Source organism: Mobula birostris, chromosome 10 (genome assembly GCF_030028105.1).
Source record: "Mobula birostris isolate sMobBir1 chromosome 10, sMobBir1.hap1, whole genome shotgun sequence".
NCBI lineage: Eukaryota > Metazoa > Chordata > Chondrichthyes > Myliobatiformes > Myliobatidae > Mobula > Mobula birostris.
The window spans coordinates 119,136,398-119,193,295 of NC_092379.1; the positions used below are offsets into that span (position 1 = coordinate 119,136,398).

Sequence of the window (56,898 nt, forward strand, 5' to 3'; positions counted from 1 at the left end):
GGTGCAGTCGATGTTTCAGGCCGAGACCCTTCGGCCTGAAACGTCGACTGCACCTCTTCCTAGAGATGCTGCCTGGCCTGCTGCGTTCACCAGCAACTTTGATGTGTGTTGCTTGAATTTCCAGCATCTGCAGAATTCCTGTTGTTTGCTTTAAGGTAAGGGGTGGGAAGTTCAAGGGGGATATTAGAGGAAGGTTTTTTACTCATAGAGTGGTTGGTGCGTGGAATGCACTGCCTGAGTCAGTGGTGGAGGCAGATACACTAGTGAAGTTTAAGAGACTACTAGACAGGTATATGGAGGAATTTAAAGTGGGGGCTTATATGGGAGGCAGGGTTTGAGGGTCGGCACAACATTGTGGGCCGAAGCTGTATGTTCATGATGCTGAATAAATTTGGTGAGGAACTATGTGCAACATAAGCACTGGGCTTGGACCACATGCACAGAACAGCCTGCTTCAGTAATCTGCGCCGTAATACTCTTTGCCTCTTAAGACCCTTTCGCCCGGCTCCGAGCTCCGGCATTGATTGACAAGCTGTACCGCTGCACAACTACGTGCCGAACGTGTTTCCGCAGCCCTGACGCCTCACAGGGAAGCCGCTGACATCAGCGCGCCGGTCTCTATTTGTGATGGATGGACTGGCAGACCATTCAGGAAACGGACTTCTCTTTTACGCCGGTCGGCGTTGACCAATTGATGGAGACTTGGGGCGGGACTATCGTCCAGGAGCTGGTGTGCGGGAGTTCGGTACAGCGTCCATTTCTCTTCAGGGCATTGAGGCGGGTGCTGTGTGACGGGAGCCAGTAATTAAACAAGCAGCAAGACAGTAATCAGCAGCAAAATGTCTCTGTCTAACAAGCTGACCTTGGATAAGCTGGATGTGAAGGGGAAGAGAGTGATAATGAGGTGAGTTGGTGTTAGTTGGAAGGCCTTTAATAAAGTAGGACTTGGTCCCCAGTCCGAGTGTCCCACTTCTCTATTCCTGTTGAGAATCATCTTCATATTCAGGAATCGCCCTGCAACGTTTCAGTCTTATATTGGTGCGTGTTAGTTTACAGCGGTGATTTAATGTTTAAGGTCACTATTAGTTAAGTTGCAGAAAAGAGTCTTTCAACTTCTCAAACTGAAATTACCGCACGTGAACTGATCCATCCATGAAACTTAATGCATTTTGCCTTCAATTTTGTAAAACATTAGTGTAAATTACTAGTGGAAAAGGAACCCAAGGCCGGGCTGTGAGGATCCCATAAACGTTTCGGGGATGGGTAAGTTCGCTTGCTGATAACAGTATAAACAAAAATCTAATCCATATAGAGGCTCATTTGTGCGTTATCAATGCAGCGTGCAGCCATACTGAGCACCATAACTGGTGTACCAGTTAGCGGAGTTCCAGGATATTACTGCAAGAGTTCCTCTTTGCTGTGTACAAAGCCTGGCAGTCTCCGCGACTTCATTGTGATGTCCTTCTGTTCATCACAAGGTCAAAAGTGTAAAAATATGTTCACTTCCCCAGATATTACATTCAATTTGAATTATTAAATGTCTAGTATCATTTGGACCTCACAAGTACTGGGCAACCGTCATCTCCCGTAGGAGATGCTCTTACTCACGACCACAAGCGATTCTGGAAATCCAGAGCAGCAACACACACAATGCTAGAGGAATTCAGCGGATCAGACAGCATCTATGAAAACAGTCGACGTTTTCAGCCGAGACCTATCATTAAATATCCACAACTGATACACCATGGCTGCATTGTGTAATTGGAAGAATGTAATCAATTAGTGTATGAATAATTTAATTGGATTTTTGATTAATGTGGATCAAAAGGCCTGTTTTCTTGCCTTGTGATTCTGTGGCTCAGCCCACAAGATGCATTGCAACACATTGACCTACAAATGTTAGCCTCACCATGATTGTATCCAGTTTTTTTTAGTGTTTATTTCCTAAATCGTATTATTTTCTGTTTACACAACATTCAGCATTGTTGAGAATAAAGTCTTTTTATCATGGTGTCTTATATTTTTACACTTTGGTCTTAAATTCATGCTGTTGATTCCAGTAAACCAAGCTGGCATTTGAAATGGGTTTAATCTGATTATTATCTTTTTCATGTAATCTTTTGTGCCGGTTTTTATTTTAATTGATTTTGCAAAATATTCCTTGAGATTTAATTTATGTGTGGTAGAGAATGAAGACCCAATGGTGCAAAAGATTACTGCCCCTATCTTCTGGCTAATTAGTGATAGATATTTACTTGAATAGCCCTTCTTAAGAATAAAGTTAGTGCAAGATTAGTTTTTCTTTTATTGTTCTTATGGAAGTTAAAGCAAAGTTGCATACTTAAATACATGCTGTCAGGAATAGCCTCTTGTAATCCAGGAATGTAAGCACATTATTGATCTAATTCATAATTTTTTATAGCCGGTGGAAAACATTGCCATGATATTTATATTGCTCAGCAAATTGCTTTCATTTGCTGATATAAGGTGTCCAGAAAATCACAGCTAACTGTGCTCACTGGATGGCAACATAGGGCACTGGCTTTCAAATTATCTCTCACATTCATTTATAGTCGACCTCCTAACCTATAGAGTGAATGAGAACATTTGTAGCCAAGTCTTTGCAGTCACATATCAAGTTACCTTAACTCTGTACTTGAAGTACATCTTGTACTCCAGAACAGAGAACCCTAATTGCTGCAAAGAACCTTTGGTTGTCAAGGATACATCAGTTTAAAACTAGATCAGAACTATATGAAAACCCTTTTGGTTCATGATAAAATGATGTACTGCAGTTCTAGTTTAGTAGTTTTTAAATAACTTTTAGCTGTAAATCTTGCAGTATTATGTTCTAAAATTATAGTCCACTGTATTTTCATACAAGTTCTTTCCAAAATGTTATTATTCTCCCCCCCCCCCCCAAATTAGCAATAGACTATTAATTTGAAATAGATTTTTGATGCTAACTATTAACATTATCAGGGCCATTCAGTCCACAATGTAGAGCATCTATGATACATGAGGTTTAGAGAAGAATGTAGTAGCAAAGTTGTACCATTCTACACGTGGAAATCAGCAACTATGATCTGAACACGTGTGAGTGCCCTGAATAAGAATCTCAAAAGCTATCTATGAGTCATCAGTCAACGTTCTTATTACCAAATCCACCAGTTTTATTTCAGGGTGCAGGCAGCTAGGTGGGTGGAAAATCTGTGTTATCTTGTTGAAAATGTGTTTTGTGCATCCTGAAAATGTCTAATAGGCAAATTGCAGAAGTTTGTTAAATCTATGGCATTTATTTAGAGGTTGCCATAACAGAAAGAAGCCTACTTGCCTCAAAGTCAAAATTTTCTCTGTTAGTATGTTTTGACCCAGAAACTATATTAACCTTAAAATGGCAATATATTAATATGGTAGAACATGTCACCATATACTACCCTGCCTGCAAGAAAATGAATCTGAGTGGTATATGGTGACAAACACGTAGTTGGATAATAAATTTACTTTTAATTAACCTTAATTATAATACCAAGGTTTTCTGGCAAATTTACAATTTGTCTAAGTCTGTTCATTCCACTGTCAGAATGATTTTTGCGGCTCATCGGTTTCATTGTTCTGAACCAGAATGTGGGAAATGATGAGTTATTGATTTGGATGAGTAAGTTTAAGCTGTGGAATGTGAAGTGAGGGTGAATGGGGGACATTTTCTATTGTGTAAGAGGGATTTTTAACAGCAATGCTATTTAAAATAGAAAACCATTAGAGATAAAAATTCTTGAACATTTGCAAGATGTATTCAAAATCAGCATCGTTGTAAGGTTCTGGTAGTGATCTATCCTAATCAACTTCATGTCAATATTGAAACTAAAAATCACTTGGCAGTCTTCGATGCATTTCAACATGTTAAAACATTTGGTTCAAGTTCAAGTTTAATTGTTATTCAACCATACCTGATTAGCCATGAATACATCCAAATGAAATGCCATTACTCCAGGGCCAAGGTGCAAAATATAGTACCAATAGTCATTCACAGCACAAGGCACACATAGAACACATAAGATAGCAGTAAATTACAGTCACAACTAACAAAAATATAGTCCCAAGTCCCAGAGTGAACAAATGTTGCAGCAGTCTGCAGTCGAACACAATACTTGTCCCAGCAGAGATTGCAGTTTCTGAGGAAGCTTAAACAAGCATTGCTCCCCACTAACATCTTAACTACATTCTACAGAGGCGTGGTTGAGAGTGTGCTGACCTTTTGCATCACAACCTGGTACTCCAGCTGCAGTGCTGTCGACAAAAAAGCCTTGCAGAGGGTGGTTAGGGGAGCAGAGAAGGTTATTGGGGTCTCCCTACCTTCTGTCCAAGACCTCTTTCAGAGTCGATGCCTCCAGAAGACATGGTACATCATTAAAGACCCCTCACACCCTCTACATGAACTGTTTGTTCTTCTGCCATCAGGCAAACGTTACAGGAGCATCAGAACTAAAACCACAAGGCTACTAAACAGCTTCCTCCCACAGGCAGTTAGACTGCTTAATAGCTGCTCCACCTGATTCTGCTTTGGACACTTTTAACTTGCACTGGACACTTACACTTATAACTGATTTTAACTGACATGTGGCTGTTGTGTTTTACTATTTATTGTTATGTTTATTATTTAGTGTTGCATTTGTTATGTTATGATTGCACTGCCCCTTAAAAACGCTGTCTCATTCTGCCCTGCAGAGCTGATGTACGGTTAGAATGACTTAATTTTTTTGAATCTTGAAACTTGCTGAGTGAACACCAGGGGGCAGCACCAGCTCCAGTATAGATGCTGTGCCACACTGCTATCATTTTTTATGACCTTCTATACAGAGTAATGGGTGAGGATTGTATAGCTGATTCCCACTGAGGATTGTATAGCTGATTCCCACTGTAGAGAATCTTTGGAAAAGTCTTTGAGATCGGGGATTGGAGAAGAAGAAAAATATATGTGCATTTCCTTTTAATGACCTCAGTGTATGGCAAAACTCTTTTTCATTATTTTAAAGCTGTAAAGCACTTTAAGTGTAGTTGGAGATAACTGAACCAATATTTGTGCTGCAAAATCCCACAAAATGTTGATAATGATGAAAAGAATATGTATTAGCAATGTTTGACACGTAAGTATTGCGTTGTGGATAATTCCAGTGATTTTGTGATATATGTAGAGATTCTCTCTGATGAAACGTGCAGAGCCTTTGAACATCTCATGCAGAAGTTGACATCTGTAACAGAGCTGTACTGGATTGTCAGCTTAAATTTCACAATTCAAGTCTCCAAAATGGCATTTGAACTTGCAACTTTTATTCTGAGCCGTGGTAATAATTTTAATTGAACCCATGTTAAAAAGTTTGAAATTGTCAGTACTAATCGACAATGTTGTTTGTCAACAATCTGGATGATAAATATGATAAATTGGATCAGCAAATTTCCAGATGACACCAAGGTTGGGAGTGGACAGCGAAGAAGACGATCAAAGCTTGCAGTGGGATCTGGACTCGCTGGAAAAATGGCAGATGAAACTTAATGCAGACAAGTGTGGGGTGTTGGACTTTGGGAAGACCAAAGGGTAGGTCTTACACGGTGAGTGGTACGGCACTGAGGAGTGTGGCAGAACAGAGAGATCTGGGACTACAGATCCAAAATTCCTTAAAAGTGCCATCACAGATGAATAGGGTCATAAAGGAAGCTTTTGCACACTGCCCTTCATAAATCAATGTATTGAGTACAGGAGTTGGGATGTTATTTTTTATGAGATGTTGATGAGGGCTGATTTGGAGTATTGTGTGCAGTTTTGATCACCTACCTACTGGAAAGATGTAGATAAGATTGAAGGAAAGCAGAGAAAATTTACAAGGATGTTTCCAGGACATGAGTTATATGGAAAGGCTGAATAAGTTAGGGTTTTATTCCCTAGAACATAGAAGACGGAGGTGAGATTTGATAGAGGCATACAACATTTTAAGGGGTTTACATAGGGTAAGTGCAAGCAGGCTTTTTTCCACTGAGGTTGGGCGAGATTACAACTAGAGATCATGCGTCAAGGGTGAAAAGTGAAATGTTTGAGGGGAACATGAGGGGGAACTTCATCACTCAGAGGGTGGTGGAAGTGGAACGATTGCCAGTACAAGTGGTGGATGCAAGTTTGATTTCAACATTTAAGTGGGTACGTGGATGGGAAGGTTATGGAGGATTGTGGTCCAGGTGCAGGAATATGGAACTAGGCAGATTACTGGTTCGGTACTGACTAGATGGGCTAAAGGACCTGTTTCTGTGCTGTAGTTCATTATAACTAAGTCCAGTCACCACTTTTCTAAAACCCTGGACACAATGTAATGTCCCAACATAAAGTATTGTACATAGAAACATAGAAGACCTACAGTACAATACAGGCCCTTCAGCCCACAAAGCTGTGCCGAACATGTCCCTACCTTAGAACTACCTAGGCTTACCCATAGCCTTCCATTTTTCTAAGCTTCATGTACCCATCCAGGAGTCTCTTAAAAGACCCTATCATTTCTACCTCCACCACTGCCGCCAGCAGCTCATTCCACACACTCACCACTCTGCATAAAAAAAAATCTTATCCCTGACATCTCTGTACCTATTTCCAAGCACCTTAAAGTTATGCCCCCTTGTGCTAGCCATTTTAGCCCTGGGGAAAAGCCTCTGACTGTCCACACGATCAATGCCCCTCATCATCTTCTACACCTCTATCAGGTCACCTGTCATCCTCCGTCGCTCCAAGGAGAAAAGGCCAAGTTCACTCAACCTATTCTCATAATACATGCTCCCCAATCCAGGCAACATCCTTGTAAATCTTACAACCTTGTGGTTGTAAAGTCTGGATTTCCAACAATCTCTTGATTATAGCCAGTTATATTTCTTTTAAAAATGCTTTTAGTGTTACTGCTTTTCGTCTAACTCCCACCTGATCCCACCATCCCCCACCCACAACCCATCACCATCTCTTTTTGATATGATGCATTCTTGTTTTTTTGAATGTGTGCTTCCCTGTTGGTTTGCTCAATAGCTTTTGTGGATGGACTGCAGCTGAATCAAATCTATTCTTGCATAACTTCAACACTATATAACTTTATTTTATTTTCCTAACCAATCTGTGGTCTATCTGCCTCCAATAAACAGAGACTGAACAAACAGTTAGAGAAAGGGAACTGTATTTTGTCTTGTATCATAACCTCTGCATATCCTGTAGTACTTTGCAGCCAGTTAAATATTCTTTTGAAGTGCAGAATTATTGTTGTGATACAGCAACATTTAATTGCTTAAAACAATTTTCATTATAGATGTGAGATCTTGCACGTAAAAACAGTTGTGTGTGAAACTTTAATGCATTTAGCTGTGTTTTGGGACACTTTAATTTTCTCACCAGTGTCTTTTTTTTTAAACCTTGCCAGCCTTGAACATATTTTTCACTGATTTCCCTTTGTGTCAATGAGTTCAAAAGTTCAAGGTAAATTTATTACCCAAGTACTTGTATATTACCATCTTCCTGCAGGCACTTAGGGGGATAAAAGAAATACTATAGTATTTATGAAAAACTATACATAAGCAAAGGCTGACAAATAACTAATGTGCAAAAGAAAACAAACTATGCAAATAAAAAATAACAATACCAAGAATATGAGTGAGTCTATAGTTCAGAGAATCGCAAACAAGAGAAAATCTGTAGATGCCGGAAATCAAACTAATACACACAAAAGGCCGGAGAAACTCAGCATGCCAGGTAACACCTATGGAAAAGAGTAAACAGATGATGTTTCAGGCTGAGACCCTTCATCAAGACTTGGAAAAAAGAGATGGGAAGTCGGTGTAAGAAGGTGGGGGGAGGGGAGGAAGTACAGATAGTGGGTGATAGATGAAACTATCATCTGAAGTAAAGAGCTGGGAAGTCGATTGGTGAAAGAGATAAAGGGCTGGAGAAGGGGGAATATGATAGGAGAAGACAGAAGACCATGGAAGAAAGGGAAGGGGAAGGAGGTGACGGGGCAGGTAAGTAGATAAGGTGAGAATGGTGAAGGGGCAATTACCGGAAGTTTGAGAAATCAATGTTCATGCCATCAGGTTGGAGGCTACCCAGATGGAATATAAGGTGTTGTTCCTCCAATCTGAGTGTGGTCTTATCATGGCTGTAGAGGTAGTCATGGACTGGCATGTCAGAATGGGAAGTAGAATTGAAATGGTGGGAGACTTTGCTTTTTCTGGCAGATGAAGCGTAGGTGCTCTGCCAGTCTACATCAGGTCTCACCGATACACAAGAGGCCACACTGGGACCACTGGATACAGTAGATAACCCCAATCGACTCTTAGGTGAAGTATCGCCTCACCTGGAAGGACTGTTTGGGGCCCTGAATGAAAGTGAGAGAGGAGGTGTAGGGGAAGGTGTGGCACTTGTTCTGCTTGCATGGATAAATACCAGGAGGGAGGTCAGTGGAGAGGGATGAATGGACAAGGGAGTCAAGTAGGGAGTGATCCCTGCGGAAAGTGGGTGGGGGGGGGAATTGTGCTTGATAGTGGGATCCTGTTGGAGATAGCAGAAGTTACAGAGAATTATGTGCTGGACGTGGAGGCTGGTGGGGTGGTGGTTGTGGGCAAGAGGAACTTTATTCCTGGTGGGGTGGTGGCTGGATGGGGTGAGGGTAGACATGGGCGAGATGTAGGTGATGAGGTGAGGAATATGGAGGAAGGAAACCCCCTTTGAAGGAGGAGGATATCTATTAGTTCTGGATTGAAAAGCCTCGTCCTGAGAGTAGATGCAACGGAGTCGGAGGAATTGAGAGAAGAGGATGGCAAGTGACAAGGTGCTAAGCTATAGTCCAAGTAGCTGTGAGAATCCATAGTTTTATAAAAGATATTAGTAGATAAGCTGTCTCCAGAGAGATCGAGAAAGGGGAGGGAGGTATTGGAAATGGGCCAGGTAAATTTGAGGGCAGGGTGGAAGTTGGAGACAAGGTTGATGAGCTTAGCATGAGTTCAGGAAACAGCACCAATGCAGTCATTGATGTAGTGAAGGAAAAGTTGGGGAGTGATACCAGTGTAGGCTTGAAACATAGACTATTCCAACAAAACGGCAGGCATAGCTGGGACCCATGCGAGTGCCCATGGCTACACCTTTTGTTTGAAGGAAATGGGAGGAGCCAAAGGAGAAATTGTTGGGAGTTAGGACCAGTTCCGCCAGACGGAGGAGAGTGGTGGTGGGGAACTGCTTGGGTCTGGTGTCCAGAAAGAAGTGGATAGTTTTGAGGCCTTCCTGATGGGGATGGAGGTGTATAGGACTGGACATCCATAGTGAAAATGAGACTAAGGGCCAGGGAATTTGAAGTCATTGAAAAGATCAAGTGTGTGTGAAGTGTCGTGGATGTAAGTAGGAAGGGACTGAACCAGAGGAGATAAAACAGAGTCAAAGTACGCAGAGTAGTGATGATTGAAGTTATCCACATCATTTAGGGAGTCTGATTGTAGAGTAATTGTTCCTGAACCTGGTGATATAGGACCTCTGTATATAGATAGCTTCTGTACCTCTCCCTGATGGTAATAGTGAGAAGAGGAGGCTTTGGTGATTGATGCTGCTTTTTTTTTTGTGGCAACATTTCATGCAAGTGTATTCAGTGGTGGGGAGGACTTTGCCTGTGATGAACTGGGCTGTATCCACCATTTTCTGTAGCTTTTTCCATTTCTGGTATTGGTGTTTCTACATCATGCCATGATGCAACCAGTTGGAATACGTGTGCATCTATAGAGGTTTGTCAAAGTTTTTGGTGACGTGTCAAATCTGCAGAAACTTGGAATAATCGCTGTTGTGCCTTCTTTTTGATGAGGGTATGTTGAATTGCAATTTAATCTTATTTGCCGTTATGGAAAGAATTTTTTTCTACACCTGAGATTGCATATTGCCTGTACCAGATTCTCTTAATCTTTATTCCTTTCAAGACACATGTTCATCTGTCCTGTTAACATGTCATCCAAGTGATGATTTTTTTCAAGCAGGAGCATAAAGACTACTCTTATAGGCCACTTGACTGTAGTGCAACATAACCCAGCTTGATCCAGTCATTGCCTATGAGTCACAGATTTTTGCTCAGCAGAAGTCATTGAATCATAATCGGGAGTATAAATTGAGCTTACTTCCCCCTCCTTAGCTTTGTTGCTGACATAGCTATAATTTATCTTCTGGCTCATCTTTTCCTTTGGCTAATTGAGACAAACCAACAAGAACATCTAAAAGGTAGAAATGATGGCAATACTCTGCAGGTAAGGCAGAGACACAGTTAATACTTTAGGCAGTGCCACTCCATCAGATATGAGAAGGTGAGTGTTGGGGGGAACTCCAGTAGCTGTTGGAAACATGATTTTCGTTTGACTGTTGAGCATGAAATTCTTAAGAATTTTGTGAATTTGAATCTTGCATAAAAATGCAGAAGTTGTGGTTTAACCTTGATGTTATTATTGGAATTTCCAACAAGGAACAAACTGTGGAGCAAATGATTGAAATTCATTATGCAGAATTGTGGTACTTGGTTGCTGTGGAGCAAATGGTGTCTAATATTTTCCCAGAATTGTGTTTTTAGATTTTGGTTGTGATTCATTCCCTGTACAGAAGATCCAGGAACACGTTCATTTGAGGTCATGAAGCAAGTGCTTATTGGGAGCTGATGAGCATTCCTGCTTAGTTACTTTGCCACATTACTGGAACAGCTGACCCTGCGAACACTGGTGACTGTGGTTGGTTGGGGAAGACTCAGAACTCTGGTTCTGGCCGCGTGTGATTGTGTGGACGTTTGGTGGAATAAGCATCGTCGCTTTAACAGTTGTGAATCTCCCCCATTATTGCCTTCATCTCAGGAGGGATATTAATTAATATGATGGAAATCAGTGTCTCATTTGATTCACAGTACAGGGGACTGTCTTTGGCATCCATAATTTTTATCTGACAAATTTTTGTATTTTTCAGCTTGGTCTTATTTGTGTAGATTTTTGTTATCATATTGTGGTCTTGAGATAGATCTTTAATGAACTGATGTGGCAAATTTCTGAGACAATATCTGGTGACCAGGTAATGACTTCTTGAGTGTGTTTTTGAAGCACTGAATCAACATTGCCATTTCGTTCTTAATGTTCTGAGTCTCAATCCCTTCAAGTACATGGATACTTTGTGCAGCTATAATGTGAAGCTGAAATTGAGTTATAGTGTCACCTTTCTTTCAGGGTGGATTTCAATGTACCGATGAAAAATAATCAGATCACCAACAATCAAAGGTAAGATCCACTTTGATCAGCTACCCAATAAATTCTGCGCACGCAGTAAGAACAGTTAATTTGCTTGGTTGGATCTCATTCAGTATATGATTATAGCAATTGTAAAATGAATTATTTTATTGAGATCTACATCAAAAATGAAGTGGTGTATGTGTGTTCTTGAAGACATTAAGACGTTATGCAGTTGTTTCCCCAATTCTCGGTCTTCTGATATCTTTTCAAATGGTTGTTTCACATAGATGAATAAATATTGTAAGACTATGGCAACATTAGATTTATGACATTTGTCCTTGTCTGCTAAGTAATAGATTGGAATGACCATTTCAGCTAAGAGATGTGCATGACAACGAAATCTCATTTAAAGGTGTACAACAGTGAAAATGCTGAGATAAAATTTAGAGGGAATATAGCTCTGTTCACATTCACCACAGTCATATAACTGATTTTGGTGGTTATAAGCTTGTTCAATGTCCGAACTGATAAAGCACAGTGTGATGGACCTGCCAGAGCAAGCCTTTTTCTTCCCATCGGCCTGTGAAACAGCTGGAAAATACATGATCTGTCCAAGGCAGTTGTTAGACCTTCAATGTTCATGACATTGAAAGCATTCAGTAACTTAAAAGTCAACTGAACATACTAATTGCTTTTTAAATGTATTCAGATTTACTCAGTGGCTCTTGGAGAAATCCAATTCCCTCATTTATTTATGCATCACCTGTTATGTCACAAGACCCAGTTAACACCTCTGATTCTCCTGCCTCCTAGCAACCAGCTCATCTTTCTGATGTGCAATCTGCACACAGGCAGCACTAGAGAACAGATTGCAGGAACTGTAAGGCCACTGCACCACCTGCAATGCCATTGTGTTGCCCATGTGGAGAAATGCTGACAATTCCTTGAAGAGAAATATAACTACTGTGGTCTCCCGTGAATGTAACTTATGTTTTGATATTGCATCACATACAGCAGTTCACAAAAGCATGAAATTTGTCCTTTTGATGACTCTTTCCATAATTTTGGAAGACTTTCTTTGAAATTTGCTCTGCTTTAATAATGTGTTTGACTTTTGACCTGCCTCGTAAACAAAAAAAAATCCGAAAGGGCAATAAATGGTGGCCTTGCAAGAAATGGCTGTATTCCCTGAATAAGTATATAACTTGATATGACCTGAAGCTAATCTTAGAAATATTCTAGAATGGGAGGGAATAGAAAACTGGAAAATGAAGTTAATGGGAAAGTAGCATTATCACAACACATTTGAATGTTTCCCTCCCACAGAATTAAAGCGGCAATTCCAAGTATTCAACACTGTTTAGACCATGGAGCCAAGTCAGTGGTTCTCATGAGCCACTTAGGGAGGCCTGATGGTATCCCTATGCCTGAGAAGTTTTCACTGGCACCAGTTGCAGAGGAATTGAAGAAACTAATGGGAAGGTAAAGTGAAGTCTGAGTAACCAGATTATTCAGACATACAATGTTTTTAAAAATATATAGAATATCCAGTTGCATTCTAGGGAGGTGAATGGTTCTGTCACTGTGTTCCAGATAGTACTGGATGCTCTAGTTAACTTTGCACAATGTATTTGTGTTTATTTTCTTCAGGGTGAGAAGGCAGATGACATGATCACTGCAGATATCTTTAGAATCACCACATTAGAAGCACTCCTCTTTACATCCCCCCAGAACCCTTTATCCTCCACGCACTGCCACTACACTATTACACTCTACACCTCATACCTACACTGACACAGTCACTGTTCTACTGTGTTTTCATTTGTCCCGCTGCTACCTAGAAGAGTTCCTCTTGTCGAGTCACTTTGTCACTTTCTGTCAGTTACCTTATGTAGAGATACTCCTGCACTAAACATCGCTTTATGTACATACCATCAGTTTATGTATGTAAGCTGACCTTGTGTTTATATGGCCACACTCAAGCAATTACTTTTACATTGTGTTTTATAGGATTGCTTTTATATTTATTGTGTTTTATGCTGCATCAGCTCTGGAGTAACAATAATTTTGTTCTCATGTACACTCTTGTGTACACAATGAACATTCATTGTGGAATATACACTTTTCTCAGATAAAGGTTTGTAACCACATTAGAGCTGAGAGACGGACCTCAAGTTTGTCGTGATGGTTTTACATGTGAAGACTTTATGGTTAGATGTGAAGTGTTGTGTTGGCCATTGAATTCCAAAATAACCTAGGAAGATCTTAAAATCTCCTTCTAGTATGAGTTCCTACTGTTGACACTTGTTGCAATCATGCATCATTTAAATGGCATCCAGCAGTAGTGTTATTGCTACTCAGCAGCCAAGCAGAGTTCTTTCAAGCAAACAAGGAAGATTAAAGTGTAATTTTTCTAATATTTGAAACACTTTAAGAAGTGTTAAATCAAATTTAAAATGTAAACAATTCTATCAGAACCTAGAACATGGATATCTATAGTACATTACAGGTCCTTTGGCCCAGAATGTTGTGCCATGTAATCTACTCTAGAAACTGCGTAGAATTTCCCTACCACATAGCCCTCTATTTTTCTAAGCTCCATGTACCCATCTAAGAGTCTCTTAAAAGACCTTATTGTATCCGCCTCTACCACCGTTGCTGGCAGTGCATTCCACACACCCACCACTCTCTCTGTGGAAAAACTTACCTCTAATATCCCCCTTGTACCTACTTCCAAGCACCTTAAAACTGTGCCCTGGGGGAAAAGCCTCTGGTTATCCACATGATCAATGCCTCTCATCATCTTATATACATCCCTATCAGGTCACCTCTCATCCTCCGACGCTCCAAGGAGAAAAGCCCAAGTTCATTCAGCCTATTCTCATAAGGCATGCTCCCCATTCCAGGCAAATTTGAAATATGAAGATTAAGACCATAAGACAAAGGAGCAGAAGTAGGCTATTCGGCCCATCGAGTCTGCTCCGCCATTTTATCATGAGCTGATCCATTCTCCTATTTAGTCCCACTCCCCCACCTTCTCACCATAACCTTTGATGCCCTGGCTACTCAGATACCTATCAATCTCTGCCTTAAATACACCTTAAATACATTGATATAGAAATGTAAAACTACAGCATTTTGAAATATTAAATTGACACTACAATCCATATGAAATTAGATTTTAACACCACGAAACCTGTGAAGTAATTACGGTCTGGAACGCCTTATGCAGGTTGCGTATTAGTATTATTAAAATAGTTTGGAAAGTATTTGGAATTTTAATTATTTCATTTGTTTTTGGAGAATACTGCAGAATAATGCACTGTATGGATTGCGGTAACCTCCAGAGGCTGCTGTTAGTTTTCCAGTGTAAACCTGAATGCTTGCTGTTTCATTGCCACAAAAAAGATACAAACAGTAAATTCTGTTAGTGCCTTAGAAGTAATTTTTTTTAGTGCCCTCCTTACATTGCTTAGTCATTATTTTTACGAGACCACTTCTCAGTTGATGGGTGTTAGGATAAAACATTTCAATGTATTGAGAGTATCAACAATGCCCTATTATATATTAACACAAAAGAGTCTGCAGATGCTGGAGATCCAGAGTAACCTGCTGGAGGAACTCAGCAGATCAGACAGCATCGAAGGTCGACCATGGATATTGCATCGTAGCTGTCTACGTGATATACAAGGGCAGTACGATCGGGGGAGTAAGCTGTTGCCCGTGCATCAGGCTCCCCCTCTCCATGCAGCTGATGAATCCTAAGGAATGGCAGAGACGGATACAGTTTGACACCAGTGGTGTCTCAGGAGTAGTCAGTCAGCATTGAACTCAACGTAGGACTGCCTTTTGGAGACTCCAGCTCTGGATTTTTCCTCTGGGTTTACTCCCAAACCCTTCTCCATGAGTGGGCAGCGCTGTAAGGTAGCATGCTTGAAATGAGAGTTTTCCTTCTAGATGAGTTGCCAATCGTGGCTGATGAGTTCCATCTGCCCTAAGGAAAGGAATAAAAAGTCAATGTTTCAGGCTCAGAGCCTTCATCAGGACCGGAGAGGAAGGGGAAAGAATAGGAAGGTGGGGGGAGGTGAATGAGCACAAGCCAGAAAGTGATGGGTGAAGCCAGGTGAGGGGGAAGATGAAGTGAGAAGCCAAGAGTTGATAGATGGGAAAGTTAAAGGGCTGAAAAAGAGGAAATCTTAACAGGAGAGGCGATTGGCCATGAGAGAAAGGGACGGAGGAGGGGCACCAGTGGGAGATGATGGGCAGGTGAGGAAAAGAGGCGGCAAGAGGGGAGTCAGAGTGGGGAATGGGAAAAAAAGAGGAGGAGGAGGCATGGAGAAATTACCAGAAGTTAGAGCAGTTGATGTTCATGCCATCAGGTTGAAGGCTACCCGGATGGAATATAAGGTGTTGCTCCTCCAACCTCAGTGACAGTTGAGGACCTCATAATTACATAGAAAATGGAAAACTTTGCTCCGCAGTGGCCTCTTAAAGCTTCTAATTTAACAACATTAACTCTGCTTTATTCTTTATAGGTGCTGCCTATCCTACTGAGCATTTAAGGCATTCTCTATTTTCAATGTCAGACCACTTAAAATTATTTTGTTTTTAATTTTATAAATAGGAACATTACTTTCCTCAAAGATTGTGTAGGACCTGAAGTTGAGCAGGCATGTGCAAACCCAGATTCTGGTAGTGTGATTCTCCTGGAAAACCTACGATTCCACGTTGAAGAGGAGGGGAAAGGGAAAGATGCATCTGGAAATAAGGTGAAGTAGTAATACTGTCCATATGAGTAAAGATCATTGAATAGTACAGCTAAAAAGCTGTCAAGACACCAAAGAATTTCTGCAATGAAAAAGATTAGGATAGAGAGAAAATGGAATGTTTGTTCCTGAAAGTGAAGTTTTATCATATTTTAAGGAAGGATGCAATTTGGAAGGTCATGTTTTTTTTTACCTTTGTTACATGCCAATTGCAGGCTGCATGTTTTAGTGAAATGATATCACGGCTATATAATGCTGGATTGACTTCTCCAATGAGAGATTTTAATTTCAATTTTTTTTCCTTAATACTCCACTCTAAGCTCTTCAGTCTTTTTCAAAAATGCTATTGTAAAATGATTTATGAGAAAGAATTCAAGAACAGCCTGAGAATATCTTCTCAAAGGATGTGTGTTCATTAGTGCTAACACAACTGAAATTCTCAATATGAGAGATCAAGAAAAATTGATTACCATGGTATAAATAGAGGTTTATGCCTGAAAGTTTAATTGCATATCATGTCCAGGTAATATAATAACTGGTTTGCATCTATAGCAGTACCTTGTTTATTGCCTGCTGTACTTGCAATAGTTTGAGGTCATGAATTAAGGGAAATGCACATGTAATATCCCACAGTACTATGTTTTCTTGCTAGTATTTTGACGCCAATATAAAAAGCATTTCTTAAATTATTAGTGCTTGACAAGATCTCGACTGGGGTAGCTAGCCAAGTACTGAAGAATTGTGCTGAATAATTGGCTGGAGTGTTCTTTAACCTCTTACTTTGGCCGTCTGAGTTACCCACCTGCTTCAAGCAGGTTTCAATTACACCAGTGCCAAAGAAGAACGTGGTAACTGCCTCAATGACTATCCAGTAGCACTTGCATCCTTTGTAATGAAGTGTTCTTAGAGGTTGCTGATGAAGCATGTCAACTCCTGCCTGAGGAGCAGCTTGGATCAGCTCCAATTTGCCTACTATCACCTCAAATGCCATTTGATTGGCTGTTTACTCAACCCTGGAGTTGGAACAGTTGGACAGCAAAGATGCATACATCAGGTTGATCTTCACTGAATGGAGCTTGACGTTCAATCCTATCATCCCCCCTCCCCCAAACTAATCAATTAGCCCCAAGACCAAGGCCTCAAAACCTCTTTGTGCAATTGGATCCTCGATTTCCTCACTTGCAGACCCTAGTCAGTTTGGATTGACACCAGCATCTCTTCCACAATCACCGTCAGCACAGATGCACCACAAGGCCGTGTTCTCCCTGCTCTACTCACTTTATACTTCTGACTGTGAGGCTAAGCCAATGCCATATGAGCATTGACAGTTCCAGTGCTATATTTAAGTATGCTGAAGACACCACTGTCATTGGCCGAATCAAAGGTGGCTGATTATTGACTTCGAGGAGAAAACCAGAGGTCCATGAGCCAGTCCTCATCAGAGCTAGACAGAGTCAGCAACTTTCAATTCTTTGGTGTTACCATTTCAGGGGATCTGTCCTTGGTCCAGCATGTAAGTGCAATTACAAAGAAAGCAGTGCATTGCTTCTACTGTCGTAGAAGTTTGTGAAAATTCATCATGTCATGTAAAATTTGACAAACTCCTATAGATGTATGGTGGAGGGTATATTGTCTGAGTATATCGTCTGACAATCCATTATGGGTAAAGTCTTCTTCATTATTGAGCACAATTGCATTGAGCTCTGTCGCAGGAAAACAACATCCATCATCAAGTACCCCCACCATTCAGGCCATCCCTCAACCATCTGGCTCTTGAACCAGAGGAGGTAACTTGACTCGCCTCAGCACTGAACTGTTCCTACAACCTATGGACGCGCTTTCACAGATTCTTCATCTCCTGTTCTTGACTTTTATTTATTATATTTTTCTTCTTGTATTTGAACAGTTCGTTGTCTTTTGTACATCGGTTGCTTTTCTGTCTTGTGTGCAGTCTTTCATTGATTCTCTTATGTTTCTTTGTTTTTATTGTTAATGCCCACAAGAAAATGTACCTCAGGATTGTATTTGATAAATTTACTTTTGAACTTTAAGCTCATTCCTATTAATTAGAAAAATCTTCAGGAAAGTCCTCAATATCTTCCTGTTTTTAAGATTTTGTTTAAAAACCTTATCCAATATGTGATTTACTTGCAAAGCCTTTCTGTTTGAAATCTATATTTTTTTTTTAAGTATGTTAAGTATAAGTTTAAGCCCTTATGCCTGAATGCCAGAAGTCACCAAAACATTGATACCCTTGATAAGGACTCATTCTGGAAGGTCAAGTAGTATCCTAACTCTTAGAATAGCATATATTTCTTGAGATAGAAAATCTCATTGGTTCCTTTGCCAGAATCATTCCAGATACAGTAATAACTGTTGCACTTAGACATGTTGACCTTTATAGGCTGACACTGGAGACTTTGAACTCGGGCTGAATAGCCTGGAGTTGCTGCTGGGTGCTTGCTGCAACTTAATTTAGCCTACATATTGTTATAAATAGTTTTAACAAAGTTAGGCAGTGTGGTGATCTTAGAGACCCCACTCTCAAGATATCATCAGCTTATTTTTTCACAGCTTAATGCATGTGCACCCTTACTGTTTTTAAAATTGACCTACAAGTTATCACTGCTCAAGATTTTTGGTGGAGGTTGTCTAAAGCTCTTAACATAAATGATTTGACCACCAGTGGTGTCCTGAAACACTGAAATCAGTTGATAAGAATTGAAAGGTATTACAATTGGTTTTAGCTAATTCATATTAGAGTCTGGTTCCATAGGAACTTTTGAACCTCCACTATATCGCTAAATGACTGTACAGTTTCATTTGTAAACCAGACTAGCAGGATACTTTAAGCTAAAGCTTGGCAGCTCTGTTATGGCAGAGCCTTAATTCTTTCTTTATCTGCTAACCCACAAATACACTTTCCAGTAAAAGCCATTAAATAATCATCTGGAACATGACATTATGCTAAAAGGTTTTCTTTGTTAACTCTTTTATTGAGTATTGCATCTAAACCTACTACATTTTTCTAGTTATTGAATAAAATATGAAGGAATTTATAAGATATCCGTATTCATTCTAATCAGCCTCATAATTCAACAGAAGATGCAGAATTGGGTCAGATTCATAAGTTGTGCCTTTCAAAGCTAGGGTTTACTGATTTTGTTTTTTTTTAGTTACCATCAGCCACTTTTGCCACCTTTAATTGGTTTAGCTGCAAACTATATACAGTTAGCTGAGCAAGAAATGATAGGATTACTTTTGAGGGAAAAAGAGAAGTATTAATCTGAAGCTCTGCTTCCACTTCAGAAAAAGGCATTTATAGTTCCTATTCAAATGTGAAGAGGTATGAATGATGAATGTGGACTGAATTTCTTGTTAGAACTCGTGTTTAGTTAACTGGGCTGAATTTACCAGTGTAGCTCCTCCTCTTCAAACCTTTGTAGGTACTTGTAGACAATCTTCTCAACAAGAAAATGGTTAAAGAGAAATCATCCAAGTAGCTAGTTTCATGTAGGTATCTCCACTTTGTTTGGAATATCTGCACACTTTAAATACCTCTTTATGCTTGTAAATATATAGCTAGCAGGTTTTCCTAGATTATTGTGGGAATTTTCAATATATACACAGAATTGTTATGATACAACTTGCTGTTTTAAACTAGTAGAGATTTTTTTAAAGTCTTGGTTAAACATGACAAAGTTGGATTACTATTGGAGTTCGGTTGCAGAGCACTTACCATAATAGCTTGAGAGTATTTCACTATCTGGACTGCTTGACCGTATTGGATATGTAAATGAGGGAAAATGTACACACTTGAAGAGGGGAAGTCTTTCATTTCTCAACAATAACATTCTGAAATGAAATTAATCCTTTCCAGATAAAAGCAACTGATGAAAAAGTTAAGTCTTTCCGAGCTTCACTGTCCAAGCTTGGTGATGTGTATGTCAATGATGCTTTTGGAACCGCACACAGAGCTCACAGGTGAGCTGGCTGAATTGGGGTAGTAAGGCTGGACCGAGAAAGAATTGAAATCCATATACATAATGTGATTAGATGAAGAATACCATATACGGTTCTGTGCAAAAGTTGTAGGCACGTTTATAGTTAAGAGCGTCTAACATTTTTGCACAGTACTGTAGTAATTTTATTTATTGCACTGTACTGCTGCAAAAAAAACAAATTTCATTACATATGTGAGTGATGATAAACCTGATTCTGATATGGGTCTCTATTGTGGACTGAGAGTGGGAAGGAGACAGGGAGAGGAGAATCATGGTTGAGAAAAGGAGAAGGGAGGGAGCGAGAAGCAACTGAGGGACATTCTATAGTGATCAATAAACTAATTATTTAGAATCAAATGACCTTACCAGCTGCCTCAGGGCTGGGTGTTTTTGCACCCACGGCACTCCACCCTCACCATTTCCAACATCCTTTGCTCCCGCTAGATTTACAAACTCGCTCTCCACTCCGCATTGACAAATACAGTACTGTGCAAAAATCTTTGACTCCCTGGCTATATATGTGCCTAAGACTTATGCACATTACTGTATATTTATTTCATAGAAGATATTTTGGTAGATTTATTTCTTTAAAAGAACTTTAAGAATCCATATGTAAATAAAATGGGAAGATATGTGGTGAATGTTAATTTACTTGTAGCTAAGTGTGAGGTAAGATGCTTTGATAAGAAATATCCTGAATGGGAGTAAACATAGAGCTGAACAATTTTAGATTTATAATTTTCTAAGTGATGGTAGATTTTAAATGCCAAATGAATTTTGAATTTTATAGATGGGTAAAGACATTATGAATTTACACAAAACATGGATTATTTTACAGTTAGATTAGTCAATAAAAATCTTTTATGTATTTAGAAATAGATATAAATCTTTAACCATGTGTTGAACCCAGAGATCCTAACCCATTATATGCAAACTGCTTTTTTTCCTATCTTATTTACTATTGTTCCTTTGACTGTAGGTGATTTACCCTTTTGCTATTTGTGGTTTTGTATTAGTTCCATGGTCGGTGTCAGCTTGCCACAGAAAGCTGCTGGATTCTTGATGAAGAAGGAGCTTGAGTATTTTGCAAAAGCTCTGGAAAAGCCTGAGAGACCTTTCCTTGCCATTCTGGGAGGGTAAGTACCAAAACTGTCCAGCTATTCTGTATTTGATGTCTAAGAACTTTCAGAACAACTAGCATAGCTGCTTTGTGTGCTTTACTGGCATGTATCCTACCTTTGAAATAGAATTGAAAACCTTAGCACTGTTCCATAATCAGGCTGTGGAAATGTTGAATCATCCTTGAATCTCTAAGGTTGATTTGATTTAGGAAGGAACAAAGTACCAATCTTTATGGTGTGTGTTGCAAAGTGAAGAACTGTATTGGCCTGTTTATGCTATAATTAAAATATTTTGAATTCTTGCTTCATAGTTTGCATTGATAATTCTCTACAATGGACATCAAAGTATAATATATAAAATTTGTGCAAGAAATGCAGCCATACATAAATATGCAATATTAAAGCTTAAAGTACAATATTCCTGCAAGAATGTCTGAGAAGCGGATTGCAATATAGTATTATTGTCACCTGGGGTCAGTGTTGTGCAGAAGAAAAACTTCCTATGAACGACAGGCACTCTGAAGATTACTTCAATGTCAGTTCAAGGAGTGCCATTGGAATTTATGAGTGGGACATATTTTATGCATTCCAACTGGTAGAATAATGTGCATTAGAGAAATGCTTTTAGTGCATTTAGTTAGACTACATAAGCGTACATAAGAGTTACAACCATAATTGGTGCAGTGAAAAATATGAATCCTTAGAAGTTCAATTAAAATTGCATGTTTTTGGACAAACTTGCCATATCACTTTGTGTTTCCTGGTGGAAGATTTAAAAATACTTATTCCAATTAAAACAAGTGTTTGCAATACTGTGTTAATTAAGAGTTTGTTTGAATCAATTGAATTTTATCCTAGTGGAAATTTTCTTGTTCATTCAAGGTGATAACACTTTTCAGCACCACTTATTTGTTTAAGCAGAAGTTTAATGTAATAACATAAAACTTAAATTATGCAACTCAAATAGCTGTTTCTGTTACTGTTCAATAGGGCTAAAGTCCAGGACAAGATTCAACTGATCAATAACTTGCTAGATAAGGTGAATGAAATGATTATTGGAGGAGGCATGGCATTTACATTCCTGAAGGTCATTAATAAAATGGAGGTATGCTTGCCTACAGAATTATTGTGTGGTTCTTCTTTTTGCTAAGTTAAATAATGGATTTTGTGCAATAATTTTTCATTTATTTTTAATTCAAAGAGGGGTATTTTGTTAAAACAATTGTTCTTGCCATTTCTGGCTTTCATATTTTGAATTTATTTTTGGTAGTTCTAAGACCAATATTTGATTTTCTGGCTCTTACCACCAATTTTTGGGCTTTGGTACATACAGTACTGTGCAGAAGTCTTGGGAACATGTATAGCCAAGTGCCTAAGACTTTTGCACTGTATATTGATCAAAATATGAAGGTGGCTGGGAAACAGAAATAAAAGTACTTAGCTTTGTATTAGCTCAGCAGTCTCATGTGTTATTTGGTAACTGGAAAGACATAATATACAGTACTGTGCAAAAGTCTTAAGCACCCTATATCTTTTGCACTGTACTGTAGATTACAATTTCCTTGTCAGAGTCATTTGCAGTGAGTAAACCTTTAGCTGAGTTACACCCTCATCCACAACTACTCTCTATTATCATAGGTTTGTAATGTACATGCAATTCACTTTAGGAAGTTTCTATTGTGTCTTTTCAGATAATGAGTTTCATTATGTTGCAAAAAATGAAAGCTCTCATTACTTTTGCTAATATCTGTACTGTTTCCTAGCTGACTGTCCTGAAGCTGGATATTGATTTTCCATTTTTACCCTACTGAAACTCTTAAATCTCCCCTTAATTTTTTTTCTAAAGTTGTCACAATACAAAGCTGTTCAATTAAGCTAGCTACAAGTCTTCGGAAATGAAATAATGTACATTGTTCATGCTTTTCTTTGTGGAACAGATAAAGAAACATGACTTGTACTATTTATTGCAAATGGGTGAAGATTGTCCATCAATCAATAAACTGAATAAATAAGATTTTGATCAAATCTACTATATGTATTTTTCTTTGTGTTTGAACCATCCTGATTCATTACTGTTATCCATTTTTAACTGTACAGCCCAGTCTGATTTTTCTTTAAGATGCAGTTCCATCCCCTTTCTCTTTGGCTCTGAATTATACATTTCTGCTGCTGCTATCAGGACCTCAGAGATTCCCCAAACCCCCACTGTATACCCTGGTGTTCTTGCCCCAGTTTATCAGTGTTTATTTTTCAGAAGATAATATTTATCTTAGTTCACTTTTTTTTACTTGTTTATGTGGTTTCTGTTCTAATCGTACTACATTATCTATGGGTCTGACCTGGAGACTAGAGATGATAACAGCTTGATTCCTTGGTGTGAAAATAGGCACTGTTTTGGGGAGTAAGAGTTATCTTAAAATATGAAATTTGTTCTGTTCTGGCCTAAAATGTTATATGTATACAGTCCCAATGGACTTGCACTGTGATATTTTTCTTGACATCGATTATGGTGAAAGTACATTTACTTTTGTCCTTTTTTTTGTGAATTGAAAATCAGATCACTTATTCAATAATACTGTTCAATAGTATCATGTGGCATTTTCTGTACATGGAGCTAAGAGTAATTAAAATCTCTGTCCACGACAGGGCATAGTGTGAAGGTATTATCACTTTATTTTCCTTCTTAGATTGGCAATTCTCTTTATGATGAGGAAGGTTCAAAAATAATCAATGACCTGATGGCCAAAGCTAAAAAAAATTCAGTGACCATCACATTGCCCGAAGATTTTGTAACTGCTGATAAATTTGATGAAAATGCCAATGTTGGAGCAGCTACAATAACATCAGGCATTCCTGCAAACTGGATGGTAAGTTAGTACTGTGGATTGTCCAAGGCTCCACAACATTGTTATAATACATTTTACAGCCTCCATACAGCAAAATGAGTGTAGGGTTTCAATATTTTAGATGAGATAAGAGAGGTGAAGGAGCTGTATTTCTAATCAGAGGGCTTGCTACAACCACACTCAGGACATACTGGAGGGCTCATCCACTCAGGCAATATACAGTTGGTAGAGCTCAGAAACTCCAGTCACTCAGATGGATTATGCTATAGTGTAGGTAGATTATGGAAAGATATAAAAGCAATGAAGTTGTCATAGTGGTAGACTTTAACTTCCTCAATATTGACTGGGATTTCCTTAATGCAAGAGGCTGAGATGGGACGGAATTTCTTCAGTGCATTCAAGTGAGTGTCTTGAAACAGTAGTGGATAGAGGAGAGGAGAGACCGTACTGGACCTTGTTTCAGAAGATGAGCCAGGAAGGGTGGAGATCATATTGGGAAGAGTGATCATGACTCTTTAAGTTTCAAGATAGTTATAAGAATAAGTCTTCACCTTGTTGCAAAGTACTAAATTGGGGAGGACAAGTAATGACAGGAAGTAGGGGGACGTCATTCTGAGCAATTGTTGTTGGGCAAGTCCACATCTGACATGCGGGAGTTGTTTTAAAGACAAGCTGATTAGAGCTTGGGACTGACATGTTCCAGTAAAGAGGGAAAACAAGGATGAGAGGGTAGTGGAACCTTGGATGATGAGATAGGTTGATGAGATAAGCAGAGAGAGCACTTGAGGACTATATAGATAGCATATATACAGTAGATATGGGGTGCCACGGTGGTGTAGCAGGTAGCACATCACTTTACAACACCAGCGACACATGACACTTGTTCAATTCCCATCACTGTCTGCAAGGGATTTGTGCATTCTTCCCGTGATTGGGTGGGTTTCCTGCAGAAGCTCCAGCTTCCTCCCACATTCCAAAGATGTATAGGTTAGTAGGTGAATTGTCATGTGGGTGTAATCAGGTGTCGCTGGATTGTTGGGCCGGAAGGGCCTGAGATCACACTGTATTTCTAAATAAAAAGAGCTCGAGCAGGGGATAAGGAAAGTTAAAACAGGCCATGAAATGTCCTTGACAAGTAGTGTCAAGTGAATCTCAAAGCATTTTATATTTGCATTTAAAAACAAGATGATAACAATGGATAGGGTAGGACTACTAAAGGATAAAGGGAGGAAGTTTGCTTGGAGGATGTGGATGAGGTACTAAGTGAATCTTTTGCGTTAATATTCACCAAGGACAAGGACATAGAAGATAGTGAGAGCAGTGTTGAGCATGCTAATATGCCAGGGCATCAGGTAGTTCCTGAATGTTTTGAAAAGGATCAAGGTGGCTAAATCCTTTGGACATAATGGGGTATGTCAGATTATCGTAAGAGGAGAAATTGGAGGGACCTTTTTAAAAAAAAAAATTTTTGTATCCTCACCAGCAATAAGTGAGGTCCTGGAAAACTGGAGAACAGCTGCTGTTGTTCCTTTTTCAAGCAGGGATATAAGGGTATTCCAGGAAATCTTAGGCCGATGAGACTCCTATCTGTGGTAGGGAAGCTACTAGAGAAAATTCATAGGGATAGGATTTATGAGTGTGCCCTGATTAGAGGCCATCAGCAAGGTTTTCTGCAGTGCATGTCAGGTCTTTCAGATTTGCTTGAGGAGTTAGTTAGTGAAGGTGGTTGAGGGTAGGGCAGTAGATGGTGTCCACATGGATTTCAGTCAGGCAAGGTCCCTCAGGATAGGTTGATCCAGAAGGATAAGATACATTATGACTTGGTAGTTTGGACGAAGAATTGTCTTGCCCATAGAGGATAGAGGGCAGAGGGCAATGGTGAAAGGTTGTTTTCACTGAGGTCTGTAACCAGAGCTAGTCTGTGGGAATTAGTACTGGGACTTCTGTTATTTCTGATGCATATAAATTACATGGATAGAAATGCAGATGACACAAAGATTGGTGGAGTAGTTTACAATGTAGAGCGCTGCCAAAGGATAAGGGGCAATATAGATTAATTACAGATATGGGCTGAGAAATAGCAGATGGAGTTTAATCCAAGTGATTGTGAAGTATTATGCTTTGGGAGGTCTAATGTTGAGGGAAAGTATGCAGTTAATGTTAGGACCCTTAAAAGCTTTGATGTCAAGAGGATTCTTGGGGTCCAAGTCCATAGCTCATTGAAAGTGCCCATAAAGTAGATTGGATGGTAAAGAAGTTGTATAGCATGATTGCCTTTATCAGTCAGGGCACTGAGTACAAGAGTCAGGAAGTCGTGCTGCGGCAGTGTAAAGTTTTAGTTAGGCCACGTTTGGAGTATTGTGTGCGGTTCTGGTTGCCCCATTACAGGAAGGGTGTGGAGGCTTTAGAAAGGGTGCAGAAGAGGTTTAGTAGGATACTGGCAGGATGAGAGGACAAAAGCTATAAGGAGAAGTTAGATAAACTAAGGTTGTTTTCTCTGGAGTGACAGGTTGAGGTGAGACCTGAGGGAAGTTTATAAGATTATGAGCCACCTAGATAGGGTACATAGTCAGAATCTTTCTCAGGGTAAAAATGTCAAGTACAAGAAGACATGCATTTAAGGTAGGAGGGGAAAAATTCAATGTGTGAGGCAAGTTATTTTACACTGAGTGGTAGGTGGATGGGGCACAGGTGGAAGCAAATAAGAGTGGCATTTGAGAGGCTCTCGGACATTTGAAAATGTAGGAACTAAGGATCAAGTGCAGGCAGAATGGAATTTGTTTAATTCAGCTTTGTATTTGGTGCATACTTTGTGCTGAAGGGCCTATTCCTGAGCTGAGCAGTTCTGTATTCTATATTTAAAACAAATTGCATACCAAATTAATTATTGAACTATGAAGTGTATTATGTGGAAAACAGCTGTCATCTTAGCTAAAAGGAAATGCTAGTCAGTGGGTCAGGTAGCATTTGGAAACAGTTAATATTTCAGACAAAGACGCTTCACCAGAACAAGTGAATTTTCACTGTATCACTGTGTTGTGCTCCTTCCTTTATTTGTGAATGAATGAAATGCACCATATCTATTTTGGTAAATCAGGGTATGACTTTTTTTTTTTCTTTTCTTACCAAGGGTCTAGACTGTGGTCCAGAGAGTGTTAAGAAGTTTGCTGCTGCTGTGGGACGGGCCAAGCTCATTGTGTGGAATGGTCCTGTAGGTGTGTTTGAATGGGAGAAGTTTGCCAAAGGCACCAAAACTGTTATGGATAAAGTTGTGGAAGTCACCAAGCAGGGTACCATTTCTATTATTGGTAAGTAAAGTAGAATTTGGAAGTTCCTTAAATCTGAAAAGAAATCATTTCATTTTGAAGTCCTTATGAATAAAAATGGGGCTTTCTCTAAACTGTTGACTAGCTTTTACAATTTAATATTTAGATTTTCAAGTAATATAGTTAAAATTTGTAAAACTTAAAGTAACAGTAAAGTTGAATGCCAAGTGTGTTGCAATGGACGGTACTTTACAATATTTGATATTTACTGTACAGAATTTCTTCAAATAATTTTCTGTTTATTGGAATAAATTCTTCAGGCTACTTAATTTATTAACTACTGTTTTTCAATAGCTTTCAAAAGGAGTTGTGTCCCTGTATTTTGAGAGTGAAAAACAAGTGAGATATGGGGGGGGGGCGGGGTGAATATTTTTAGACCATGTGCTAAAATTGGTGAATCGTAATACAGCTGGCTGCCATTAGCTTCTTAATATCCAAAAGGTTGTAGTTCCTTGGAGATCATTGGACAGACAGGAGTAGAACTGAGGGTATCTTCTGTTCTTTATCCCAGGCCAACTTCATAGTGCTTTCATGTGATGTCTGAGTTAAGTTAAATCACTGCAAATGTTCAGTCTTGCTGGCTGAGCAATTTTGCTGAGCCATGGGAATACTATGATTGTAATTGATTCAGAAAATATAAACAGTTGTCTAATTATGTAATTTGAATAATGCAACCAATGTCAGAGATCTGAGTGGCGAGTTTTACCACAAAGGGGGTGGTGGGTATATGGAACAAGCTGCTGGAGGAGGTGGTAGAGACAGGTACAATCACAACATTTAAAAGCATTTTTTTAATAGATATGTGGATAAGAAAGGATATGAGCCAAATCAGCAATATGTAGATGGACATCTCGATTGGCAAGGACAAATGAGCTAAAGGGTCTGGTTCCATGTTGTGTAACTCTGATTCTTAAGGTTATAATTTGTGTCATAGTTAGTCTATTCCCAATACCATTGTCCTGTTATATCTTAAATAATTTGTAATTCTGTTTACATGCACATTGCCATAATATTTTATGTGGAGTGATTGCATGTTCCTCCTTTTGACACCAATGTGACTTAGCACCTTCGTGAAAATTGGAAATCTAGCAGGTATTGCTAGTACTCTGTTAGGCAGTCCTTGCGAAGAGGCTAGAATCCAGCAATGCTAAAGCTAGGTCTTCAACAGAATGTTCTGAGGTTGTCTCTTGGTAGGGGAAAAAAACTGTCCACTTCAAAAGGGGTATTCAAAGGACATGGGAGCTTGCAAAATCCAGAAGTCCCTAGCAAAGACTTAGCAAAGATCTTCAAATGAACAAATGATACACCAATGTAAATTAAATTCTGCTTTTTTTTTTGGTCATCAAATGAACTTCTCACAAATCAAATTGGACTGATTATGCCAGCACTGTTTTTTGTTAAGCTGTGATGCTGCTAATAGAAGGTGGTTGATAGTAATATTTAAGAGGCATTTAAACAGTGGTGTGAACAGGCATGGAATAGAAAGATGCAAACCATGTGCAGGTAGAATAATTAGTTTAGATTGGCATTCTGGTCAGAGCAGACATGGTTGGCTAAAAGGCTGGGATGTGGTGAAGCTAAATCTATATCCTCAACTATACTGTTCTATGTATTTAGAAAAGAAGCTGGCTCTCAGTCTGAACGATATTGTATAAAAGTTAAGAGGATATCAAAATTAATCTTAGGAAAAAGTGTTTCCTACATTTTGTATTGCAATTCTGGCTGTGAAGGATAGGAAGGTTGTGTTAAAAGACATTTAGAGCTTATGGAACTTATGAATATATATTATTTCTTGAATGTTTAAAGAAATTCTATTTGTTCATTATTACATGCTTCGATAAGGTTTAATAGCTGTAAGAAATTAAATTTATCTTCTGTTTAAAACCATTCTTCAACTTTTGCAGGTGGTGGAGACACAGCCACTTGTTGTGCCAAGTGGAACACTGAAGATAAAGTCAGTCATGTTAGTACTGGAGGTGGAGCCAGTTTAGAACTGCTGGAAGGTATTCCTCCTTTCTTGTCTCTTTTGACATAAGTTTTCATCGTTGTCAAACCATTCAGAAGCTCTCAACATTATGAATGCTGGCCCTGACATCTTATGTGGCTATCCAAAGAAAGTTCCTTTAGGTCTGGCTTTGTACTGATATAGTTTAAAACTGTACAAAAACAGAACTAAGTTCAACCTTGATGATAATTACATCTTTCAAAGTGATATTCATTCTAATGTCTGCACACTGCATTCTGCAACAGGACAAACTCTTTCACTTCATTCTGTTAAGGACTTAAAGCTAATTTTCACAAAAGCAGCCAGTGAATATTTTTCTGAGAAGTATCTGGCTCCATACCATCAGATTGTGAGACAAACAATTATCAGAATTATTTTGAGTTTTTAATTGCATGATCCTTCATAGTTTTGAAAGCTGCTATGAATTTCAGCAAACTACTTTGGGTACTGAAATCCTATAGTAATTACTGATGGGTCATCAAAAAGAACTTAAAGTAGTTTGAAAACATGCTGCAGATGCTGGAAATCCAAAGCAACGTTCACAAAAATACTGGAAATCCAGAGCAATGTACACAAAATGCTGGGGGAACTCAGCAGGTCAGACAGCATATATGAAGAGGAATAAATAGTTGAAGTTTTGGACTGAGACTGTTCATCAAGGCTGGAAAGGACAGGGGGAAAAGCCAGAATAAGAAGGTGGGGGGGAGGAGAATAAGTACAAGTTGGCAGGTGATAGGTGAAACAAGATAAAGGGGAAGGTGTGTGGGTGGGGAGGTTGGTGAAGTTAGAAGGTGGGAGTGAAAGTTGGGCTGAAGAAGGAATCAAACAGGAGAGGACAGTGGATTATGGCAGAAAGAGAAGGAGGGGCATTGGGGGAATTGATGGGAAGGTGAGGAGAAAGAATAAGACGGGAACCAGAAGAAGAATGGATAAAGAGAGGAGGAGTGGGGGATAAATTATCAGAAGTTAAAGTAGTTTAGCTGCTCTTGTGATTTTAATGTTAAGGTTCCATATTAAAAGTGTAAAACCCCTTCACTTTGAGAATTCTTACCTAAAATATGTATATATGCAAAAAAACCCAGTAAATTATACACACTTTTTACAAAACAAAAGCATCACTGAGCCAAAAAATGCACTCAATGGCCACTTTATTAGGTACACCCGTGCATCTCATAAGTGTAAATGCAGTACTGTGCAGAAGTCTTAGGCACCTTAGATATATGGATAAATGTTCAAGACTTTTGCACAGTACTGTACATTGACAACTATTTCATTATCTATGAAAATAAGGAATGTAACATGTAGATATTCTTTGTAATATTAATACTGAAATTTTATTTGGTAAGTTTTAAAAAGTATTTCTGGAAATCCTCCTGACTCCTCCCATTTCTCTTCAACTTCTCTTGTTTTTCATTTATAGGTAAAGTTCTTCCAGGAGTTGATGCTCTCAGCAACATCTAAGAACAAATGAACAAGTTTGAGTTCCTCGCACACACACACCTGGAGTTTCATGCCTCATGCTTTAGACTGTTCAAAGTGTAATTATTTATCCGAGCACTGAAGACCTCTATACCATTACAAATTTGTCTGATATTTCAAAATAGTTTTGATGTTGTCTATTTTCTGTGTAATCAGTTTAACTGCTGCATTGTTGAAGCAGCAGTACTATGTGAATATCACAGAATAAGTTTACGGTTATTGGTTTTACTGGAGCTAGACTGCAATGACTGCTGAATAAATAAACATGCATAAGCACTGGGCTGTCTTGCTCACAAATTTCTTCTGTGGTCAGAACAGAGTTTGGATTTGTCCAAGAAAAGTGGAGGGGAGTTAAATAATGGTCCATGACCTTAACACCTAGTGTATCATAGAATATTTTCCATGCCTGAGGCCATTTTTGTAAAGTTAAAAAAAATTCAGAATCAGGATTATTATCATTGTCTTAGGATGTGAAATTTGTTGCTTCCCAACAGCAGCACGGTGCAAAAATATACAGTACTGTGCAAAAGTCTTAGGCACATATTTAAAAAATTGTAAAGATGCTTTAAAAAATAATGAAATGAAAAGTTTCTAAGTATCAAGACAATTACTCTAAAGAACAGTAAACAGTTAAAAAAAAAACTAAACAAAATCAACCTTCTGCAGAATGGAGTCTGCATACCAGACTGATGCAACCAGGCAGAATGCTCTCCAACATTGTAGTTACAGCTCTGGCAGTGGAGTTCAGACTTCAATTCCAATGTCATCTGTAAGGAGTCCTCCCCATGGAGTGCGTGGATTTTCCCTGGGTGCTCTGGTTCCTCCTACAGTCCAATGATGTACTGGGGTAGTTCAGTTGGTCATTGTAAATTGTCCCGTGATTAGGTTAGGGTTAAATTTGGAGCTGTCGGGCATTACTGGGGCAGTGCAGCTCAAAGGGCCAGAAAGGCTTACTCCATGCTCTACAGCTAAGTACAGAGATGAGGTCCAGCACCTGGCTGCGTGGTGTGCTGACAACAATCTGGCCCTTAACACCCAGAAGACCGAGGAGATCATTGTGGACTTCAGGCATGCCAGGAGTCACACTCGTGTCCCCATCTACATCAACGGAACTGTAGTGGAGCGTGTATCAAGCTTCAAATTCCTCGGTGTCCACATTTCTGAGGATCCCACCTGGTCCCTGAACTCCACCATCCTGATCAAAAAGGCGCAACAGCGCCTTTATTTCCTGCAGAGCATGAAGAAAGCTCACCTCTGTCCCAGGATACTGACTAACTTTTACCGCTGTACCATTGAGAGCATACTCACCAGCTGCATCTTGGTGTGGTATGGCAATTGTCCCTATCGGACCGCAAAGCACTCCAGCGGGTGGTGAAAACTGCCCAGCGGATTATTGGCACCCAATTGTCCACCATTGAGAACATCTACCATAAACGCTGCCTGGGCAGGGTGAAAAACATTATCAGGGATGCATCTCACCCTAACCATGGACTTTTTACTCTCCTCCCATCCGGTAGGCGCTACAGGAGCCTCGGCTCCTGCACCAGCAGGCACAGGAAGAGCTTCTTCCCTGAGGCTGTGACACTGCTGAACCTCTTATCACAGCGCTAAGCAGTATTGCATCCATATTGTACTGTCTCAGTACTTTTATATTTGTGTACTGTAGCACTTCTTATTCGCAGTTATTTTGTAAATAACACTATTCTTTGTATTTCTGGTCAGATGCTAAATGCATTTCATTGGCTTTGTACCTGTACTCGGCACAATGACAATAAAGTTGAATCTAATCTAATCTAAATACTGTACAAAAAATAGAAAATTGTTAGAATATTTAGTGACATAACAGATCTCCTCAAACTCCTAAAGAAGAAGAACCGCTGATATATCTCCTTTTGTGATTGCATCACGTTGTTGGGCCCAGAACAGATCCTCTGCGATGTTGCCACTCAGAAGCTTAAAGATACTCACTCTTTTAAAAACACACATTTATAAATTTAAAACTCCTCTTGCTTGGAAGTGGAAAGGAATAGAAAGGAAGAGTTAGCTAAATTCTTCCCAGACCATGACATTGAGATTTGATTGGCAAGTTACTTTTCAGCCTTACAGGCCGCGGATGGTGGCCGCCTCCTGCAAGTGGGGCAGGCTGTAACTTTTTGCCATTCAGTATCAGCATCACTGACGTTGCTGGGATAAGTATGTCTGGCCTAACCACACAAATGGAGCAAATCAGTAGCTGGGTGTTCTGTGATGAATGGCTCATAGCCTGATTCCATAATGTGCCTCCACCACCCACAAGATGCAAGCCAGGAATATAGTGGAATACTCTCTAATTACTTGGATGAATGCAGCTGCAATAACACCGCAGAGACTCAATGACATCAAGAACAGTGGAAGCCATTTAGAACACATGATTTTTGACCAATCCAATCATTTTAAGATTGGTTTCAAAAGCATATACAGTATATTTAGAGGATGGGCTTTGGATAACTGGTAATGCTCTTTCAAAAAAACCCACAAGGGCTGAACACCCATTTAAACTGCAGAAGATGACTACTTCCTTTTTAAATGTCAAAGATCATCAAGTTCCAACAGCGCCTGCATTTCAATGTCGCTCTGGATCTTTCTCCCCCTTTCCTCAAATCCGATTTCTCCTTTTTGTCCAACCCACTGCCCTGCCCTGTTTTTACCTCTCCTCTTCTCTCCAATCCTGAAACAATCAGTCCTCAGGAGAGGCCTTGGTATCAAACCTCTCCTTAATCTACCTGTTACTGAAACACTAGATCATATCATCCAGCTGGCATGAAATAGTCAACACTTTCTTGGCCAGCTTTCCTTCTTTGTTTCTCTATGAAGTAACTCACCAGGATGTCACTTTCTCTTAGCAATTCCCACTCAGCTCTTGCCCTGGCTCTTTCTGAGCTGCTTTGCTTCTCAGTTACTCAGGTTTTTAAAATCTTTAATTTCTCATTCTTGTTCCTTTCTTGAAAATTATCATCCCGATAATATATCCCCTATAATAGACCGGCTTTTACAAAACAGATCTTCTAAGTCCATGTAAATCTGGACTGGGGGAAAAGAAAGAGCAACACACCTGTTACTTTGGAAATAATCTGATTGCATCGATTTGGAGGACAGTGACTAAGAGAGTGGTATTAATCTCCCCCCCCCCACCCCACTGTAATGTACAATAACATAGAACATAGAATAGTACAGCACAGTGCAGGCCTTTTGGCCCACAATGTTATGCTGACTCTCAAACCCTTCCTCCCATATAAGCCCACACCTTAATTTCCTCCATATACCTGTCTAGTAGTCTCTTAAACTTCACTAGTGTATCTGCCTCCACCACTGACTCAGGCAGTGCATTCCACGTACCAACCACTCTCTGAGTAAAAAACCTTCCTCTAATATCCCCTTTGAACTTCCCACCCCTTACTTTAAAGCCATGTCCTCTTGTATTGAGCAGTGGTGCCCTGGGGAAGAGGCACTGGCTATCCACTCTATCTATTCCTCTTAATATCTTGTATACCTCTATCATGTCTCCTCTCATTCTCCTCCTCTCCAAAGAGTAAAGCTCTAGCTCCCTTAATCTCTGATCATAATGCATACTCTCTAAACCAGGCAGCATCCTGGTAAATCTCCTCTGTACCCTTTCCAATGCTTCCACATCCTTCCTATAGTGAGGCGACCAGAACCGGACGCAGTACTCCAAGTGTGGCCTAACTGGAGTTTTATAGAGCTGCATCATTACATCACGACTCTTAAACTCTATCCCTCGGCTTATGAAAGCTAACACCCCATAAGCTTTCTTAACTACCCTATCTACCTCTGAAGCAACTTTCAGGGATCTGTGGACATGTACCCCCAGATCCTTCTGCTCCTCCACACTACCAAGTATCCTGCAATTTACTTTGTACTCTTCCTTGGAGTTTGTCCTTCCAAGGTGTACCACCTCACACTTCTCCAAGTTGAACTCCATCTGCCACTCCTCAGCCCACTTCTGTATCCTATCAATGTCTCTCTGCAATCTTCAACAATCCTCTACACTATCCACAACACCACCAACCTTTGTGTCATCTGAAAACTTGCCAACCCACCCTTCTACCCCCACATCCAGGTCGTTAATAAAAATCACAAAAAGTAGAGGTCCCAGAACAGATCCTTGTGGGACACCACTAGTCACAATCCTCCAATCTGAATGTACTCCCTCCACCACGACCCTCTGCCTTCTGCAGGCAAGCCAATTCTGAATCCACCTGGCTAAACTTCCCTGGATCCCATGTCTTCTGACTTTCTGAATAAGCCTACTGTGTGGAACCTTGTCAAATGCCTTACTAAAATCCATATAGATCACATGCACTGCACTACCCTCATCTATATGCCTGGTCACCTCCTGAAAGAACTCTATCAGGCTTCTCCAACCTTCTTCACTATCAAATTCGAAGTATGTATATGTTAGGGAACCTTGAGATTCATCTCCTAACAGGCAGCCACAAAACAAAGAAACATGGAGCTTAGAGAAGTGGAGGGCTGGGGGTGGCCTTGGGTGGTTCCTGGGTGGGTGCATGTTCGGCACAGCATTGTGGGTTGGGGGGCCTGTGTTGTGCTGTAGGTTTTCTATGTTTTATATGCATCTTCTGTAGTCACTCTTGCACACTTTAGTACAGGGTTATAGGGAAGCCAAAAGGCTTTGTCTTTTGTCATAAAGAAATGATTTTACAGAAAGCATAGAAAATATTTTGATTAAGAAAAAGTAAAAATTGCAGATTTGTGAAATGAAGAAATAGCATTTGATTCTGGATCAAATGTTAGATAGGATGTTTAATTTCATAATGTTACTGTTAATGCTTTGCTGAATGGTATTCCTCTGTAAAATGTCAATAGTTCTGAAGTGTGAGATTTATTACTGAATTCACCAGCTGGCATTCAATGCATTTTCACTTCGCAGTCTGGAGTACAGTACTGGACTACAGGGAGCGGAGAGTGAGGTCATAAATCTGGTGGGAACAAAGGGTGTTGGGAATGGTGAGGGAGGGGTGTGGGTCCAGTGGCAGAGAAGAAGTGCTGGGCAGGGGGTGGCGCAGGTGCAGACACACTCAGCTCTGAGACATCAGGCAAGGTCACTTGAATCCAAACAACTGGCTTATTGATCATTACAGAATGTTTGTGCAGTGTTTCCCGATCCCTTCCCCTCTCCCAATCATGATTTCCCTCTCCCTGCCCCCTTCCCACTCTCAGTTAACAATAGAAACCCATATCGGAATCAGGTTTATCATCACTCACATACCGAGTGTCATGAAATTTGCTTTTTGCGGCAGCAGTACAGTGCAAAACATAAAGTTACTACAGTACTGTGCAAAAGTCTTAGACACCTTCCCTCTCCTCTCTCCCCTCTCCCCTCTCCCCTTTTTGCACGGTACTGTAAATTTGGATGTTGTTTCTATTCTTTGATAATACTCCCTTCGAATTTAAATCTGTGCAGAAGAATTCCCAGTGGTTTGATGGATTATATCTGATCACAAGATGCAAGTTTCATTCTTGATCTGTGTTTATCCAGCTATTGTTGGCGGGGTTGCTGAGACGTAAAGGATTTGATATAAAGTGGATAAATATTATTGGCCAATTGCGCTGGGTTTTGCAATAGGGTTAATTGATGCGGCTGGTTTCCTCCATCACACACCCTCCCCAATAAAAGATTTGTAGGAGCTACTATTAATGCAACAATGTTAAGTGCCTGGAGGAGTAAACTTGACATGTTTATGAAACACTTCTGTGCCATGTCAGCATTAGCTAAACTTATATTTCTGTTTGAGACCATGTTTACTTAAAGATGTGATAGCTTATCTTAAAAAAATCTCTGTGGAATGTGGGCCCTGAAACTAAATGTTCAAAGTGGTGCTTTCTGGTTTTTTTATTATTATTCATGGCTTATGAACGTTCCTGGCAAAAAAGTACTTTTATACCTTTTTAATTGAACAGAATGTCTTGCTAGGCCATTTTAGAGGGCAGTTAAGGGTCAGCTGGATTTGGAAGATCTACAATAACATATAGGCCATCGCAGACTTCCTGTTCTGAAGAATACTCATGGCTCTTTAGCTTTACAACAGTTTGCAGGTCTCATAGTCACCAATGATACAAGCTTATTGTGTTATTCCAAAATATTCTGCTGAAGTAATCAGGTTCAAATTAAAAGCAACACACACAAAATGCTGGAGGAACGCAGCAGGCCAGGCAGCATCTTTGGAAAAGAGTAGACAGTCAACGTTTCAGGCCGAGACCTTTCATCAGAACTGGAAGGGAAGATTTAAACGTTTTCAGGGTAGGCATCCCTCAAAGAGATGATGTTGTTGTTGAGCAGTGGCAGCAGCACAAACAGGAGAAAATCTGCAAATGCTGGAAATCCAAAGCAACGCACGCAAAAAGCTGGAATCCTGATGAAGGGTCCGCGGCCTGAAGCTTTGACTGTTCACTCTTCTCCAGAGATGCTGCCTGGCCTGCTGAGTTCCTCCAACATTTTGTGTGTGTTGTCTTGGATTTCCAGCATCTGCAGAATTTCTCATGTTGGGTTCAAATTAAATTGGGTGGGGCTATCCTGACGTAGTCCAGTACTTTATGCAGCTCACTTGCTGCCATTGAATCAAATTATTGGCTGGTAGACAAGGGACTTCACTTGGAATGGGAGTGCAATTTTTGTTTGTAGATGTGAGGGATTGTTTCCACACTGGTTGTCAAGTTTAGCCTAGTGCCATGGTGAAAATGTGATGCCCGCTCATCGCGGGGTGGGGGGCTTGTGAAGGGTGTAAATAAGGAAATCCACTTAGGCCTGGAGTGCCTTTCTTTGGTTATGGGTGTCAAGTCTGACTTGGTGTCAGTGTTTGGGAGCAATAATATCCAATGCCTCCAGGTCAAGTTCAAACTTTGGGCTTCGGATCAGATTCAGGATGGCTGCAGTCGGGTTTTATCTTTATATTTGTGCAGACCTCAGACCTCTTGTACTCAACTGCCCAGACATAACATAGCGCTTCTGGTGTTGTATGGGTCAGCTGTAGTAAAATTAATTGAACTTCCTATAGCAGAATGACAGTGATCAAAAGCTGATTTATGCAGCTGATATTGGCTTTGGTTATTTTGACTCAGTATGTGAACTGGAGTAATTGAGCACAGGGATCTGGTTAAATTTAAATTTCTCCATTCACTTTCATAATCTGTCCAATTCTCTCTGATTCATATCAAGCCAGCAATATAAAGATTGATGACATTGTAGCTGTGTTCACTGGGTTTTTAAAGCCGCATTTAAAGTTTGAGTTTTAGAATTGCTTCCAGCTTTCTTGTAAGGATACAGCAAATATCTGTAGATTGCCTGTGCAGACATGGTTTTCAGCAAAAGTCATCAAGTTCCAATGCGGAGTGAGGTGCAAATGATAGAACTTTGTGACTTTACTATTTTGTATGCTTCATTGCCACACCACGTCATTAACTATCAGCGCATTAGAAGAGCAGTTAGTTCATCCCGTCACAGCGCCAGTGATCAACAATCCAGGTTCAATTCCTGCTGCTGCCCACAAGGAGTCTGTACGTCCTTCCCAGGTTTCCTCTGGATTCTCCAGTTTCGTCCCATGTTTTATGGACAAAAGAATTAGTTGTGGGCATGCTGTGTTGGCTCCGGAAGCATGGCGACACTTGCAGGCTGTCCCCAGCACTTCCTTGTGTGGTTGTTGATGCAAATAACTGTGTGTTTTGGTGTTCATGTGACAAATAAAGCTAATCTTAATCTTTAAATAGTTGGGGTTTGGATTGTGCTTTTGTCTTGTCATGCCAAGCCCTGTAAAAGAGATATTAATGACTTTAACATTAATGATATTAATATTATTTAAACTATCTTGGACAATGCCATCTTGGACAATGTCTCCCATCCACTACATAATGTACTGGTTGGGCACAGGAGTACATTCAGCCAGAGACTCATTCCACCGAGATGCAACACAGAGCGTCATAGGAAGTCATTCCTGCCTGTGGCCATCAAACTTTACAACTCCTCCCTTGGACGGTCAGACACCCTGAGCCAATAGACTGGTCCTGGACTTATTTCCTGGCATAATTTACATATTTACATGTTACTATTTAACTTTATGGTTTTATTACTATTTAATTATTTATGGTGCAACTGTAACGAAAACCAATTTCCCCCGGGATCAATAAACTATGACTATACTACTAATGTTAGGCTTATTTTGGATTTGTTTATCAGAATTTACTATTTCCACAGTGAGTGACAAGAAAATTAGGAGAAATTGATGGGAATGCAAGAGGAAAAAAATGATCGATATAGATCAGTGTAATGGATGCTTGATAGCTATCTTGAAATTGATGGCTGAAGGGTCTGCTGTATGACTGACAGACTGGTAAGGATGGCAGATTTCTCCCCCTGTAGGATATTAATATTTTATCCGTGTAGGATATTAATGTTTTCACAGCTGAAATGTATTTTAAAAGATTGTGTTCAGCACAGCTATTTTTGCCCATAGCGCACAAGAATAAACTCTAAGAATGAAGCTTTCTTTATGCCTTCACCATGCATCATGGACAATATATTAGTCTTGTGTATAACACTCGCAAACACAACTTTCCTGTCACACTTCAGATATCACTCACACCACAGCTTTTGAACCACGAGCATCATTATTACAAACTCTAGCCTGTATTTTTGAGACACAGTGAATATACCTGTATTTATCACTAAACAAAAAGCCATGCTCAATTTGTCTGTGGTCCCATAATCAACATTCCTTCTACTGAAATAAAAAATATATATTTCCACAAAGATGGGATGCAACTCAAAGGAGTGGAGAAAATGTTTAAAAAAAACTGCAACAGGTGACTAATTTCAAAGTAAATTTATTATCAGAATCAGGTTTAATATCACTGGCGTATGTGATGAAATTCATTAACAAATCTACAAAGTACATATATGTCACCAAATAAAATCCCGAGATTCATTTTCTTGCAGGCATTCTCAGTAAATCCAAGAACCATAGTAGAATCAATAAAAGACCGAACCCAACAGGGCGGACAAACAACCAATGAGCTAAAGATAACAAACTGTGCAAATATAAAAGTAAAAAAAATAGTAATGATAAATAACTAAGTAATAATATCGAGAACATGAAATGAAGAGTCTCCGAATGTGAGTCCATAGGTTGTGGGAACTGTTCAGTAATGGGGCAAGTGAAGTTATCCCTTCTGGTTCAAGAGCCTGATGATTGAGGAGTAATAACAGTTCCTGAACCTGGTGGTGTGAGCCCTGAGGCTCCTGTACCACCTTCCTGATGGCGGCAGTGAAAAGAGAGCATGACCTGGGTGGTGGGGGACACTGACGATGGATGCCACTCTCCTGTGAAAGCGCCCAGTAAAGGCGTGTACAACGGTGGCGAGGACTTTACCTGTGATGGACTGGGCCGTATCCACTTCTTTTTGCAGGATTTTCCATTCAAGGGCATTGGTGCTTCCATACCAGGCTGTGATGCAGCCAGTCAATATACTCTCCACTATTCATCGAAAGAAGTTTGTCAAAGCTTTAGATGTCATGACAGATCTTCCCAAACTCCTAAGGAAGTAGAGGTGCTGCCTTGCTTTCTTCATAATGGCACTTATGTGCTAGGCCCAGGACAGTTCCTCTGTAATGATTTAAAGTTGCTGACCCCCACCTCTGATCGCCTGATGCGGACTGGCTGATCGACCCCTGGTTTCCTTCCCCTGGAGTCAATCATCAGCTCCTTGGTCATGCAGATGTTGAGAAACAGATTGTTTTTGTGGTACCACTCAGCTAGATTTTCAATCTCCCTCCTATAGATGGATTCATCACCACCCTTGATTTGGCCAATGACGGTGTTGTTGGCAAAGTTAATTATGGCATTAGAGCTAAAATGTGAATAGAGAAAGCTACACTGAAATATAAAACCGGAGAGTGAAAATTTTTATTGATATTTAAAAAGTATTGACAAAGCAAGTGTTGGTCCTATAGAAGGTGGGTCTAGAGAATTAATATAAGACAAGACAGTAGTAGATGAACTAAACAGATATCTTGTGACAGCCTTCCCTCTAAGGAATACCATTTACATCCTGGAAATAGCTGCTTATTGTGATGGGGAAGGACCAAGGGAGAAGTGTGGAGAAAAATTACGGTCACCAGAGCGGAGGTATTGAGCATATTGTTGGGACTGTGGGCTGATACGTTTCCTCTCCCAGAGGTCTTCATCCTACAATCTGAAAAGAACTGGCTACTGTGACAGTTAATCCAATGGCTTTAATTTTCTGAAATCACAGGATTTAGGAATGCTATTTAATGGGAAAACAGCTAACATAACCCCTTCATTACAAAAAAAAAGGAGTGAGACTGGAAACTTAAAGCCAGTCAGCTTAATATGTAACTTGGAGAGAATATTAGAAGCTATTATTAACAAAATTGTAGCACTGCATTTAGAAAAAAATCAAAGCAACCAGGCACATTCCAGGGTTAGGAGGCAACATACTGGTGTGGATTGAAGATTGGTTCAATAACAGGAAACTGAGAAGGCAGAAATAAGCCTCTACATTTGCAAGATGTAATGAATAGTGTCAACAAGGTTTGCTGCTGGAGCCTTGAGTTTTTACAGTTTATAAAAAAAAATGGCAGATGAAGTTGCTTAAGGTGTTGATAAATGTTCTGGCAAGGTAAATATTGGGATAAAAATAATTTGCGAAGCGGACGTGAGTGTATAGTGAGTGAGCAAACATCTGGCAAAAGGGATATGATGTCAGAAAATATGAATTTGTCCATCTTGGCAGGAGAACTCAATAAAGCACGTTATCTTGGTGCTTAAAGGTTGCAGAGTTCTGGGATGCAGCAGAATATGGTTGTCCTGGTGCATGATTCACAAAAGCTTTTTTCAACAAGTATTGCAAGTAATTAAGAATGCTAACAATGTTAATATTTATGGCAGCAATTCCAGGTACCAACCACTCTCCCTATGTAAAAATTTGTCCCTCACATCTCTTTTGAAATGATCACCTCTTGCCTTAAATGCATGCCCTCTTGTTTTAGACATTTCACCCCTAAGAAAAAGATACTGTTTGTCTGTCTACTTTATATATGCCTGTCAGTATAGTACGTGCCCTCTAATCCAGGCAGCATCCTGGTGAAGCTCTTCTGCACCCTCTCCAAAGCTTTGACATCCTTCCTATAATGCAGCAACCAGAACTGTATGCAATATTCCAGATGCAGCCTAACTAGAGTTTTACAAAGCTGCAACAAAACTTCCTGACTTTTGAACTCAATACCTCAACTTCCAAAGGCAAGCTTGCCATTTGCCTTCTTCATCACCCTATCAACCTGCAAAGCCACTTTCAGTGAGCTATGAATTTGGACCCCAAGATCTCCTTGCTCCTTAACACTGTTAAGGATCTTGCTCTCAACAGTGTACTGTCTCTTTACATTTGCTGGCCATTTAAAACCGTGATGAGAGAAAATATTTTGCCTCATTTGCTTCTGAGGCTTGGAACTCTCTTCCTCAAAGTATAATGGAGACACCACAGATATTTGATAAACAAAAGTTTAAAAGGAATTGCTGGTTAAGTTTTTAAAATATTGGATGATGGTTAGTGTTAGAAACTAGTGCAATATTATAGAACCTGTTACATGATAATTCAATGGAATTTGCAGAATTATTATGTAACAAGTTCTATAATATCATGGAATCAAATTGCGGTGTCTGTAAGCTCTTTATACATGGAAATAAGCAATGGGGATATAACTATATGTCAAAAGCCAACATTGAATCTACAGTAGTGATTGCCATGAAGATGAAAAGACCCATCACCTCATTAAAAGGTAGAACATGTTTGAAGGACTATTCCTCTCCTTGTTCATATTGAAAGTTTACTGTCAGGTAGTTAGTTATAAATTGAGAATGGTACTTCCTGGTAAAGCCTGCTATGATGACACGTGTTTAAAAATTAAATCGTAGCTGTGTTTACAAGTTTGATTCTTCTTTCACCAGGAGCAATGTGCTCCAATAATTTTCAGTAAATGCTGAAATCCAAAATAGTTTATTTCTATATCCTGCATATTTCAGGTATTTTAAAATATGGAAGAATTGATGGTTAAGATTGTGAAATGTTGGATGATGGTTAGTATTAGAAATTGGTGCAATATCTACTGAATTGGGAACAGAAGTGGAGGTTACACGATTATCATGTAGCAAGCTCTATAATGTTATCATAGTGTCTGTAAACTCCTCTTGTTGCTATACATAGAAATACCTGATTGGGTTTGACCTTTGGCATTAGTTATATCCCTATCTCCAGTAGTGATTACCATAAGACATAGGAGCAGAATTAGGCCATTCAGCCCATCGGGTCTGCTCCACCATTTCATCATGGCTGATCCCAGATCCCACTCAACCCCATACACCTGCCTTTTTGCCATATCCTTTGATGCCCGACCATTCAGAAATCTATCAACTTCCACTTTGAATATACCCACGGACTTGGCCTCCGCTACAGTCAGTGGCAGAGCATTCCATAGATTCACCACTCTTCGGCTAAAAAAAATTTCTCCTTACTTCTGTTCTAAAAGGTCGTCCCTTAATGTTGAGACTGTGCTATCCAGTTCTGGTTACCTCCACCGGAGGAAACATCCTCTCCACATCCATCTTATCTATTCCTTTCAACACTTGGTAGGTTTCAATGAGATCCCCATGCATTCTTCTAAATGAAGAAGTAATTCATATAACATGGTGTTCTCAGTTCTCAGTACACTCCCATTTATATATGCCATGCTGTTTTTCTTTAAATTAACAAACCCTATGAAAATTAGGCAGTTAACTAATAATTTTACAGAGCCATATAGTTTTTGGATTTTACCAACATTGGTTTATTCTTTTCTCCCCTCCTCTCCCCTTCAAACTCTGTCCCATAAATAAAATATCTCTTCAATATACATTCCAGGTCACCTTTTCATATAACAATTGTAGTATAAGTGTGAAATTAGTCAACAATACATAGTCCTAAATAACTTGTAAAACAGCTCCTTTCTGATTGATCAGCTATAGTACCAAGCACAGGTTTATAACATACTGTACGTAGCTATTGTATATTGCCTTCACAATGATGAATGAGTTGTTGCAATCTAGTCACACAAATCTAGTCACCACCAAGCACACACCACTCTATGTAAAAAAGTTGCCCTTTACACCTCCTTTGAAATGATCTTCTCTCATCTTAAATGCATGTCTTCTGCTGCTCCAGAGGAAACAACCCAAGTTTGTCCAATCTCTCCTTATAGCACATGTCCTCGAATCTGTGCAACATCCTGGTAAATCTCTTCTGCACCCTCTCCAAACATTTTCCCTATAATTGGGTGACCAGAACTGAATGCAATACTCCAGAAGCAGCCTAACCAGAGTTTAATTTAGCTGCAACATAACTTCATGACTTTTGAACTCAATGTTCGACTAATAAAGACAAGCATGCCACATGCCTTCTTAACTACCCTATCAAACTGTGGAACCACTTTCAGGGAGCTATGAACATGGACTCCAAGATCTCTCTGCTCATCAACACTGAAGACAACATGTAGAGGTTACAAATGTTAACTACCTGTGCTTGGTACTATAACTGAACACCTTAAGGGTCTTGCCCTTAACAGTGTACTGTCACTTTACGATTGGCCAACCAAGGTGCAATACTTAACATCTGATCAGGTTAAATTCTGTCAAACCATTTTTCTGCCCATTTTTACAACTGATCTTCATATACCTTTGTAATCTTTTGCCAGTCTTCTACGCTCTCCATAACACTACTAATCTTTGTAACATTTGGAAACTTACTAACGCACCCGTATATATTTTCATCCAGGTCATTTATACATGACAAACAGCAGATGGTATAGTATAGAACCCTGCGAAACACCACTAATGACAGACCTCCAGCTGGAATAAATCTTCAACCACAATCATCTGTCTTCAATGGGTGAGCCAGCTCTGAATCCAAATGACCAAGTCACCATGGATCCCATGCATCTTAAACTTCTGGATGAGCTTCCCATGAGGGACCTTTATCACTAAAATCGATGTAAACAACATCCACAACTCTACCACCATTAATCACCCTTGTCACCACATCAAAAAAAAAATTATCAAGTTAATAAGACTTGACGTGCCCCGGACAAAGCCATACTGGCTCTTCCTAATTAGGCATGGTTTTCCAAATGCTCATAAATCCTATCCCTAAGAATTCTCTCCAGTAACTTCCCTACCACTGACATGAGGATCACACATCTATAGTTTCCAAGATTTTCCCTGGTTCCCTCCTGGAATAATGGAACAATTAACTACTCAACAGTCCTCTGGGATCCTGCCTCTGGCTAGAAAGTACACAAAGATATTGATCAAGGCTCCAGCAATTCCTTCTCTTGCCTTTTTTGAATAACCTGGGGTATAGCCCATCATGTCCTGGGGACTTATCCACCTCAATAAGAAGACCCAACATGACCTCCAACTTTACCACGAAATGTCTAAGCATGTCATTATGATCAGCACTAATCTCCCTATCCTCCACATCCTTCTCCTTGGTAAATACTGAGGTAAAGTACTCTTTGAGGACCTCACCCACATCCTCAGCATCCAAGCAAATGTTCCTGCCTTTATCCTTGAGTTGTCCTACACTCTCTCTAGTTAACATCTTGTTCTTGACATATGTATAGAATGTTTGGGATTCTCTGTAACCCTCCTTGCCAAGGAATTTTCACGGACTCTCCTGGCTTTCCTAATTCCCTTCTTGAGTTCTTTTCTGGCTTCTTTATAATCCTCAATGGCTCTGTTTAATTCTAGTTTCCTGAGCTTTACGTAGTTGCCCTTTTTCTCCTTGACTAAATTCATCACCTCCCTTGTCATCCTAGGTTTTCTTACCTTGCCATTGATAACTTCACTTAAAGTAATCTCATTACAATATCTTGTGAAAATTCTCACCTTCCCCTTACCTGAGGATCCTGGCAAGGGCATAACTGTTGCCCTGAAACTGAACCAGTGGCCTCATCCTTTTCAAACAGATTATGGACTTTTCCCCTGTGATAAGGTCACATGAGCATTGAGAATGTTAAATCACTAGCCAAAGGAACTAAATCTTCCCAAAGTGAGCCATCCTCTGCCATAGTAGACAGCTGGTTTACCTTATAATGTATTCTTCAGATTGGTCTTTTATTTTGTCCTTACCTCCCTCCCCATGAGCCTCCGCATCCAACATATCATCCTCCACAACCTCCGCCATCTCCAAAGAGATCCTACCACCAAACATATCTTTACCTCCCCACTCCCCACCCCACTTTTCGCAGAGATTACTCCCTCCGTGATTCCCTTGTCTATACGACCCTCCCCACTAATCTCCCTCATGGCACTTAACTCTGAAAGCAGCCAAAGTGCTACACCTGCCCATTCACCTCCTCCCTCACCACCATTCAGGGCTCCAAACAGTCCTTCCAGGTGTGGCAATACCTCACCTGCGAATCTGCTGGGGTTTTCTATTGTGTCCAGTGCTCCTGATGTGACCGCTTCTACACCTGTCATAAATTGGGGGACTGCTTCGTCGAGCACCTCCACTTCCTCCGCCAAAAACGACACTTCACGGTGGCCAAATATTTTAATTCCGATTCCCATTCCAACATGTCTTTCCATGGCCTCCTCTTGTGGCATTATGAGGCCACCCTCAGGGTAGAGGAACAACACCTCATATTCTGTCTGGGTAGCCTCCAACCTGATGGCATGAATATTGATTCCTCCTTCGAGTACAAAAAAAAATTCCCTTCCCCTCCCGTCTTCTATTTCCCACTCTGGCCTCTTACAGTACCTCTGCCTATTACCTTCCTATGATCCACTCTCCTCTCCTATCAGATTCCTTCCTCTCCAGTCTTACCTTTCCCACCCACCTGGCTTCACCTGTCATCTTCTAGCTATCATGCTCCCCTCCCTCAACTTTTTATTCTGGCATTTTCCCCCTTCCTTTCCAGTTCTGAAGAAAGGTCTTAGCCCAAAATGTCGACTGTTTATTCATTTCCATCGTTATGGCCTGCTGAGTTCCTCCAGCATTCAGTGTTTGTGGCCCAAATATCTTGTTGCTATTGTGTTTCCTATTTGTAAACTTAGCATATGCAAGTGTTGCTAGCCAATAGCCAAACGAGTCAAAATTGCAGAGTCATGGCTTTCAAAAAACACTCCTAATATTAGTAATAATAACTTTATTTATAGAACATTTTTCATACAGACATTGTAGTTCAAAGTAATTTACAACAGGATAAACATGAACATACAATATTAACATACAAACCTGAAAATAAAATAAAAAATAAAAAAGTAAACTTGGAATAAAAAAACAATATGTTAGTTAAAAACGAGGTTAAATAAATAGGTTATTTAATATATATTTATCAAATCAAATCAAGTTTAATTCTCATTCAACTTGAATACAGCCGAACCAATCAGCATTCTCCTGGGGCCAAGGTGCAAAAACATACACATGCATTCAAAATAATGAGAGAGAGGAAGAGAAGAACATAGACATGTGAGAAAAACACATTTTTAGTCCAAGACCCTGAGTGACAAGTCCTGCAAATTGATGGTTTCTGGCAGTCCAGCTTGTAATTCTACTGGTCCAACACTGGAGGGCAGCACTGATGGGAGCAGCTGCCCCAAACAGAGCACAGATGCCACATTACACTGCCTCCAGCGACTCCTCCTCTCCTGGACTGCTGCAGCAGTCAAGCCCGGCTTGGGGCCTAGTCTTTGCTACTACTGCGCCCTTGCCTCCTGTCTTCCACCAAACAAGGAAAGCAGGATTGTAGCAATCAATGTCCAACAGGGTCTGGTGATTGCAAAAGAAACATCCAAGACAGTCACTAACAGACAATATTTTTAAATCTTGCCCCAAAAGGTGCATTTTTCATGAGCACGTTGTTCTGCAAACCCAGTTCTGGGAATATCAGCCTTTCATTCACTTCCATGCAATTTCAAAATAGCCCTCAACTCAAAGCGACCTGACTTCCTTTTGTTCTGTTGGGTGCATAACATTTGCATTCATCGGCCCAATTTCAGTGTATTCCTCCCAGTATAGTTTCGCTTTTAGTTGCTTTGCTTATCTTAGTTCAGGCTTCACATTCCTATTCGGGTGGCTCTCATCAAATTCCATCTGCAATAATATCAGTGCACCGGTCCCAAACTTCCATAACCACACGTTTGGTGAAAGAGACACCTATAGTCACCTACAACCATTGATCTCTCATTGACCATCATTAATAGTTACACATTGCTCTTTTCTTTGATAATGGTACCGGGTCATCTTGAATGAGCATTCTGAGCCAGTCTGGCTCCCATAACATCCCACAGGATTTGCAACCCTTTTGCATTTTGCACTCACATAAGCCACTGGTTTCCTGTTTATCTCACTCGTGGCATCCATGCCATTTGACCACAAAGAAGAGCATGCCACTTGTTGCCATTTCTGTGCACATGTTAGATACCTGTACATCAAAGTCATGTCTTGAGGGAAGCAAATTTCCCTGTAGGATATAAAATAAGGGGAGGTTATTCAGAGGCACAAAAGTTACAAGGGGTATAGAAACTGGAACTAGAGGTCACGGGCTTAGGGTGAAAGGTAAAATATTTAAGGGAAACTTTTTCAGTGCTGGTACAACCAATGGAATTGGTAGATATGGGTTCAATTGCAACATTTGCTGGAAGGCTTGTTTCTGTGCTGTAATGCACTTTGACACAGCATGAATTTGATATACAGGCAGAAACTCTACCAGTTCCTATTCTGCACAATCCTTCCAACTGCAGACTGAACATATCAAGCCATTTGAAACCAGAGAAGTGTGCTGGTTTCCCTTATTTGTGTGTAGCGCACCAGGTTTTAAAAATGCTACACCTTTCATCCAAGCTTCTTTAGCCTAACGTCCGGCCCTTGGGTGCAAGTGCAATGCTTGTGTAACACGCTGTAAGGTTTCACTGCTAATGTAATAGTTTCTGTGCAGCAGCAATGTTTGGGTTATGACTAGAGATAATGGTGCTTTGGAATGTGGGGTCTATCCAATGAGAGAAACGTTGTTCTATCTTGTGAGTCTGGAAGAGAGAGTTTCGCAGTCTTTTGCCAAGGAGAGATGAGGAGAGTAGACGTGAATGGAGAGAGCTGGTAGACGGACGGACGGAGTGGACTTGCAGCGAGGGTCTGAAGGTCAGCGACGATTGGAGGAGGTCGATGGTGGACAAATGGCTTATCAGTGAGCTCCAACATTGCGCAGTGGACTGTTTCATGAGAATGGGCCCTTTTCTTTTTTTTTGTTTCTTTACTAACCATGTAGTCAAATTAAGAATTATAAAGCTCAATCATTTAATCGCATATTGTGTACTGTTTGTTATTTTGTGGTACTGATTTGTAACAGGGGACACATTGTGCATCATCCACCCAAACGGGATTTCTAAAGTTTGGCCGGGCCGGGGGCTATCATCCCCAATATTAAGTCACTAGCCAAAGCAAAAGTTACACTTGTAATGCTCAAAAAACTTTTAAAGGTGCGGAGTTGAAATAACCCCTTAGGTTTTCAACAGCTTGCCACTGGGGTAAGTGCTTTCATCCTAATTAATATGATAAATTATTTTTTTGAGGAAAGGGTCGGGCTCAGTAATAAATCTCGGATGCTCAGCATCATTACCAATAAAAAAACATTACCAACACTTTGTCAAAGACAACACAAAAACAAAAGGGAGGGCATATACTACAGCAAAAATTAGTGGGAAGTTAAAAGATTGGGTAACATTTAAAAACCCAACAGAAGGCAACTAAAAAAGCCATAAGAGGGAAACAGATGAAATAGGAAGGTAAGCTAGCCATTTGTTTCAACGAGGATACCAAAAGCTTTTTCAGATATATAAAAAGTAAAAAAGAGGCAAAAGTAGATATCAGACCGCTGAAAAATGACACAGTAGGGGTAGTAATGGGGAACAAGGAAATGGTCTATGAACTGAATAGGTATCACTCTTCACTGTGGAAGACACTAGCAGTATGACGGAAGTTTGAGAGTGTCGGGGGCTAAAAGTGAGTGCGGTTGCTATTACTAGGGAGAAGATGCTTGGGAAACTGGAAGGTCTAAGGTTAGATAAGTCACCTGGACCAGATGGCGTACAGCCCGGGGTTCTGAAAGAGGTGGCTGAAGGGAATCTGGAGGCATTAGTAATGATCTATCAAGACTCACTAGATTCTGGCATGGTTCTTGAGGACTGAAAAATTGCAAATGTCACTCCAGTCTGCAAGGAAAAAGGGAAACAGAAAAAAAGAAAGTATAGCCTGGTTAGCCTAACCTCAGTGGCTGGGAAGATGTTGGAGTTGACTGTTAAGGATGTGGTTTCGGGGTACTTGGAGGCACATGATAAAATAGTCCAAAGTCAGCACAGTTTCCTCAAGGGAAAAACTTGCCTGACGAATCTGTCCGAATTCTTTGAGCAAATAATGAGGAGGATAGACAAAGGAGAATCATTGGATGTTGTATACTTGGATTTTCAGAAGGTCTTTGACAAGGCACCACACATCAGGCTGCTTAACAAGACGTGAGCTTATGGTATTACAGGAGAGATACTAGTATGGCTGGAGCAGTGGCTGATTGGCAGGAGGCAAAGACTGGGAATAAAGGGAGTCTTTTCTGATCAGCTGCTGGTGACCAGTGGTGATCCGCAGGGGTCAGTGTTAGGTTTATTTCTTTTTATGTTTTATGTCAATGATTTGGTATCAGAATTCATGGCTTTGTGGCCAAGTTTGCAGATGATACGAAGATAGGTAGTGTTGAGGAAGCAGATGAAGTTAGATTAGGAGAACAGGCAAAGAAGTGCAGGAAGAGTATGGTAATGCACTTCGGTAAAAGAAATAAAATCATAAATGGGGAGAAAATTCAAAAATCCGAGGTGCAACGGGATGTGGGAGTCCTCATGCAGGATTCCCTGAAGGTTAATTTGTAGGTTGAATCAGTGGTGAGGCAGGCAAATGCAATGTTAGCATTCATTTCGGGAGGACTAGAATATAAAAACAAGGATGTAATTCAGAGGCTTGATTAGGCACTGGTGAGGCCTCACTTGGAGTACCGTGAGCAGTTTTGGGCCCCTTATCTACGAATGGATGTGCTGACATTGGAGAGCATTTAGAGGACATTCACGAGAATGCTTCCGGGAATGAAAGGCTTGTCATATGAGGAACAATTGATGGCTTTGGGCATTTACTCGCTAAAGTTTAGAAGAATGGGGGGGGCACCTTATTGAAACCTATCAAATGTTGAAAGTTCTTGATAGAGTGGATGTGGGGAGGATGGCTATGGTGGGGGAGTCTCGGGCAAGAGGGCACAGCTTCAGAATAGAGGGGTGTTCTTTTGGAACAGAGATGAGGAGGAATTTCTTCAGCCAGAGAGTGGTGAATCTGTGGAATTTGTTGCCTCAGGTGGCTGTGGAGGCCAGGTCACTGGGTGTACTTAAGGCCAAAGTTGATAGGTTCTTGATTAGTCACGGTATGAAAGGTTATGGGGGGAAGGTCGGAGAATGGGTTGAGAGGGAAATGGATCAGCCATGATAAAATAGCAGAGCATACTCGATGGGCCAAATGGCCTAATTCTGCTCCTATGTCTTATGATCTTACCATTGAAAGTTATCAACGATAGCTCTAAAAGTTAAATTCCATTTTCAAAATCCTTAGAAAATGAAAACATTGTAAATAACTTAGTATTTATCGATAGGGGGATATCAAATTAGTCAAATACATACTGTCTTCCTTCCTTTTACTCACAAAAGTGCAATCTCTCTTTAAGAAAAGAGAAAGTGGTGGCACAGTAGAAAGTGAATGGCACTATTATTGTTGTAGGATCGGTAATGATTCGTAACAGGGAAAATAACAAGACAAATAGAGAATCAGCAGAGATTTCAGTGCTTCCAATGTGAGAGGCACCTAATTCCTAAGTAGACCACATTGTGTTACTAGATCAGAAAGAATCTAGGGGCTTTGCTCCCTTAGTCTGCTACAGATAGGAGAAAGCCAGTACCCCTTGCCCATTCTCCTCCCACCAGGCCATTAGGGTGCAGAGCCTTCCTGCTTACTCTTTGGTCTTTGATGAAGAATGATGACTGACAGATAAAGCAAAGACTGGTTCTCAACAGACACATGGCAATGTCCCCATGAGCAAACATAGAAGCAGAAAATGCAGGAATTGTTCTATAGTTTAAGCAGCATCTGTGGAAAGAGAAACAGTTGTAGTTTCAGAATTGTGGCCCTTCATCGGAGGAATCAAGCATTTTCCATGTTTGTTTCACCATCGGCAGTTTTGCTTTTGGATTTTCATTCACCATCAAGAACAGGTTTACACTTGTAAAGAAAAGGTTTAACAAACTTTTCAATTAATTTGTGTTTATGCTCTTCCAACGCCAGAAATATGTACATTTATATTTTTGCACAGTGCATAAATGATCTTGAATTGTGTCTGTCTTGATCCCAATTCACACAGTTTTTTGTTGTTCATTCTGCAGTTTATATAGGGCTTTATTAAATGTGAAGGGACTTGTACATAATGTTATAGGTGATCATGATTGACTTGGTTAATGGCTGTGCTTGTGTATTGCTAATTTATATATACACTTATACAAACAAAAGTACTGCAGCTTGAGACAGACAGATTACTCATTTTTACAGTTGCTTCTTACCACTAAATTTCAGTGTGACATATCTAATGTAAGCTTACATATTCAGCTCTCAAAGTAGCTATTCATTTATTATCAGCTGAATACTTGTACAAAACAAGTATAGATTATTGACCATAAAAGTGCATGTGGAGAGATCTCCACCTTCTTGGAACTATTTACTACACCTCTTCTGGTTAGATGTTGCACTTATTGCAATGTATTCTAATTGGATTTCCATCAAAGTTGGACATCAATTTACCACTGGAAGTTTGGTATACACAATGTTCTAATTTGTGCTGTTCTTCATTAGCATTGCTTCAGTAAAATCTCCATATTAATATAAATACATCATGAAAGATTTCCTCTGAAGATCTGATTGACCTTTGGAAAAATTAAAATTACAATTTTCCCCAATTTGTACTTTAGGTTTGTTACTTTAATTGTTATTTCACAGTCACAATGGATGGAAGACTTTATACTTTGCCAATTCCACATTCTGACCTGATTTTAGATAGCCTAAGGTCGTGAAAGATACAGATCTATTAATGCAAGTCTGCAGTGCAGCTCGTCCCTTGGTCCCAATCAGCCTGTTTCAAAACAAAGGCACTTATTCATTTGAACTATAACGCTTGGAATTCTTTGAATGTTATTTTTAGAAGTTGAATTGGTGTAGAGATTTACAGTATATTAATGCCTTTCTGTTAATTTCAGTATGATCCTAACATCGTAAATTTTGATGCTATTTATATAAGTTGTGAGTCAAGAGGATTTAATAGAATTTACACACACGTGAAAGGGCATCGAACTGTGATGTTAACTCAGTTTCTTCACTCCACAGGTGCTGCCCCTCTTGCTATGTGTTTCCAGCATTCTCTTTTATTTCAGATTTACTGCGGCTGATGTTTGGAATCTCACAGGTTCAATATTATAGCTTCTTTTCTCTCCTGTCAGTCTTCGTTCATCTCCTTCTGCTGACACTTCTTCCAGTCAAATCAGGTGCAGTTGACAAGTTTCCTCCACACTCTCTCAGCTGCCATCAATACCGTCTGTGCCATTGGTTTCTACCTTATGTCTGATATTTGCTTTGTCCTCTCCAGTCCTTCCCTTTCACAACAACTTCAAACATGGTGGTTTTCAGCTCTCCCTGTTTCTGAAGGGCAGTCAAAAGCATGAACCCTCAATAGACACTGGAGAATTTCCAGAGTAATTCCTGCGATGGGAAGGTCATCCTGTTAAGAAAAGACAGAGAGCTTGGATTTTTATTCCTTGAAGTTTAGAAGATGATGGATGACCTCATAAGAGGCCGTGATAGAGATATTGTTGAGATATTTTCACTAGTGAGAGAGTAGTGAGCAAAGCGGCATAACTACAAAGTATGGGGAGTACGGAAATTTCTTCTCTCAAAGGTTAGTGAATCTCTGATGGCAGCTGCATCATTAGATATTATTTATTGTCAAGGAATTGAGTATTGTGGGGAATCTGCACAGAAGAAAAGTTGAGATCAAACCCAGATCATATTGAACAGAGGGGCAGGCCTGAGATGTCTGGTGGCCTACTCTTTGTATTGTGGTTATGCAACTTAGTTCATAATTTGTAACCCAGTCGGGAAGTTTTGGTATTTGGGCACATTTATTTTTAAAGCTGGAAATAAGCAGACATCAATAAAAAATGATAATGATGTTGCAATGCCATTGAAAGCCCAGCTACCTCATTAATGTTATTTCAGTAGAGAAATGCTGCTGTCCATGCATGTTCCAACTTGATCATCATATCAATACACATCACCCTTATCCCGCCATCTCAAATGAACTAACAAGTCACTAAGTTGTATCAGATCACCAAAGGGATCAAATCTAGTTGTCAGGGCAATTAAAAATCAACAACTAGAGTTTTGTCAGAACAATTAGTCCCACTGGTAAATGAGAGTAAACCTTGGGGGCATTGCCTCCAGATTCGAGGGAGCAGGTTTAAGACAGAGCTGACGAGAAACTGCTTTTCCCAGAGAGCAGTGATTCTGAATTCTCTGTCCAGGGAAACAATAGAGGCTGCCTCATTAAATGTATTTAAGACACAGACAGAATTTTTGCATGGCAGGGGAATTAAGGGTAATGGGGACAAAGGAGGTAGATGGAGCCAAGTTCACAGCCAGATCACCCATTATCTATTAAATGGCGGAGAGGTCTCAATGGGGTAGATAGACAATTCCTGCTCCCAGTTCTTATGATTTTGGATGGTACCATGATTGAAAAGGCCATATCCCGGACGAGCCCCCACAATTGTAACTCTCGCTTCGCCTTGCGACTTAATATAGGGGGTGATAACCCCCAGCCCGGCCAAACTTAAGAAACCTCGTTTGGTTGGATGCTGCGCAATGTGTCCCCTGTTACAAATCAGTACAGGTTTCCCCCGCCATCTGAAGGTAGAGCGTTCCTATGAAACAGTTCGTAAGCTGGAATGTCGTAAAGTGAAGAAGCAATTACTATTTACTTATACAGGAAAAACTTGTGAGAATTCACAGACCCAAAAAATAACCTACCAAATCATGCCAAATAACATATAAAACCTAAAATAACAGTAACATATAGTAAAAGCAAGAATGATATGATAATATAAAGTAGAAATACTTCTCTAGAATCATTGCCGCACTGTTCACCATAACAAAAATCTCACGCAAGCGCACTTGGCAGAAACACAGCGCAAGCACTCTCGGCAGAAACACTCTCTCCAGTAACCTTTAAGCTATGAAGCTGCCAAATCATACCAAATAACACATAAAAATAAACAGCCTATATAAAGTAGAAATAATGTATGTACAGTGTACTATCACTTACCAGAATTGGGAAGACAGCGCTGAGCACACTGATGATGGTGTGTTAGGCTGAGTTGTTGGAGGTTGAGGTGGTGCAGTGATCCCCAATCTCCAGGCCGCGGACCGATACCAATCCGCGAAGCATGCAGTGGTGCAGCGGTAGCCGGGACGCACCCAGCACATCTTTAAGAAAAAAGCCAAAATAAACAAGTTAATTAATTAGGTGCCACCTGGCACATAAATGTTGGCCCAGATCAGAGGCAACTGCATGCTTTGCGGCAATGTGTCGGTCCGCGGCCCGGAGGTTGGGACCACTGGGGTGGTGGGACACTGAGGTGTCATCTCATCGTCATCTGTTTCCATCAGGGCAGGCAGGTCATCTTCTTCTATGTCTGCCTGCCTCGATGTTGAAGGTCCAGGTTCGTCGTCTGCTGTGGCTGATGCGGAAGGCTTGGAAAACGACAGTATGCTTGACTGCTTAGCCTCACGCATTTTTCTATCATACAGATCTTTGTAAGCACTCAATCCATCCTGCAAATGTGCCCTAAACCTACGTACCCTTTCAAAATTAAAGTCGTATTTTTCTGCAATCATTGCAGCGAAAATCTCATGCAGTTGCTTCACGTTCAGTTCCTGGATGACCTCACTTTCAGTCCGTTTGCTACTGCATTCAGTTTCAATTGTTATCCTTTCCTGTTCCAATTGCATCAGCTCTTCATCTATCAGTTCTTGGTCATGGGATGCCAAAACCTCTTCATCATCATCTTCGTCAACTTCCACAAGCCAAACTCACTTTGTCCTTACTTCGTTCACCACGATCAAAACGCTTAATTATGCCTAGTTTTACGCTAAGTGTAACACCCTTACGAGCTCTTTTAGGCTTTTCCGATACCTTAGAACTCAGCTTGCAAACGGATGCTCAAAATAAATTGACATAAAGCAGAGATGCTCACAGGCACGTGTTTAATCACTGCCGGCTAGAATGCAGTTCCAGGGGAGAAGCTTGGCTACTTGGGGCACGCGCTGCCTTTTATCGTGCACTGCCTTTTTCGTGCACTGCCTTTTCTCGTAACAGTGAAAACACCTTCTGTTAGCAAAAACAGGTAACTAATGTAGGTCTTTCGTAACAGCGAGGTGTCGTAAAGCGAATGTTCGAAAAGTGGGGGACACCTGTACCCTGAAATAACAAACAGTACACAATATGCAATTAAACGATTGAGCTTTATAACCGTTACTTCGACTATATGGTTAGTAGAGAAATGAAATAAAAGAAAAAAAGGGCCCAATCTTATTAAACAGTCTGTGCGCAAAGTTGGAGCTCACTGATAAGCCAATCGTTCAGCATAGACCTCCTCTGATCATCGCTGCCCTTCGGACCCTCGCTCCAAGTCCACCCTGTCCGGTGGTCTACCAAATCTCTCCATTCGCTTCTTCTCTCCTCATCTCTCTCTCTCTCTCTCTGGAAAAGCCTGCAAAAGAACTCCTTCCAGATTCACAAGACAGGGCAACAGAATCCTGATTGGCTAACATGCATAACCATAGTCCTGTTATC

At 40.2% G+C, this 56,898-nt stretch overlaps 1 protein-coding gene across 1 annotated transcript; it reads left to right on the top strand.

The window, feature by feature from the left end:
- The first annotated feature begins 720 nt into the window (after positions 1–720).
- On the top strand, positions 721–31,081 carry pgk1 (phosphoglycerate kinase 1). The gene is made up of 11 exons (XM_072270870.1): positions 721–904; positions 11,254–11,304; positions 12,583–12,738; positions 15,881–16,025; positions 19,903–20,006; positions 21,043–21,162; positions 22,138–22,252; positions 23,835–24,014; positions 27,124–27,301; positions 29,224–29,322; positions 30,745–31,081. The coding sequence occupies exons 1-11, from the start codon at positions 840–842 to the stop codon at positions 30,783–30,785; spliced, it is 1,254 nt and encodes a 417-aa protein (XP_072126971.1). The 5' UTR covers positions 721–839; the 3' UTR covers positions 30,786–31,081.
- The last annotated feature ends 25,817 nt before the right edge of the window (positions 31,082–56,898 follow it).

Excerpts from the sequence above, each read along its gene's own strand:
- pgk1 (XM_072270870.1), top strand. The coding sequence starts at position 840 with ATGTCTCTGTCTAACAAGCTGACCTTGGATAAGCTGGATGTGAAGGGG. Across the intron at positions 11,305-12,582 it reads CAGATCACCAACAATCAAAG|AATTAAAGCGGCAATTCCAA; the intron begins GTAAGATCCACT and ends TCCCTCCCACAG. Across the intron at positions 16,026-19,902 it reads AAGATGCATCTGGAAATAAG|ATAAAAGCAACTGATGAAAA; the intron begins GTGAAGTAGTAA and ends AATCCTTTCCAG.